Raw genomic sequence first — 60604 nt, forward strand, 5'->3', positions numbered from 1 at the left:
CCTCCACACCAAACTCGCTCATCCATGTCGTTATCGACCTTGCTTTGTGCAATGGTGCACAGTCATGTTAGAACAGGAACTGTTCCCCCAAAGTTGGAAGCATGAATTTGTCCAAAATGTCTTGGTATGATGAAGCATTAAGACTTCTTTTCACTGGAAGTGATTGGAAGACCTGAATTCAATGATTTGGAGGGGTGTCCCTAAACTTTTGGTAATATAGTGTACCTCTAATATCAACTTTTTAGGTGCAAATGTGGAAAAACTTTTGGAAAGGGTGCTGCCCCAGTAACAGCTATGGCGCTTTTCCATTGCATATTATCCCACGGGTCAGGTCGTGTCAGTTTACTTTACTTTGGTTTGATTAGCTTTTCCATTGAATTAAGTACCACTTCAGAGTTGGAGGGATTATAGGCGTGCCGTTTTTTGCTTTGCCTACTAAGTGGGAGCGAGCATCGTTGTAATGCAGTGTTTCCCATACACTGATTTATTTGTCAGTCCACCACAAAATCAAAATAGATGTTTGCACATCATGTTTATCACGATACTTCTGTCTCACATGACAGTTTCTGTACAAACACCCGTGGCGTCAGTGCTGCCACAAACTTGCCAATCTGGAAAACACTGGTAATGGTGTTCCTGATTATCAGCCTGTGGATGTTTTTCACTGCTAAAAGGGAGTTTGGGAACTTCCAATGAAGTACATTTGACATAAATGCATTTAAGAGTAAAAGATGTGTGCCCAAAAGAGTGTCCTTTTTTACTTAAAAAATAATCTGCGCTAGCACTACTTCTTTCTCTTTGATATGTAATGACCACATTGGACTCATTTTGGGAGAGGTCTCTATTCACATAGCTGCACAGAATGGGTTCATACGCCCCCAACACACACCCCCACCCGCTATCTACCTGCTCTCCTGAGAGAAAAATCACACGCCGACAATCTCACACAACACTCGGCAGACAGACCACTGGAACACAGCAGAAGATAGACAAGATGCCATGCTGTACATCTTTCCTCCCTCTATTTCTCTCTCTCTCTCTTGTTACATGCTGAGCCCTGGTGCTGTTGAGTGTCTGTCAATCACACAGATCAAAAGCCGCCTCTCTGCCCCGCAGCTTCACGGACAGACTGTCGACATTAACCCCGTCACTGCTGGGGCAACAACGCAAGGTTCTCTCACACCTCACTCAAGATTTGTGACACAAACACTGGATTTTAAACAAGTTAAAATATTTCTAGCACTTTAAGTAATTCTAATTATCGGCAGCAGGGTGTTATAACACAGGGTTATAACAGCATCAGATTAAGCACTATTCTATACACGACCACTGAGTAAAAACACATTTAGGGTCCAATTTCAACATAATTCGATTTGCAATCATGTTAAACGACAGAATTGCTCTCTACCTGTTTCTCTACATAACATCCCCACAAACTATTTAGCCTTGTTTTAAAAACAATACATTTAAAAGCTGATAAGATGGGTAAGGTTTGTGATCTATGCATTTGGCAGGTTCATTCAACCCCATACATTTCTTATCTATGAATTGAACCCATGAACTTTGCACAGCTACCACAATGCTCTACCACCTGAGCTACAACTGTAGCATTTTGTGCATGTATACATTTATTCATAAATTGTATATTTTGTGAACAAAAAGGAAACAAAAAACCTTTCAGATGTTGAAACAAAAACTCTAACTGGTCTCTTTTGTTATGCTATTCAAAGCAGAAAATGATGTAATAAAATAGCTTTTGTAAGTCACATACTGTTGTGAAATATGATCGATAGCTGTGGCATAAGGTGTCATTTTCTGATTTTACTAAACCCCTGGTAGGCCCAGCTGTGGTAAATTTGGATTGTAAATCTGAATGGTTTGAATGATGCTTTGAATGCACTGAAAGATTTATGGACAACCACGACCTCAACGGGGGAAGGTCATGTGATCGCCACCTGCTCTGGATTCGGCTTTGTTTCTCTTTGAGCATCTTTTATTAGGGAGTCAATTTTGATTAGAAATAGTTCAGACAATGAGAACAGGTTGGTATCTTAGATAATGACACTGGATAAAGTTTTATCGGCTGGCTAAACTCCATCATGCAGGTATACACGCTTAAGTACACTACCCCGTGGGTAGCTGTGCGGTGCACCTCGCTACGCCCGTAACACTTACTCTGGGTGGCACATGGCTCGCTCTTCTGACATGTTTGATTTGCTGGCTTCCAACACAACAGCGTGTGCGTATAAATAACAAAAGTGACTCAGTGACAGTGAGGAAGGTGAGGATTGCCAGTCCTCGGCTCATCTCCCAACTGCCTCGCCACTGACAGTTCTGATCACAGAGTGATGGCAGCCTGTGATTGTCAAAATACGTGTCACTGACTGGCAGCTGCAGCTTTGGCATGTGCTGAAGCTCAATTTTCCCTTTCTTTTTTTATTTTGTCATCTCTCTCTCTCCTCTCTCGCCGGCATCCTTGGGTTTGGTTAACACCAGCCGAATGTGGGAGAAGAAACATACGCAGGTGGGAATTAACTCAGTGTGTGTGGAAGAAGTCGCACTCTGTGTCACATGTACCGTTTGGTGTGTGTGCGTGCGCGAGTGCATGTGTGTGTGGTGACAGAGAACAGCATGGGGACGTGTCAGCCCCGGAGTAGAGACCGGAGTGTCTCAGACAGCTTTTAGATGGAGCTCGATCTACCTCTCAAACTCCAGAGAGCAGGGTAGAGAGAATATGATTGACAGCTTGCCTTGTGGTTGTTGTTTTCAAAGAGTGTCAATAGAAATAGAAGCAGACCACAGAGAGATGGTATGGAGACGGGCCTTTAGAAAATATTGCATTGCTCTGCTAATATACTTCACTGCCTATAACTAATTTTCATTTTCCTGCATGAAAAAAAGTTACAATTTTGATAACGGCTTTCAATTTAATGTTCATTTTGCAATGCAATTAATACAAACTGTAAAAAAATTTCTTTATTACTGACTTTTCTAATTTGGTCATTACATCTGTTTATTCAGCAAGTACTTAGTAACCTGTATTAGTTAACCAACATATCACATACATAAATATTAACAGCATACATGCATTTCATAATTTTCTTTACTTTTTCCATTATTTATTTTCTGTTTTTCATTGTGTATTGTCATTTTTTTTTTCTAAAAAACTAAAAAAAATTGTAAAGATGCTTTGCAACAATGCAAAATTATCAAATTTGCATTACACTCTAAAATTTACTTATATTAGTATCTCAGGTACAAATTGGTACTCGTAATTAAAGTAACAAAAAAATCTGTATATTTGACAAAAATGCTGCATTTTTTACAGTGTACCAAAAGTATAACTATATGTGCTTAAACAGTACATATTAAAGGGGACATTTCACAAGTCAAATAAGTCTTTGGTGTCCCAAGAGTATGTATGTGAAGTTTTAGCTCAAAATAGCTTATAGATAATTTATTATAACATGTTAAAATTTCCACTATGTAGTTTTGATAAAAAATGCTGTTTTAGGGTGTGTCCTTTAAAATGCAAATTAGTTGATCTTTGCACTAAATGGCAGTGCATTGGTTGGATAGTGCAGATTAAGGGGCGGTATTATCCCCTTCTGACATCACAGGGGGAGACAAATTTCAATGAGAAATTTTTCATATGCTTGCAGAGAATGGTTTACCAAAACTAAGTTACTGGGTTGCACATCTTCTAGGTTGATAGAAGCACTGGGGACCCAATAATAGCACTTAAACATTTTGTGATATGTTCCCTTTAAAACTCCCTCTTTTAACGGGAACTGCCCCAGTGAGGGTTTGGGATTTTTTGACATTTTCTTCTAGTTAAATTTATGGGGTGGTTTCCCAGACAGGGATTATCTTAAACCAGGACTAGGCCTTAGTTTAATAAGGAAATATAACTAGTTTTAACAAACATGCCTCACCCTGAAAAAATGATTCATGCAATTTTCTCAATTTTTAAGGTAAGTAGTTGCAATCAAATTATTTAAGCTACATTTAAACAACAAAATTGAAAAATAAAATAAAAAACTTTTGTTTAAATGTAGCTTAAAGGGACACTTCACCCATTTGCATTAAGCTTTGTATAGTTACAACCCCAGTCATGTTTTTGAATGGTCATGCATCATTTCCTCAGTTTCCACTGAGAAAGGAGAAATACACATTTCAGTGTTGCACTTCCTTCTTTCAAAGATGTAAAAATCATCATTTTGCATCATTGAAAGAAGGAAGTCCAATATCTTTGTTGAGGGGGTAAGACTACAAACACCCCTTTTCTCGTTCAAATAGGCACCAAATTCGAAATGTATGTTACATTTTGACTACAAATATGACGTACTTTCAATAAAGATTAATGTTTCTATGGGTGAAATGCTCCTTTAAATAAACTGATTGCAACTTACCTTTAAAAAAATTTAGTAAATTGAATGAATCATTTTTTTCAGTGAAAACATTACCTCGCAATTTTAAGATATGTCAGTGCTATTTGTTTTCAGTTTGGACAACTCTTAGATTTATTTTAGTCTAGGACTAGTCTAATCCCTGTCTGGGAAACCACCCCTTGTTGGGGTTTGTCCTCTTGACCTAACTACGGGATAAAAATAACCCAGTGTTTTATTTAGAGTGATAACATTTATGCATTAAGTGATGCTTTTATACTAAGTGATTTACATTGTATTCAAGCTATACATTTAATATATGCATTTTATCAGTATATGTGTACCATTGGAATTGAACCCGCAACGTTTTCCTGTTAACACAATGCTCTTCCGACTTGCGCCACAAGAACATAGAAATATATTTGAGTTATTTTAAATAGTGTCTTTCAATAGATTGCATCCCTAATTTTGATTAAATCATTACAATGAATGAGTTAATATTATGTATGTGCTTCACAGTAGGTGCCACCTCTCAAGAGACCAGACGTTGCATTGCCAAAGATAAGACACAAGTCTGTAATCGGCCCCTATACCAGGTTGTAACTGATGTTTACATCCCATGAGACTCCAATGAGGGAGATAAACTTGATGGAAGAACAAACCGGAACAGCATTACCTATCCCAGGTTTGTGTCAGGTCTCACTGACTTGTGCCGCTTGGCACGGCAAGCTTTTAGCAGACATGATTAGGAAGTTTGAAGTGACAGCCACCCGATCTATCTGCTCTTCAACTTTCCTATTTATATAGCCATTCATATTCATGAAGGATGAAGCGGCTGTGCATTTAACGTTATTGCAAAGATGAACTTCACCCTCGCTGGCAGCTGACGGGGAGAGATTACTCAGGCCGACTGACAGTGAAGTGGCAGGCAGCGTGCTAAATCAGAGTACGGACAGCAGCCGAGAAAGCAATGCTCATCTACAGACTTGTAAAAACACCTCTCCACTTCACTTTGGGCATTAAGTGGATTGTTTGCCTGATAATACATCTTGTACAGAAGTATACATCCGACCGAGCCTGTTAGAGAAGGAGAGGAGAGATACCGCTTAATGGACCTTTGCTATCTTGCCCGATGCGCGCGGTGGACTGCGGTAAAACTCGCACGCGACCGTGATGGTAATGTTCGTGCGTGCCTCTGCGTGCACGTAAAAAATATACTCTTCACGAGCAAGAAGGCAGTTAACCTTTAAACAGATGGATAATTCCAAACAGCACTGTAAAATTAATAGACTCTAAACATTGCCGCTCAAAGCAGCCAGCCATGTCATCCGGAGCATTCATACATCATTCCAAGCAAGCATCTGTCTGTGACAGTTATAGGACGCGTGCTTTTGAGGAATAAAAATTGCTAACGGTGAAAATGTTTATGAATCTCAAGTACAAGCCTGGCATACCTGAGTGAGGATTGGGCCATCACGCGCTGAGCGATGCGTCGTTCATGCAGCAAAGAACGCCAGGGAAATCTCACAGCAGTGCACGTGGATTGCTCTGTTTAAGATAAACAGAAGATGAAAGTTACACAGGAAAAGAAAACATTTACAAAAAAGACTTCATTGTTTGCTACAAGGCAAAAATAAACAGTTTATAGATACAACTCTTTAAATTAAAGGAATAGTCAATTTTCTTTAAAAAAAATCCAGATAATTTACTACCACCATGTCATTCAAAATGTTGATGTCTTTCTTTGTTCAGTCGAGAAGAAATTATGTTTTTTGAGGAAAACATTGCAAGATTTTTCACAATCAAGAAAAATAAAAAATATGCACTTTTAAACCACAACTTCTCGTCTAGGTCCGGTCCTGTGACGGGCCAGCATGACCTCACGTAAATGCGTAGTGATGTAGAGAGGTTGCGTGTTAGCCCGGATTTCCACCGACTGCGGAACGGCTGCGGATCCGTTGCGGAACGGCGGCGGAGTCAATCGGTTTCCATTCAAGTCAATGTGTGTATTTCCACTGACTGCGCTCCGAATCCGTCACAGCTCCGGCCATCCGCAGCCCTAGCACAAATACGCAGAGCTTCTATTTTTGACGGATGCCGGACAGCTCCGCAGGGCGGAGCCATGACTTTATCGCGTGATCATACCTGAATTTGCGAGATCTCGTGTTTTTTTCCTTTGTTAAATCTTTGCAATACAAACATTACAAAGTCATTAATACAGAAACAACAAATAATAGACAAGAACAGAGACAGGGGGAGTTAAATGATAAAGTATATGGTATAATAAATACATTAAAGATAGAGCATAAATAAATGGTTTTAGCAGCTTTCTTATTTTTTGAATTTTGGATGGATTTGATGTACTGCTCTGTCTACGCGAGATCTCGTGTTGTGATCTGGGCTGGTTTGTTAAAACGTCATAATTAAGTCATAATTGGCGGAGACAGAACTAGGTATCGCGCGATCATCACGTGAATTTGCGAGACCTCATGGGTCCTCGTCACTTCAGCACGCAGCCGCTCTGCAACCAATACGGAACTGGTGGGTATTGACGGACGTCCGAGTGCGGAGCCGTAACGCAGCGGAGCAGATCTGCAGCCGCTCCGCAGTCGGTGGAAATCCGGCATTACATATATGAAACGCACATTTGCGGACCATTGTAAACAATAAACTGACCTAAAATATAACCCTAAAAGGGGTAAAAATATGTGACCTTTAATTAGTATCATTCCACATACAACGTCCGAACGGTCCTCTTTCTCCACACTTGTAAACACTGGGGCGTAGTTTAGCGTTCGTCCTCTGTGACCTCTTGACATCATGACGTATTGTGTGAGGTCGCGCTGGCGCATCACAGTACCAGACCTAGATGAAAAGTTGTGTTTTAAAAGTGGATATTTTTATTTTTATTGTCAAAAATGACAATCGTTTCGCGATTTATAGATCTATCAGTAGCCTGTGCGTAGCTCTGCGTAGCCTGACGCGCACCTCACAAAATTTCTAACAGCGCATCGGCTCTACGCGGACCGTAAGCGCTGTGATTGGTCCACCAGAACCCCTCCCGTCAGGTAAAAAAACTGCATCATATGTATTTCCGTTTGAGACGGTGAAAACAAAGATGAGCCAAGTTGAGGAGTGATTTAACTCAAACTGAAACATAAGTCGCTGTTTATTTACTTCCATCATCGCTGGTCTTCTCAAATTATACACAACAAGTTGCTATTTCTTCTTCGTTTGTGGGATAACTTGCTTAGCTTCTTCTTCTGTGACGACTTCTGCTGCTACTGTGGTTACACGCGTGATTACTGCCAACCAGCGGTTTCGCGTGTGTTTGCACGTCGACGCGTACGGCGACGCACAAGTATAAATGAAAACCGATGCGGAACCTACGCCGTCGCTGCTACGCCGTAGGACCTACGCACGACTATAAATCGCACTTAAGTGTTGGGCTCTATTAAAGTCCATTAAAATGAGAAAAATCCTGGAATGTTTCCTAAAAAAAAAAAACATAATTTCTTCTCGACTGAACAAAGAAAGACATCAACATTTTGGATGACATGGTGGTGAGTAAATTATCTGGATTTTTCTTTTAAGAAAATTGACTATTCCTTTAAAGATTCAGTTTATACAAAATAATAATTTTCTCAAACATGTACGATTTCTTCTCGATTCTTATTGCATGATTTTTACGACACAAAAGCAGAACTTCTGAAGGTCCCTTTTTAATAATTGTAACATTGGTTATGTGCATATTAGTACCTCAATGGTACACTCTGGTACCAAATATATAAAGATGTGTACATAAATGTACATATTAGGACATGTTTACAGAGCACTGCCCCAGTTACAGCTTGGGACCATTTTTGACTATATGGCGCTTTTCTATTGCATAGTACCCCACGGTTTGGGTCAGGTCAGATCAGCTCACCTCACTTTGCCTTGGTTAGCTGTTCCATTGAGTTTAGTATCACTTCGGAGTAGATTGTAGGCGTGTCGTCGTTTTGCGCTGCCTACTGCTGTGACATCATGTGAGAGCGTTGTTGTACATTCCCATCCATTCATTTATTTCTCAGTCAGCAGAAAAGATTAATTTGACCACAACAAATAGATGTTTGCACATCGCGTTTATCACCTCTGTCTCACATGACAGTTTCTGTACAAACACCCGTGGCATCAGTCGACCGCTACGCTGAGCCTCATTTAAGTTGCATTAGTTGCATTTAAGCATATGCGGGCGGACGTGCGCGTCGCGAATTTGCCGCCACAAACTGCAAGTCTGGAAAAAACCTGTTATGGTGTTCCTGATTCACAACCTGTGGATGTTTTTCATCGCCAAAAGAGAGTTTGTGAACTTACAGCAAAGCACAGATGACAACAGGTCGTTTACTCGAGACAGCGCAAGCTAACATGAAGGTAAAGCTAATCTTTTATAGACGGTTTTATTGGACGCACGAGCGGTGACGCGATATACGCGTCTAGTACGAACTTTTTCTTCCGGTATCAGTTTTTATGGTCTGTCCAGTTGCTAAACCAAACTCTTGAACAAATACCTCGTTGAAAATAACAAATGTTTTGGTTTCATGGGTAATCTACGTGTTGTTTATTTTGCTTGTTATATACGTTTAAAGTACTTTGTTGTTATTTACTTTTTGCAGAGTTTACCGGAAGTTACGTGTTGACCCCTAAAAGTACTTGTTTATGTTGTTACTGCTGAAACCATCAGCGATGACGGTGGTAGGGACAATTCTCTCAGACCAATAAGTAATCTAAAGTGTTGGTACCCGCTCGGGTTGCTTGGAATACCAAGGTACTAAAAAAGTATCGGGTACTACCTACTGCACCCAGTGGAAAAGCTCCCAAAAGTAAGCCGACTCAAACCAAACTGTGGGGTACTATGCAATGGAAAAGCACCAATAGTGTAGTTATACAGCTTTCTGTGGGGCGCTCCAAAGAGCCCATTCCTGCATTAACTCCCGACCAACTCCTTTCAATTCTCCCACTTAAATGGCTAGCAAGTAAAAAGGATCCACATACTTTTTACCATGTAGCGTAATTTAAAGCAAAAGGATACTAAAAACATAGCTGGCGACATTGAAGATCCACTGAGGAGAATTATCTTAGGGATCATAAACCTTTATGAGCACGCCGAGCTGATGTGAGCTGCCTAATGCTTAATTTCTGTCCTGGATTTTCCAAGTAAATTTCACTCGGCACCACAGGCGTGACATTAGCCCATTCTGTGTGAAGCTAACTACCGTTTAACAGATGGACTTCATACATTGCGTCAAACACAACCCCGGGCCGATTTAGTAAGTTAAAGTAATCAATAAACTCAGTTGGTGCAATACGCAGGATTTCCCCATCGGTTCGGCCTTGTCAACCCCGCTGCGGTCAGAGCAGGACCCCCAGTTGCCCCAGTAAGCCCCCTCGGCCCACCTAATCTTGTTATTACAGCTAAGATAAGGATTAACGCCTCTGCAGGGGAGGCAGCCGTCAATATGACCTCTGATATGCATAATGCATGGATAGACTGATGGATAAAGCTTGTAAAATACCTGCAGAGCAGTACTGCTGCATATATTAGCACTGAGCTGGAAAACAGGAATAGTGTCTTTGACCTTTGATCGATTGTGCATGGATGCAACTTGAAAGGTAATGTACTTCGCAGAAGCAAAACTCCGGTTTCTCGCGAAGACGTGACTTAAGTTTGATTGTCGTAATAGAATTATGGATCACCCGTAATGGGTCGCGGTACCAATCACGAACTTGGGTGATTGATATTCTAGCTCTGCTTTTAGCGAATTCCTACGAACCCCCAACTTTGCAATTTCTCATTCAATAGTCACAACTGGCGTTTGAAAATCAGCATATATGAAAAAGCGTCAGATGAATCAGTGCAGGCTTTTCCTGCAGACTGTATTGATGGTCCTAGAATTGCTTGACATTTGAAACTCCTGCTTGTCAGACAGTGAATTATGTTTAAGCTGTGTTAGAAGAAGAATCTCACAGGTACGCTTCCTCATGAAGGAGAGGCCCATTCTCTCTCAGAGACCACTACAGTTCTCTGGATAAATTTCTCCCCCATCTCGGTGTCCCCTGTTCTCCGTGGACCACTGACAGCATGCCTGCACACAAATGTGGCGTTACCTTCAAATTATGCAGCAGCGTCTCGTGCTCGTCCGTGGGTTGGCTGTGCGCCGCTCGACATGTGTCAGGGCCGGCACGTCTCCGCTGAGCTAATGATGCTACACCGGACAGCCCACTGTCCTTCTGTGTGTATGCGTGTGTGAGCTCAGATGTGACATCGTCAGCGGAGACCCTCTATCTGATTAAAGCAAAACCAAAACAGAAAAAGCAAGCAGAAAAAACACACAGCACAGACGCGTGTCAGGTTAAGCCGGTGATGGGGTGGACATGCAAGTGTTGTTTGTAAAGGTGGGAGGGTGGATTGTGTGAAACACAGTTTTGAGTGTCTCACTTGCAACACAACAGGGAAAAACACACTGGACATCTTGTAAGGACATTGTGTAAACTTTTCTTGATTTTGTCCGGATTTAACACATGACCGAAAATAAGCAACACGGCGTAGCCACAGTTAAAGGTAAAATTCGGAGCTTTGGAACAGCGCAGCTGAAGGCCTGATGCACAGTTTACAATTTCGTACACGATTTTAGACAAGATTTTGTTTTATCTGTCAAACATTTACTCACCCGCTGTCATGTTTTCTTTTATATAGGGTTAAAGAAGTCAAAGCTCCAAAATGCACATACTGTACATCTATCATTTAAAACGACTCTGGTGGGTTAATAAATGTTTTCTGAAATGAAACAATACAAATTATTAAAATATTAAGTTTATTTATTTAATATTTATTTATATTTATATAATATACTACCACAAAAAATAAAATACTTTGTTAAAGGGCACCTATGGTCCAATTAATGTTTTTACATTTCCCTTGGGTATGCAAGTGTGTATCAGTTTATGTTAACAATATGCAAAAGGTACAAACCCCTAAAAAATTAAACGATGACGCGAGTTATCGTCTCCAATGTAAATCTCTTTTCTTGGACTACAACAAACACACGGATTGTAGGCAACAGTCTACTTCCTGGGATTGGTGATGTAGACAAGGCTGAAATTATCATAATTCCTCCCACTTCAGACTCACAGCCTGTAAGTTAACTCCTGTAAGCATTGCATTGTGAGCAAATCTTTCAAACATGGTAAGGAGCGTCGCATTTCCGGCTGACGTCAGAGGTATTCAGGCCAATCACAACGTCGTACAGATTAGCTGGTCAATTAGGGACACAGAGCTTTTCAAATCAATGAGTTTGGTACAAAATCGGTGCGTTTCAGGAAGAGAGTGAAATCTGGAGCTACAAAAATGTACGGTATGTGGTAAATAATGTGTTTTTTGATCATAAACCACGCAAACACATTGTATTATACAAAATACACAAAAATAATAAATTTTTAAACAACATTTATGTTAACATTGAGCTTATTTAGAGACAAATACCTTGTTTATTCATGGAATTCTAATATTAAATAATTTGTTTGTGCTAAAAATGGGAACTCACATATGGGTGATTCTCGCGAAATTAGAGGTGTCATGAAACATTTTGATAAAAAAAGTAAATGCCAAGAAAGAGTTTCAAAAAAAGAAGCATACATTTACAAACATCTCTTCATGTACTATTTTGCACATGATTTCAAATGACATCATACAAACCAATTTTTTTTTTTCACATTTAAAGGAATAGTCTACTCATTTTCAATATTAAAATATGTTATTACCTTAACTAAGAACTGTTGAATCATCCCTCTATCATCTGTGTGTGTGCACGTAAGCGCTGGAGCGCGCTGCGACGCTACGATAGCATTTAGCTTAGCCCCATTCATTCAATGCTGCCATTTAGAGATAAAGTTAGAAGTGACCAAACACATCAACGTTTTTCCTATTTAAGACGAGTAGTTATACGAGCAAGTTTGGTGGTACAAAATAAAACGTAGCGCTTTTCTAAGCGGATTTAAAAGAGGAACTATATTTTATGGCGTAATAGCACTTTTGGGAGTACTTCGACTCGCCTGAAAAGTCCGCTCCCCTTCTCACTCTCATAATGGGAGAGGGAGGGTGTTACTGCGCCAAGTCGAAGTACTCCCAAAAGTGCTATTACGCCATAAAATATAGTTACTCTTTTAAATCCGCTTAGAAAAGCGCTATGTTTTATTTTGTACCACCAAACTTGCTCGTATAACTACTCGTCTTAAATAGGAAAAACGTTGATGTGTTTGGTCACTTCTAACTTTATCTCTAAATGGTACCATTGAATGAATGGGGCTAAGCTAAATGCTATCGTAGCGTCGCAGCGCGCTCCAGCGCTTACGTGCACACACACAGATGATAGAGGGATGATTCAACAGTTCTTAGTTAAGGTAATAACATATTTTAATATTGAAAATGAGTAGACTATTCCTTTAAGGGGAACATTTTTATTACCGCAACGTGTCCATGACTGGATTTGGGTTCTTTGACATGGAAATATTTATAATTAAAAAATAAAAAGCTTCAGTGCATGCTATACTATAAAGATTTACAGTAAATGAACATGTGGTATTTGGTGATTATTGGTAAATGTAGAGACAATAATAAGGAATATAAATGTGTCCAAGAACAATTTTCTCATCCTCCGCAACAAATTTTAATCATTGTTTAAGCCCTCAAGGAACTAACATTTAAAAAAAATTAGTTGGAAGGGACATAATTGACTGTGACACTCAAGATGGCTACCAGGTAAGCAGTTCTTATTTTTTCTCTCCAGATAAAAGTTTAAATTTTGTTTGTCATAGTACCTAGACAACCTTTTAGTTCTCATTACCGAAACACGAGTTTGTAAATGCATATATTTAATGTAATATCATGTTGCGGTAATGATAATTTTTGATAATGATGTTCTAAAAAATTTAAATATTCTATGGGAAATATTTTTTAAATCCTTTAAAAAATAATGGTTATATTAAGTTCAGACCTTAATCTTATATGTGCAAAAAAAGAAAAATTGGCTTTTAAAAAATTCTGATGCTGTAAATCTGGATTTCGTGAAAATCAACAATATGTCTGTGATGGCTTTCCTGATCTTGCCAAGTGGTTGATGTTCTCAGGGCAACATTTTGTTGATCATGGGACAACATTTCAATCAACCAATCAGATTTCAGTATATAAGTATATGGGTTGTTTCAAGTTTAAACTTACCACCAGGATTAACTGCTTCTAGACCATTGTTTGTCAGTTATCATTTCAGATGATAACATTTTTAGGGTTCGGTTATGTTAGGGTAGGTTTCGTTTTTTAATTTTTTTACAAAAATGTTGTCCTTGTTGCCATGAGGACATTCTCTTACTTGCCAATCTCAGTTTGAGCTATCTGGGATAGCATAAGGGTGAGTTAGATATAGATTTTTATATATAAGATGTATAATCAACCTTGAATTTTAAAAGATCTGTACGGATAAAATCATATAGGATATATCCAGCTGCTATAGCTATGCTAAAAACAAGTAGTAGTTGTTGTTTTGTGTTTTGGTACCATTTGATGTTAAAAGTACTTTTTAAACAAAGGTGCAAACAAGTCGTTTCTGCAATGCTAACACCTATCTGTCATTTTAGTCTCACTTGCTGTTGATAAATACAGTGTAGAAAAGTAATGAGAAGAAAGTCTTTACACTTACCTGAACGGAAAGAAGTAAAAACAAATGTGTTCGGCTCATCTAAAGCCTCTGAGAGGAAACTGAATCTGAAAGAACGATCACACAAATGCAACAACAAAGTCAGTTACTTTATCTCAGCTGCTCGGGACGTCAGGGAGAAAAAATATAAATATTTCTCTGACGAATATGAGCACAGAAGCATATTTGCGCTCATTAATTCACACCCATCTCTCTCTTTCTCTACCTCCCTTTTCTCACTCTCTGGCTTTTCTCTACATCAATTTAATCTGAAATTGCAAACAAATCCCACAGCAACGTTTGCAGAAGCTTTTGTTTCACAATGCAGTCAGGCAAAAATCACGGCGGGCTGACAAAATTCAATATTTTACTGTCGAACGAATGGTATAAACAACTTTCAGCTGCATAGAGATATATAAGGTCATTCAATAAACATTTAGTTTAATGTATTTTAAATATTAACCCCTTAATGTAACACTTCTGATCATGTTGAAACCCTTAAGTGATTTATTAAGCGCTAAAATGATTCATAATGCACCACCATTGTATTGAATCCATCCAATAAGTCACACCGGTTAAAATGACACAATGTTGAGTAAATTATGACAGATTTTAGTGAACAAACTCCAGCTCATTGGGCCAGGCTGTGATGGTGCCTTTCCTCTGCTTTAAAAGCGAGTCTGGTACACAGGGCTTAAGTGTATCCGGTCGTCTTTGCTCTTCGTGAGTGATGAGCAGCATCACAGACAGGCTGTCACAGCACACCTGTAGGCCTGGCAGCTGAGTCCATCACCGGGCTGAGCCTTCACAGAGATTAAAAACACTGCATCCATTAGGGCCCGCGTCAGCCGTCATTATTCTATAAAGGAGGGATTTTGTCACATCTCCATTCTTCAGGACGCTATCCGCACGCAGATGAATAAGCGGGACGTTCCATCTCCGAACACGGCTCACTTTTGACAGGAACACAACCATTTGTGATGCCACCTTCCCAACACTTCATACATCCGTTGGGAAGGAGGCATCAAATAAGTCTTAATGCAATGATCGCGCAGTCCATCACCTGATAGGACTCGAAGTTCTCGAGCCATATTTATTCTGTAAAATGTACGTTCCGGCCTAGACCTGCCAATCAAACAAGCTCACAATTTATTTTGCTGCACGCATTTATCTGACAGGCCTTTGTTTTCTTTGCCGTTCGACTGTGATTCAATTTCACACATTCGTCTGTAGCTTGACAGCTGTCTTTTGACAGAAAAAGATTTAGATTTAAAATAGTCAGCACACGAGGTGGTAAATGGGATTTTAAATCTTTTACATTTATACGTGTTTTAAAAGTTGTATCTGTCCATTTGGATGGATAAAGTGCTGTAAATTTGACTTGTTGCTAAGGGCATTCCCAATCTTTTATCATTTATCATTTTCTCCATTATATTCAAAAATTCTGTCATTCACAAAACATGACGTGGCATTTCATTATGTTCCACACCTATCAACCAATTCCTCTAAAAAGGGTGTAATTTCGATCGTAAACATTTCAATTACATTGATGCTTTTGGTGGAACAGCAAATTGTCCGTTAAAATTCATCATAGAGCCACTAGCAATAAATTATTTTGTGTGCCATCTTATTTATGCTTGTGTGTCTGTCTGTGAGGTCGAACAGCAGAGAAATAGAGCAAGATGATTTATTTCTTGTTTGCTTTAAGTAAAATAATAAAACACGAGACACAAGGCCAGGCCGGTGATGAGTTGTATCGGTAATGACATTGATGCCTGACATGTTAGGCAAAGATTTGTTATTCAAAGATTTCTTCCTCCGCCCCACATCCTGTCTCAGTACGAGACATCTCAGTATTTTAGGACAGCAAGAGGGCAAGTGGAGATTCGTCTTGACATCTAAACTACATTTGTTTGATCAATCAATAAAATGCTTCTTGCAACTTTTTTCTTTGCAGATATAAAAAAAATGTAATCTTGGAGCAGATGAATGAACTTGTTTGTCACCCGACTTAAGAATTCCGAAAATCGGCTTCAAATGTATTCACCCACAAACAGAAATTTATCTCTGTGCCGATTAATGCTCGTAGAAGCGATGCACTTGGCAACTTATACAGACAGTACATTATAAATATAGGATGTTGACTGCTAAGAACTATCTGCTACTTCTCTCGCAAGGCACAACATCCAAAATCGGAGTGTTTACCGCCTCTGCATTGTCTCATCGAAAGCTTTGTGTTTGCATTAAACTGCAGCTTTGAGACACAACGCACGCTACTTTGAAAACCTTTTGTTTCACAGTACATGTGAAAGATATCTGCGGGGAGGCAGGAAGTCGATTCTGTAAGAAAGACCTGGCATGGCCCTTTATCTCTGTGTGCGTCAGGACCCCAGATGTGCAAGAAAATGTACGGCTTAATTTTATAATACATTCGAATCTGCTCCACACTTCAATAAAGGTTCGATTTCAATAACAATATTCCTTTCATGTTCTTATACTAAGTGAAAGTTGCGTGAAATCACGACTTGAATAATTTAATAGTTTTGAATCTACTACACAACATACGCTAAGCCTTAACCCTCTTTCAGTTCTGTGCAAACAACTCTCCGGATGACAAACTTGGCTATTAATCCAAAAAACAGTTCAGGTACTTTTGGATTTGTACACCTTAATTCTTTTTTGATGGCTGATATTCTGCCACTGTGCCATTTGAATGGAAATGTAAAAGAATTGCAGTAATTGAGAAAAGCAAAACTACCAGATGGAGGCTCAGAATATTCAGTATGGGACCACTGGGAAATCAAAACATGCCAATTTGAGTGAGAGGATACTTTCAAATAGGCCAACTAACAAGGGGTTTGATTCTGCAACTCCCCAAAGCAGCTTCAAATGGAGATTGAGATTATTGTGCAAACATTGCATATTTCAGCCCTTGCTGCTCTTGTTTCGTTTCCCCTCAAGCCCCCTGTGTCCACACATATAATCGCTCAGTAATTGAGCTGAAAAGAGTAAATCTTTGATTCCCACATGAAATTGGGCATTTACTTCCAAGTCTGAAACCCCCGCGAATCGCTTGGAGAGTACTTGTGAGAACAGGGGGAAAAATATGCAAATCTGCTTAAACTGTGTCTATCTGCCGATGTTTCACTCCGTGCTGCAGGTACTCACAATGTCGCAGTTGTCATGATTGCTGTAATTTACATAGAATACGTACAGGGACCGCACTAAGAACTGGTGAGAAAGGGGACGGGCTGGATCAATGCAACCGAATCGGTCCTGAGAAGCCAGATATGCAGGCTTTATGGAAAAGCACTAAATCCACAAGTTCTTTCCTAGTTTTGGCAACAGCGAGCGAGCGTTCGTTCCCTGTTTACCAGCAAGTTTCGCATCTGGAAACATATTCTCTCATTTACATACAACAGAGAAAAGGTAAAGCTGCATTCAAAGACTAAAGGCTGGTTCATAATGCCACGACAAATGCCAGTGTTGGAATTTGGTGTTTGTTAGCATTTGATGGGGAAGTGAAAACTAGCTTAACAAAAGTATGTTGCACATATTGCAGTACTTTGGAGTACTATTTTGATTACCGTTAAATCCTTTGTTCTCTCGCTTTCTGATTTGTATACAGTACATATAATTTAAATTTTTAAATATATTTATTTTTTCCCTTTTCCCACTGCAGTGTTGGGGCAGTTTCCTGGACAGGGTTTAGAGCAGTGGTCTTCAACATGGTGCCCGCAGGAGTCTGTGAGTTGCCGGCCAAAACACATTCCACTAATAGCCTCAATTTAAATAGTTATTTATTACATATTTTTTATATTAGCTTGGCGTCTTTTATGTATGTTAACATTTTAAACAATTATAAAACAAGTAAAATAAAAAAGTTTAGACTATTTTTAAAAAAAAGTCGCCCTCCAGATTTTTTCATTGTGGTAGCCCTTGCTCACAGAAAGGTTAGAGACCCCTGGTTTAGAGTAATCCAGGACATGGCCTTATACATTTAAGTAGTTTTTACAAACATACCGTACAAAAAAAAACCTACTGGTGTGTATCTTGAGAAACAACAATGGCACTAATATATGTTAAGATGTGTCAGTGCAAGTTGTTTTTAAATTAAGGCAGCTCAAATATGCATTTTAGTCTGGGAGTAGGATAAGCCCTGTCCAGGAAAACTCCCCATATGTTATAAAATCAAGTCTACTGGGGGGGTGCCTAGTTATATCTTTGTTATATTAACTATTTTAATAAAGACAATTTATCACAAAAAAGTACAATGCGCATCAGAAAAAATTAATTTAAAAGTTTTGTGTAGCAGTAGTAGTGTTTTTGAACAACTTAAAGGTATAAAAAGTTAAAAAGGTCTTCATATGTACCATTTAGGTAGAGATATAAACTTTTGAGGTACTGTGCACCCTTTAGAAGTGTACTTTTCTGAAAAGGTACCGCGCCCCAGTGACGGCTTGTTCTGAGAGTGTACGGTTAATTTTAAGAGCTTAGATTTAGAATGAATAATTGCTGATTGTTAATGTGGCGTCCATAACAGTATTACAGAATGATGAGAAAGGACATTAATAAAAACAAGTGAGAGCAACATTAATCAAGAAATGCTTCAGGTTTTATTTTACAATTAAGGGACAAAAACATTTTTTTTCTTTTTTAATTAGGGAATTAATGGGACTTTTCACAATGGCATGATAAAACATTGAAATGTACTGGATTTCATGTTTTGCATTGCTTGGTTCCATTTTGCGCACCGTGCATCCACATAGATGCAACTTCCTTCAATTCAGTCAATTCATATTTACCACATCAGAGAACTTAGTTCATTGAAAACTAAATGATGAATTGTGGTTCTACAGCACATATACTGCATATACATCTCTGTACATATTATTTCCTTTTTGTTTACTATATATAAAATGACAATATAAAAGAATGCACACCATACAAACAATGTTGAGCTGCGCCAATTGGCAAGATATGGTGATGGAAATTTACACATCTTCGCTGATCATTTAAATATATGTGCTGTATATAAGATTTCAATTAAGTCTATACAGGTTGAAAGTGAAGCGAAAACCATAGAAAGGGAAAGAGTGGTACCAAAGCATACGTTTCAAATTGCTACTGTATAAAATGATACTTAACAACGAAAAACAATGATTATTAAAAACAAAGAAACGCCTTTGGAAAAACCAAAGTGTATAATCATAGGCAGCCAGTCAAAATCTTCCTTATCCTTCGAGGTTTAGAAGACTCAACAAAATCTGATGCATTGTTTTCACTTCAAAGGGTTGCAGAGTTTGATTTATGTCAAGCCAATATCTGAAATTCTCAAATTAACAAAATAGGTCTGTCTTACTTTATACATATTATCATAACATTCGACACTACAGAGTGCTTTATTGATGTCAGTCTTTTATAAGGTATATTAAGTGTTCAACACAAATCATTCTATTCAGAAGTTCTTTTACTATTTTGTTTTAGACCATGCCCATGGATACCATGTTCGTTTCATTCCCAATTCAACAGAGTACAAACTGTAAATTCTGTTTGAATGTGAAGTCACTCAAAGGATGAAAGGAAAAACATGCACATAACCGACACATATCAGATAAATACAATACAAAGCAAGAGTTAGAAATCATGAGACTGAAAAACAACAAGGAAAAAAATTTAAACAGATCATGGTCCAGTCAGGCAGTTTCATGACACAAGTTGAACTGACTTTCGAGGCTCAGTTCAGGCGCAGTGCAGTACAGTGATGTAGTGCAATGATTCTGGATCCAGTCACTTTACTGCCACTAGCCTGCTATCTTAGGCTTTTTCCAACTTTTCTAGCTCAGTAACAAAGATCAGGTGGTCCTCCGGTGACTTGCCGTGCGTTTTGCTGAGGTGCAGTTTCACGGCATGCTTGCTGACAAAAGTCCTATTGCACAGTTTGCACTGAAAAACGGAATTAGAGTCTTCCTCAGTCAAGCCGAGGGCACTGAATGTCTTGTCTGTGATCATTTTCGTGACTGCTTGCTGGTCTCTTATGAGGTCTATTGATAACTTTGAGAGGTCCTTCAAGCTGAAGCCCAAGTGGGTTTCTAAGTGGTTTATGTACGTGGAGGGAGTTCTAAACTGGGAGGCACAGTCACCACACAGGAACAGTGGGTGGCCCGAGTCAATGTTCTTTAGAAACTTGGTTCCACCTGTCCGCCTGAGTTGGTACTTGACGTTTGCCAACCAGTGGGAGATGGTGGTCATGGAAAGACCTGTAAACTTACAAATATGTACACGCTCCTGAGGACCAAGGTCTGTTATTATATACTTTCCGTCAGAGGTTTCTCGAAGGCTAGATGCAAACTGGGCCTGAAGAATCAGCAAATGCTGAGGGTTCCAGTTTGACTGCCTGCCTTTCCTTTTTTGAACAGGAGAAAGATCATCTAAGCCATCCTCAAAAGCACAGTTATCTGCATCTGACTTTTCCGATATGGAGGAAGGTGTCGATGACTTTGGCGTCAGACGACCCGTGAGGTTCTTCACCATATCCGAGATGTCCATTAACGCATTCTCTCGAAGAGGAGATGAGACTGATTCTGTCAAAGTGGATAGCATGGGCCGGGAACTGTTTGTGATGCTGCTGTTGGTACTGTTGTTAATAACAGTAGGTGAACAATTGTTTGTAGGTCCATTGCTGCTTTTGGACTTTGTCAGGTCCATGGGCTGATCATCATCGTTGTCATAATATCTGTTGATGGACTCAACTTGCTTGACCTGAGCTGGATTGTACATGGGTTTTTCCATCATGTTGTTGCTGATCTTATAAAGCATTGCTAGAGGGTCCAGAAGTGGACTAACCGTTTTGGAGGCCTTTCCCAAATGAGTGTTCATGATGGACTGCAATGCACTGAGGGGGCTGACTAAAGGCTGTTCTGGTGAGTGGTCAGTAATAATTCCTAAATTACCACAACCATTGGTGACTTGTGTTTTGGGGACATCAGTTCCATTCTTTACAGGATTATCTGTGTGGCTTTCCTTGTGTTCCCCTTCCCGATGAGGAACGTGCTCTGACTCTCTATCTACTGTGCCATTCTTTGTCGGCTTGCTGAGATCATCTGGTCTTGGCAAGTCCTTTCTGTCTTTGGGGACAGGGGAGGGTAATTCAGATGAAAAATGTTTGGAACTGCGTTCTGTTGATTTTTCATCCCTGTCTTTCTTTGACATTATTTTGCCTGTCACTTTCTCAACCAACTCCTCCATAGCCAAGACATTGCTTTTGTGGTTTGGAGGTGGAGATGGGCTGCTTGGAGAATGGATCAGAGCACTGGAGTCAGAGGTCAAAGATTTCAAGCTGCTGGCATTAAATGTTGGTTGCATCTGAACACTCTGAACGGCAGACAGAGATTTTATTGACCCTTGAAGTTGGTAGGCAGCATGAATGCTGGGATATCCACCCCAAGTGGGTGTACCTGTCTGAGCCTTACTGATTGCACTGGAAACAGTATTTTCTAAAGACTTAAGAATATCTAAACCACCTTTAGGAGTCTCCTCGAGATCTTCCTCTCTCAGATATTTGTAATGGCTAAGTTTCTCTGACTTGTCCACCTTCTCTGAAGGATCTTCTTTCTCTTGCTTGATTTTCTTCTCTTCAATTTCTTCCATTTTCTCTTCTTCTACTTCCTTCCTTTCATCCATGAAAGAGGGGTGTATTGGTGAATCTGGTTGAGATTTAATAGTGGGGGGTGGTAAACGTGTTGTTGTGGGGGGAAGAGGAATGGATTGGATTTTCTCTTCCACAACAGGGTCGAACACTAATTGCTTCCCCTTTTTAGAGGCGGAATTTGTGACTTTTAGAAAATGGCCAGTCACCATCATATGGGCTGTTAACTGCTGCAAGGTGTCATGGGAACTCCCACACTCCATACACTTAAGAATTTGAGCTTTTCTTGCCTCAAACTGCCAGGTATAACTTGCACCATTTTGGTAACCATAACGGTTATTAGCAGTGACATAAGGATTGGAAAGCTTTTGATCTTTGGTGGATGCAGTCTCTGCCAATGGAATTCCAGCAGTGCTTGAAATAGACTCAGGTGAACATGGAGACATCAGGTCCTGGAATGCTCGCTTTTTGGTGGAGGGAACCAGCTTTGAGGCAAGAGCTGGCATTGGTTCTTTGAGAGGCACTTTCTGGTAGTGTTTAGTTTTGATCATGTGGACACTCAAGTCCTGCAGTGATTCAAACGAGTGGCCACAATACATGCATTTCAGAACTTTCTGAGCATCTTCTTTGCCCTCCATCTCCATTAAAGATCGCTTCCTTGGCTTGGACCATTTCTTTCCCTTGTCGTCTTCCTTGTCCTTGTTGTCGTCACGGTAATGACCCGTTTCATTCATGTGAACCGTGAGACCTACTAGTGTGTCATAGGCTGCACTACAGTCCTTACATCTGAACTTGCTGGCACCCGTAAACACAGGCCCATACAGCTTATTGTTTTGCCGGTACAGCTGCACTGTGCTGAAGAGACTTGGTTCAGGCATTAGGTGGTAGGGAGTATGCTGTAAGGTTTTAGCAAGTGCTGCTTGGTGCCAGTCATATGCAACACCTCCACTGTTAGCACCGTTGATGTTTCCATTATTGGAACTGTTTAAAGTGGTGGCTTTTGTAGAATTGCTGCTTGGTGCTGCGTTTGTCTTGGTGCTTGCACTAACATTACTGCTGCTGCTAGCTCCAACGCTTGCAACGTTACTCGCGTGGCCGCTCACAATGCTGTTGTTTCCCTTGTGGCTGCTAGCAGTGCTGTTGGTACTGCTGGCACTAACTTTGCTTTTCATAATGTCTCTTGTGATACTTGACCAGGAAGCATCAGAAATCAGGTTTGCATAGACAGCTTTCATCTGTGCCAGGCTGTCCTGCAGAGACAGTCCTTCCTGCAGAGACAGTCCTTGTTCTGTTTCCATGTCTTCAACCTCCTCTTTATCCTGGCCCTCTTTGGAGGACGTGCTTTTAAAGTCAGCCAGGTGATCGCTGGTGTCGCTGAGGGGCGAGGCGTACCCAGCATCTGGGTTGGTGCCATTGCTGAGTGGCGAATTCTGGTAGCTCAGCTGTTCCCGTCCGTCGTCGTCTTCGTTGCACAGGTATTCTGCGTCCTGACCATCTAAGGAAAGGCCGTCGTCCTGCAGATGCTCCTCATCGATCTTAGCTGCCTTGAGCTCATCCTCTGGCACATAGGCTGTAAAAAACAAAGCAGAGGGGGAAAAGAGAGATGATAAGAAAAAAGAGCTCCAAAATGTGCAACTTTAACATGAATAGTTGAATAATCAAATTCACTTGTAAATTTTTTGTGTCGCTTTAAAAGCATTAGCCATGGGAAAAAGCATTGCTGTAACTGCATGTGTGTGTGCGCGCGCATGCCTACATAATGATCCTAAAGAGATTTTTTGTCAATAGTCCTGGCAGAGGACGCAGGTTTGCAATTATAAAGTGGCAAACATCCATATCTTGACTATGATAGATAGCACCTTTCACTGCTGAGACTAACAAAGCTATTCAGTGTAACAGCTCAGCAAGGGTAAAAGGGCACAGAAGAGTCCTTTGAAAATCAGTCCTATAAAGCACAAAAATTGTATTTTTGAAAAAACTTGAACTTTCAGGACATGCGGAACAGAAACAGTTAATTAAAATATTTTGTATGAGATTATGATAAAACACCACAACTGTCATTAAAAACTTAGTATATTGATAATTTAAAAATAAAATAAAATAAAATGATAAATATACATCTAATACAGCTATATTTACATCTAAATTCCCTCATCCCACTATCAGATCTTGAAAGCGGAGTTGTTTTCAAAACATGAACTCCAACTACGAACACCATATTGACTACTCTCTCTCTCTTTCTCGTCCTCCTTCTCCCTGTAGTTAGAGGGCACAGGCTGTGTGTGACATTGATCCAGCTCTCCCTTTCACTAGCCAAGCTAGACTCCTCTGAGTGTGAGATTGCTTCTGAGTTATTGCCAGGGATGCAGCGCGGGGTGCAGCTTGCCTCGATGCTGTTGGCAGAGGCGATGGAAGTTCTCGCAGCGAGCGATGCTAAAATGCAAGTGGAAATGGCATGTCATGTTGTCATGGTCCATGCTGTACTAACTCTCAGAGAGTCAAGAGAGTGTGCAGTCACAGGGAAAGACGTAGAAGGAAGTTTGGAGAGATTGACAAGATGGTTTATAACCAGACCCTTCCAGATTCATAGTCAGATATTTGATCATATTAAGATTATTGACATAGGGTGATAACCATGCCTGCTTGTATGAATAGTAAAACTTGGCATGCATGTTAATTAAAACATTTAGAAAATGCTAATGTGTTAAAGGTTTAAATGTGCACAAAAATGTATCACATTGTAAACTTATGAAAAAATATGTTTATTATAATAGCCATCCTACTCTCTAAATATCGACATTAACGTCTTCCTTCCTTGTCTATATTTTGACCAAAAAGGTCCCACCGGATTCATAAGAATCAGTTAACGCATTGATTTTTTAGCAAAAGCAGCATCAGGCCACAGTGTGCTTTCTTCTACAGCAACGTACATTCATGCTCATTTGTGCAAATAAAGCTTGCGCCCCTGCACGTTACTGCTAAGTGCACATTATTTCTCAAGGTAAAAAAGGATACTGAAATGTTGCCTACGCCACACACCAGAAAATGCTTATTTTCCTTGTCTAAATGTGCGGTAATAAGATGTACTGTCAGATGTATTACATGGGGGAAAAGGAACAGAGCAATGATGTTCACAAATGTAAGGTTTCATGTTTCAACCACAAAAAGCTCCTTCACTCCATTGTGTTCCGACAGGGCTTTGACAGAAACCGAGTGATAGCCCACTGTCTGCACCCGCAGCTGCGAGACAAAAAGAGAGAGAGAATGCTACTCGTTTAATTCGCTTAATGAATAGAGAATAAAGGTCCATGAGACCAAGTGCTTAATGAGGAACGGTAGGATTAAATTCCTGTTTCATCAAGCAGCTTTCGATCTACAGCGGGAGATAAACAGAAATGAGCTCCCTGCCATTGAGCGACATCAAAGTACCTCTTTCGAGTGTGCTTGTGTGCGTACGTGTGTTTTCGCAGCATGTCCGGCAATAAAAAAGCCTCCCGTTCGCTTTGTGAAGGCGGCATTGTTGCCATCAGCCATTTTGAGGAGAACACGAGAAGAAAAGACACAACTTTGAAGGCAACAGAAAGAGACGGAGCTGGAAAAGAGGGGAGAAAACGTGGAGCGGCGTACACTTAAAGAGTCGTTCCTTTATCTCAGTGAGCCACCAGGAAACGTCTGTCCGAGATGCCAGGATCCGTCTCACTGGTTGAAGCAGATGTGCTGTCAGCTTCAAATGGCGTGCAGCTGAGCACACGTAATCGGAACGGACTCCGTACCTGATGTTTGTAAGGTGCCATTTACTGCCGCGCCGAGGAAGCCGTAGGGGCGCGAACAGCTGCGGATGTGTGTGTGTGCGTTTGCGTCATTTGCATGCGCACTCGGATATTCTTAAAAGGATCCGAGCCTTGAGCTCCGAGACGGATTTCAATCCGTCAATTCCTCGGAGAAATCAAGTAGGCGGTATAAAGCGAAAAGGATTCGGTGAAATAAACATTACAAACTGTCAAATAAATCACTTATCCAAATATCGCTTTAAAAGAAATTCACGCCGCAACACGGTTCAGTGGATTGAAGCCCTGATAATTCCCTCAAGTCGCTGCAGCATTTAAGACAGCTTATCACGTTAAAACAAAGAGAGAAGTTTTTCATCTCTGCTATAATTACAGAGAGTGATGGAGCGGTGGATGGAGGGGCAGAGAGAGAGAGAAAAGTGAGATGGGGGTGGAAGAGAAAAAGAGAAGAAGAGAGCAAAAGAGGGCTTTTTCCGCAAAAGAGATGGGCAGAACCTGACACTAAATCGAGCGCGTCTCCTCAGCCCCTGACACCGCGTGGCATCTGACAGGCATGCGCGTTGGCATGTCACTGTCCTTGCATCAAGACGTCAAACCAGACTTGGCAATTTTTTGCCATCTGCGTCAAAAAAAAGGAAAGCGGCACCAGAAGACGGCACCGACAGCTCGCACTTAATAACCCAATCAGAAGTTTGACTGCTGACATCTCTTATCGGAGGCCTGCTTTTAAACATCACGCCGAACAATGAGAGCTGGATTAAGAGGAGAGCAGCGAGGGGAGGGGCTTGTTGTGTTTGTCAGTCAAAAATAAGTCTGCATTGTATTGCCGAGAGAAAAACGCTAAGATAAGTTGTTAAGAATACACACAATTAAGAGAATCAATAGTTGCATCAAAAGCATCTTTTTATAGCGAGGGACGAGAAAGACATGAGGAGCTTGATTCACAAAGTGCAGCTCTTTCCAAAGCATTGGGAACTCGGGATGCGCAAGACTACATTTTTTTTTAAATCTATTAGTCCTCTGGGTGCCTGAAAAACTTGAGGAGGGGGTGGGCTTACATAATACACATTCTTGAATTTAAAAAAACACCTGGACGGGGTGCAAGGGAATGGATTAGAAAGCAGAGGCATCAAGATATGTTTTGGACTATTAACAACTTGAAATGCCATGTTAAAAACAATGCTTGCAGTGGTATGCCCCCCTCAAAAAGAGTATTAAGCCCGCACCACCACCAGCTTTGTTGTTTAAGAAAGTTTTTTTTCACTCTTTTTATTAAGATACAAACATAAAATACAGGAAATATGTACACAAAATTAAAAACAAAACAATTGTCTAAATGTTGTCTTCAAGCATCAGTCAGTATTTAGTGTGACCTCTCTTGGCACGAAACACATCTTGAGCTTTTTGAGGAGACTGAAGTCCTGAAGTCATTCGATTCGAATTAGGATTTAATTTTATTTATGTTTAAGAGATCCTGCAGCTACCTGCTATTGCTCAAGTGGAAGGGAGTTTACCCTAAATACTTCACACTTCAGCTTATACTTTTATACCGTTTTTAATACTACATACATATTTCCTGGTTGTATTCTAATAAAGAGACTGAGAAATAATTATATGTGATCACTATACAATTGCAAAAACAACTAATCTAATAGTAGCATGGTGCAAGACTTTTGCACAGTAATGTATCTAAATGTATGGCTATCCTTTTCAAATAGACTATGAAGGCCGTCCAAGAAAAGTGCATCAGTAAACGCTATGAATTCGCTATTAAAAACAGCAATACATGCATAAAAGAAAAACACAACCACCAATTGTGTATTTCTGTCTATGGCTACAGGTAAATTCAATGCAACATTTCAAAGAGAGATTGACCATGCAGGCCATCTAAGAGCTAAAACACATCATTGCAGGTATAAATAAACAAACAAAAGAGTCAACAAAACTGATCAACTAGTCCGTTAACACGATCCAACCCGGTTAGAAGAACTGGTTCCATGTAGCTTAAACTAGATTTTTAGTGATAGTGTAGAGTTGTGCATGTTTGAAACGCACCAGTATGGACAGATGGAACAAAGGTGTGTATGTTCCCGAATGCCCAGCAACATCTAAAACAATCAGGCAGAGCACACAGGCCTTGTGACTGTGTGCATGTATGCAGTGTGAGTCGGTGTGTGTGTTGCGCGGTGAGCGTGGCCATCTGTGTCCAGAGCGGAGCTGTCACTGTGGCTGCAGAGATCTCACCGAGTTTAGACAGGTGACACAGCAACAGGACATGAGCGACACACACACACACACACACACACACACACACTCGCAGCCAACAAAGATCAGCCGCTGAGTGAACCTTCTTGCTATAGACTCATGACACCACACACACAAACACAGCCGGTGCCAGCACTTACAAACACCACCCACATACGAGCACTCGAGCGTCAAGATTCACATTCAGATGTCCAACAAACAGGAGAATCTTGACTCTGAATGGTCTATGGCGATTTTTCCACCAATTTCATGATTTTTCAATGACCTTGGCAATCATTTGTGGTTATTGAGAAGTTTCTTTTTTTTTAATAATTCAAATCAGATCGATTCATGAATTTGTTTCAAAAGACTCAAAAGTGAATCCGTCACAAATCAGACATCACAGTAGCTTGCATGCATGCACATTTTACTTCCTAAACTGTTCTCAATCCACAAACAGCAAGAAATTGTACATATATTCATTATAAAAATGTTTTTTTATGAGTGTGGTAACTAAAGGTCACCTTTATACACCTTTTTAGTATTATGTTGTACGTTTTTTTGACTTGCTATTTTATAAGCAGGAAAGTGGAGCAATGACAGAGGTATAGGATTTAAACACAATATGGAGTCGAACTTGCGTCAACAACATAAGCAACACATAATCTTGGCCTTACTTCTCTCAGAAAGACGCAAATCACTTATATACTTAAATAATATAAACTAAATCAAGAAATATCCCGTCAACCACACGCACCCACTTCCAAAACGATTCCCTGGACCAAGCCAGGTCCGTTTGATCGGCGCATCTGGTCCGTTTGAGAAACGTCAGACCTAAGTGTACAAACTCAAGGAGAGGAAAGAGAAGAAAATGCTCACGGACAGATCGCAGATGCCGACGGCCTCTCCTGCCATTGCTCCTCTCCCCCGCCTCCTTCCATTTATTTATTTATTTATTTTATTGAGGAGGAGAGCGGGCAATCACTACAGTCATTTGCACTACTAATGTCCAATTCTGCCTTCCCTCAGCCTGCTGATTTAGCCGGTCAGAGTGGTTTTGGAGTGTGCAGGGGAAAGCCGTGCCGTTTACCCGACATTTTAATGGGAAAACTGGCAAGTCTTATTTGGCTGGCCGATGTGGTTTGTCACTGGGTCTCCATTACATGCCACTCAACTTTGATGCCTTTGGACAGGGCTGATCAAACCATGTCTTTTGACCTACGCAGCACGCTGAAGGCAGACAGGAAGGGAGATGGAGAGAGAAGGGGAGAGGGGGAGGTAGGACACTGAAGGCTGTAAATAAAATGACATTATTATTTCCTCTGTCCTATCATGTAGAAAAGCCAATTATGGTAATGCTCTGCATGTCAGTGAGAATGCAGCAATCTCTCTCTCTCTTTCTCTCTCTCTCTCTTTCAGGGCAGTTAAAACAAGGCTTCGGTAGCACGATGCTGTCTGCCCCGGTCCACTTATGGCCTCCTGCAATCTGCCAGGCCTGTCTGCGGAACTGGCAATGGCAAATGTGCCACCGTAAAATGTGCTGCTTGCAGAAATGACTGCCATAGTGTGTATTACATACAATATTACAACTACTTGACTTTGAAAAAAAAAACAGTTTACTGAAATAAAGTCCAAGCTCCTTTTTTTGGAACGCCATCTTGATTTTCCACTGAGCTCACAGCAATGAGGAATGCATGCGATCGTGATTTCAAATTTGGCTAAAATCATAAAAAGCAGTATAATTAAGCTTTATATTTTTGGAATAGGCATCGAGTTGGGCCTACGATGTCCTAAACCTGCCTTTGTGGAAACTCACTAGGTATTGTAACAGACCAAACATTTGTTTAAGTATTGCAATCTCTGACCGTTTCCCAGGTGAGTTTTTCCCTTAACCTGTTTGCAGCGTTTTCTTTTGCACTTTCGTCTGTCATCGCATTCATTTCGAGCGGGGAATAATGATCGCCGTTTTCATTCTGTGGACGCGCACTGATTGATGGCTGCTGTTCAAAGTAATGAGGCCACTGCGGAGATGGACAGATTTCTGAGGGGGGTATGGCTTGTAAATCTGACACCCCTCTCTCTCTCTCTCTCACTGGCCCAATGTGAACCTACAAGAAGAGAAAAAGTCACATTTTTCACCATCTCGCACACAATCGTCCTCTCTGAGGACTTTCTTTGTGCTCCGTCTCCGGGCTTTTTTCGCCCTTTCTCTGTGAGACACATCTAACTTTATTACAGACTAAACAAAAGAAGGCTTTGAAGTGCAGACGGGCGTTTTACACGGACCCTGCCCACCTCTCCGTATCTGCTGACAGTGATGGGTGCTCCTGCGGACACTCTGGAGTAGACTCTCTGAATTAATATCTGCTTTGCCTCTTTAAGCATCTCTTGTAAAAGACTGGCCCAGCCCCCCCCCCATCATCCTCCATGTGGAATAGGCCACCATATGGTGGAATAGCTCCAGGCCCCTAAAGAACTGGTGTGGCATTCCATTCTGCACTCCAAATTCATCTTTTCCGCTTTAGATACTTCCGGACGAGTATAGATGGAGGTGTGTAACTAGGACAACGGACCGCTGTATAACATTCAGAGATTTATATCAAAGAGAGAGCTGGAGAGAAGAACAAATAATTGCAGAGTGAATTATAAAATGTGGACTTACAATAAAAATGTTAAAAATTGTGAATAATGAAATGGAAAGATTTCACTTAGAATTTCCGATAAAAAAAATGAACGTAAAAAATAAAACCAAACATACCAAAATATATTCTCTTAGTTAAGGTGCTACAAAAGGTTCTTCACAGTGAAGAACCATTTTGGTTCCCCAAAGAAAGATTTAATTAAAAAACAATGCGTTTCTTAAATTTAAATAACCTTTTCCGACTAAAATTAAAAAAAAATTTGAAACAGAAAGGTATTTCAGATGTTAAAAGTTTCGAAAAATGGTTCTTTTATGGTATTGTGTATCTGGTGCATCAATGTGTACTTGTCCAGATTTGTACTCCGTATAAATCTTTATTAATCATACGATCAAATTTGACTGCTTTCTGTATCTCTTTCAATAACGTTTAAAATCAGTAATTGCCAAGTAGATAAAAGAACGAAAAAACAGCAGTGTCAATGCTTTCACCTCACCTTACACTAACACACACTACGATATCACTCACTCAAAACACACAAGCACACACACTCCAATGTCAAGTCCATACTTATGCAAAGTGCGGCCTACTTTGTCATTTAATTTTTAAAAACCCTAAGGTCGTATAACACACTTTCCCTGTCATTTGCAAGTACATTAACTCGGTGGCCACGCGACAGCCAAATTATGCTAATGGGCTGCTAAAATGGGTCATATAGACAGTGCGTTTTACATTAGCTTCAAACAATAGGGAGGGAAGAGCAAAGCAGAGGTGACAGCAACACCGGGGGAGAGAGACGGGGTCTGTCTCCTTTACCCATCGCTACGTCCTCATCTATGGTAAATGGCAGTCTCCCATCCGCCGCGTGAAATCACAACATCGTCTCCGATCGTCCCCTAAGACTGTGGTACATGGTATGAAAATGCTTTCTGAATTATGAAAAGGCTCAATTAATGTATTATTAACAGCAATTGACTTTACTTGGCTAATCCGCTTTTTTAAGAGTATGGTGTGGCTGGACGTGTTGTTATCGTTCGCTTTGTATTGTGTAAATATAGCACAGATCTACTTATGATCACAAGCAATCTATGGATAAAAAGCAGAAGGTGCCTATAAAGCAGTCATATTTAGTAGGGATGGGATGATTACCGGTTTCACGATTAACCAAGATAAAATGTCTTGACGGTTAGTATTATTGTTTTAAATGTAATTATCATTACAGCGTGTTTGATTACAGTGATTTTGAAAACTCGCGGTAAATCCTGTCCAGCCAGAATCAGTTTGACGCAGGCGTGCACATGCAACATAGTTTTTTGCACAAGAAGGCATTTAAGGGTTAATGTATAACTTATTAGACAGATTTATAATTTTTTTTTACCACAGACATAATTTCAGGGACATGAAATAATAAATTGTGATTTTCAAAAATAAAACTTTTAAAAAATGTTTTCAGTGTGTGTATCAGTTCTTTAAGAACATTTCAGTTTGAACAAAACCATGATAATATTGTTAACTTTGGTCAGTATAATCAATATGAAATTTTTATACCGTCCCATCCCTAACATTTGTCGTTATATAGTTACATATTTTAGCACAAAATAAATATTAAATTATATGCATTTCTATAAAAAGACGGAAAACTGATACACGGTTAGTGTGAACAAATGTGTTACTTAATGTAAAAAAATCTCCGTTTTTTTTTTTACGTTTTTGCTTGTGATATATATACATAACGTATAATAAAATCATGTTTAAATGGTTTAACTTATATATTTTTTTCTTACTTTAACTTAAAAAAGGCTAAAAAAAAATTCAGTGTGTTAAATGAATATAACTGTGTGCATTTAGATTAAAACTGTATGTGAATTGTACTTAAAACTGCATGAAAATTCGACTTATATATAAATAACGCATCTTTTGACACTATTTTTTTTTAAGTACACTTCATGTTTCTCAATTAACATGAGGTTAGAAAAGCTGTATGCATAATATGGACAGAAAACTTATCAAAAAGCAACACAAACACAACAAAGATTTATCAGAACTATTCACACCCCATTTTTATATTACAAAATACGTGTATTCAAATGAAAAATCCTCTGTTGAAACAAGAAAAGAGCCTGTATAACTGGACGTTTGTCAGAAAGTAAAGCAATAAAGTGTTTCCAGGCTGACTGAAGCAGCTGTGCAGCATGTTGTTATTGCGAGCGCTTCCACACAGCGAATCACAGAGAGCCGAGTAAACAAGGAAAGGCTAAACGAGTGCATGTTAACTAATTAAACAGCACTCGTGATTGCTACCTCAATCTTCACCTGAACACTTCCACAAATAATTACCTTCTCGTAATTAGCGTTGTTGATAGAGTGTTTGCGTGCGACGCGCATCTGAAACGCCTGCGTTACTCGCAATGCGCTGAAGATATCAAATCAAATATTTGAATGGCTGGCAAATTAATGAAATTTGGAGGTCAATTAAATTCATGTTTGTAAACAGACATTTTGTTTTATTGCTAATATATTTTATTGACGTTCGTAATGGCGTTGATAAGCAGGAGGCATCAAGAGCTAGCTAGGAGCAGAATGAACACAACAGGCCCGATTTTGGTAAAAAAAAACAGCAATGCATTGCGATCAATAACGCCTCCAATAACTGATTTTCCACCCATCCGTGCAGCTGTCCTTTAAAATCTCCTCGGTTGTAAAAAAACAAACACAAATATTTCACATTGTTTGTTTATGTTGCGTGTCCCACTGCTAGTTCCTGCATTGCAGTGCTTTTTATCTGTTTCTTTATGCTATCGTCTCTCTCTCTCACACACACACTCACTATCACACGCTTTTTCTCTATCCAAGCTTGGTCGTAGTGGTTGGCGGGCCGTCATGCCGTCAGGCGCAGTCAATAAATCACCTTTCGCCGTTGTCATAGAGGAGCAGCCCAGCCGTGAGACAATGGCCATTATATCCTAAGCACTGCAGTCTCTTTCCCATCTGGCCCTTTACGGGCGAACCGCTGTTTCAGCTGTTGGTTGGCGGGGTGAAAAACCGTTCGTTCACTCATGCAGGATTGCAGCGCTTTGTAATCCAAAGGTAAACCCGGAGCCCGTATAGGGCGCCGTCCACGCCTCCCCTGACCGAGAAACAGATAACACGCCATGCAGCTCGGAGCTTAGAGACACAACAATGTCAGAACAGACAGAGAACCCCCATGTGAAGAGGGAACTATATGGAGAGCTGTTGTGTGAAGATGAAGGAAGGAGTTGTTTTTTGTCTCTTTAAATCCCCACGCACAGCCTTTCTACTAGGCCATCACCTGAGCCGAGTACCTGACAGAAAACTCAAACAACACACACACACACAGCAGCTGCTCCCATTGCCTAGCAACTACCAGTTGATAGATGATCCTAAAAGATGTATAATTACCATAAATCAGTCTGCTCTAAAAAAGAAGAGATGAAAAACACTACAGACTGCAGAACTAACACTGGGCAACCATCATTAACATGCTGCCGTCTTCCTCGTACTCTTCCTCCTCTCATACCTGACAGATCAATGAGATGTGTTTTGGATATAACAGAGAACTTTGCCTCTTAAAGACCTCACGTCACTGGAAAAAAATTAGTTTAGTTTTGTTTCCCATTTAGGTAATAAGGGGTTTGATTCCAGCTTGTCTCACTTCCCAATGCCGTTATGCAGTTATTTATTAGCTTTTAAAAACAAATGTAGCAGGACTGTGATGCACCACCGGAATGTTTGTGGTTGTTGTTGTATTTATCAGGAGTTAAAGACTTCCCGTCAAACCTCTGACTGAAAAGCAGCTGTTTGGTGAGAGGTGGGCTGTTTGTGATCTAATCTGAAGAAAAGCAGCCACGAAGCGGGACTCCATCCGGGAGCGTCCAGCAATCGCTCAGCGTGATAAGTTCCCAACTCTGAGGGATAAAATATGACTGCAGCAAAGTACAAACAGGGTTTGATAGCAGATCATAGATTAAGGTCTAAACCATAACAAAAGTGATTGCGATGAGAGCACTACGTCGAAAAGTTTCTTGAAAGAGGACACTTGTGATGAATGACCATAATCAACATGCAACTACAGAAAATAATTCACGGAAAAATCTACACGAGGAATCCGGCGAAGCGAGACGAAGAAAGCGGCGAAGGAGGGGGGCAAAAAGAGATGGTGGGAAAGAGAGACAGAGAAGAGTAAAAGTGATAAAGCAAGCATGTGAGATGTGGAAGAAAGTACACTTAAACGAGAAAAAAAGTGCAGGATCATGTAAGTAATAAAAAGAAAGAGAGAATGGCAGAGATGATCATGTCACAAAGAGTGACAGGAAAAAACGAGAGAGCAGGAGGACAAAAAGCACCTCCTCTCTTGGGCCGTGACCTCACCAGTTCAGTCTAGCTGAGTCTGGTTGCACAATTACCCATCAATCAAATATGCCAGTGCCGTCATCCCACCTCTCAACTAACACACACACACACACACACACACAAAGTCCCAGATCCTGACCCTTCCCTGACCGGGAAACCCTGCACATGCTCGAAACAAATATGGGCAGCAGGCATGCGGTGGAGATCCACTGCTTATTCATTTGTGAAACTGTGGAATCCTAAAGGAAGCAGTCGGATAAGGGCGGACCCCCCTTTGCTTACACACAGGCTGGATTGTTGTCTTTCAACATCCTGTAATGCTATAGGAGGGAGCACTGAATTAAAAACGCTACTTCCTGTTTTATATGATCCGTGATGATGGTGGAGCGGGAGGTGCGGGGTCAACTCACTGTAAACTTTAGCAGCTCTCCAAAGACCAGACCGTTACAACTGGGTGTCGGGTTACGCTCCAAAGAGCATCTCCACACTGGGGAAAAGGAGCAGGCGTCGTAAATAACCCTTCACGACGTCCCATAAAACAGAGGGCTCTGCTTGTCTCTCTCTACTGTCTACCCTTTCCTCCATGCACATTTGGTCTGCATAAACTACTAAAGAAATAAAGCGTCTGATGTCATCTGTTCGCTTCACGCCTCTGTCGGAAAGGGGACTGTTGGTGTTGAGAGGTGTTTAACCTTCATCTGCTCAGGGGCAACTGTTGGTTTCTGCTTTGATGACATCAGCTAGGGAGGGCAATGTTGTCAAGGCATTCATTGTGTTGAAACACAAACTAGGACAGGTTGTCGGCTATATAAATTTAAAATTAGGCATTCGGCAGATTCTTATATCCAAAGTGACTCAAATTGTATATCCTTGTATCCACTGTGTTACAGCATGTGCGTTCCCTGAGAATTTAACCACAACCTTTGCACTTTTAAGACAATGCTCTACCAACTAGGCTACAGTGTTGGTGCAATAAATTGGAAAAGAGTAGTAACAATTTTAAAAGGGATAGTTCACCCAAAAATGAAAATAATGTAATTAATGACTCACCCTCATGTCGTTCCAAACTCGTAAGAGTTTTCATCTTCGGGAACACAGTTTAAGATGTTTTCTATTTAGTCCGAGAGTTTGTTGACCCTTCATTGAAAATCTATGTACGGTATACTGTCCATGTCCAGAAAGGTAATAAAAACATCATCAAAGTAGTCCATGTGACATCAGTGGGTCAGTTAGAATGTGTTGAAGCATCGAAAATACATTTTGATCCAAAAAAATAATAATTACGACTTTATTCAGCATTGTCTTCTCTTCAGCGTCTGTTGTGAAGCACATGCGCGAGACTAAAGTGACGCGGATGACATATGATGCGGCTGACGTGTTTTCTGGTGCGCCCCTGCTGTTTTTTATGTGCACCCGGGCTTCGTTTACAGTCTTAGGGAGACGCACGCTGTAAGTTTGAAAAGAAACATTTGCAAACAACACGTCATCCACGTCACTGCAGTCACGTGACTTTAGTCTCGCGCATGCGCTTCACAACAGACGTGGAAGAGAAGACAATGTTGAATAAAGTCGTCATTTTTTTTTCTTTTTGGACCAAAATGTATTTTCAATGCTTCAATGGACAGTATATGGACAGTATAGCGTTAATAAACATTATTTTCATTTTTGGGTGAACTATCCCTTTAATAATAAATGTGGTTTATTATAGTTCTACATTTTTTTTAAATTATGCTTAATAAATATTATTAACTACAACATTATCATCAGGAGTACACTACAGGAAATGATGGCGAAAATTTAGGGGAGATCAGTGCATGTTGCAAGCTAGATTTAAACCACAGTCACCCACAAAGCACAATGTCAGTGCACAACTGCTAACCACCATAACAATAAAGTTATGTTCTGTAAGAGACATCTCATCTTTCTAAAGACAGATTTTCATTCAGCCTTTATGTGTTGAGATGCTGCCACATAAAAAAACCTCACCTACGCTTGGACACATTGAAAAACTGAGGCTGAAGGACAGATAATGATAAATTTGCTGGTAAGAGTCCTGAACAGACACATTCCTGTGACCCCGGGCGCAGCCACACAAAGAGTAGGAGCCTCTTTCTTTTTTCCCAGAAGCCTCTGTGACGGGCGTGAAAGTGGGCTGAGAGGGGAGCAGAGTGTATGGAGGGTCCTGAGAGGAGCACTAAATCACACAGAGGCCCACATCACACACAATCAATAACAACACATCAGAGACACATAGACAGAGAGATAGAGAAAGAGAGAGAGAGAGAAAAAAGGGAAAAGTGCAAAAAGCTCATCCCTCAATACATGAAATCCACAGCATTGCAAAACTCGCTAAACCTTCCAGAAACAAACGACCTCGCTTTCCCCGCACGCGCGCACACACAATTAAACTTTCACAGCCATCCAATTGCCCTCTAACAATACGCCGTCCCCCACATCTTCTCTCTTGTTCTTTCCTTGCACCTAAATAATATTCACCATGATAAATGATGCCATAACTCCGATATCCACAATCAATCTGGCCTTTAAAGACACATCCATCTTGTGTAATGTTGATGGGGGACTCAGTCAAATGGAGAGACGTGACTGCTTTGCTGACCTGAGAATGATGGGGGGGCAGCGGCCCCACTGACTGATGCCTGTCAGGCCACATCTGGCTGCAAAAATAAATTAGGCTTATGAAGACAAATGAAAAGGCTTGCTCAGCCGCTGAGAGAGAGAGAGAAAAGAGAGAGGGAGGGGAATGTGCAAGGAAGGAATGAGAGAGAATAGAAGAAATAAAGATCAGCAACCTGCTGAGAGAGGATTTCTCCTAAAGGGGATAATGTTGCAGTAACACTCAACCTATAAAATACTTTTTTTGTGTTTTTTATTTATTCATTATTCGATTTTCATATCCTAAGGCCAAAAACTACAAAACAACCTGTAAACAGCTGTGATCTTACAGAAGTTTTGGAATAAATAAAATTGTACTTGGAACTAAGGTTGCAACTAGCAATCGTCATTAGCAATGCTAGCTAAATTGACCGATTCTCAAATTACCAATACTACACCAAACAATGGAAAGCACAAAACTATTTTTATTTCTTAAGAAACTTTCAATAAAACTGAAATGAAAACAAAAACATGCTAATTTAATTAACAGGGTTTTAAATAAAACTATGTAACCGTCAAGAGTCTTCACTGCATTATTTTTAAACACAATGCATTAATACTGATTAGATGTCAGATAATTAAATGAGTTTGACAGATGCAGGCCTATAATTCAAATTAGCAGTACGTTTTTCTTCAACAGTAAATCAAATTTGCGTTTAATTTTTGATATACAATCCATTTACATGAACTTAACATATAACTACATGCATTTAGATAAATAACATTACATTCGTGGTAAGACAGCAATTAGAGAGTTAGCAGATACTATTTGATACTTTCAGAAGTTTGATGTAGTTACTTTTATTTATTTTAGCATAACTTTGTCAAATTTGAGCATCCCTACTCTAATTGGCAGTTTCCCAGACAGGGTTTAGGTTAATCCAGGACTAGGCCTTAGTTATATTAGGACATTTAAGTAGTTTTTACAAACAAACAATAATGGTGTGAATCTTGGGACAAAACAATGACACTGATGTGTTTTAAAAGATTAGTCAATTTTCTTAAAGAAAAAATCCAGATAATTTACTCACCACCATGTCATCCAAAATGTTGATGTCTTTCTTTGTTCATTTGAGAAGAAATTATGTTTTTGAGGAAAACATTCCAGGATTTTTCTCATTTTAATGGACTTTAATGGACCCCAACACTTTACAGTTTTAATGCAGTCTAAAATTGCCATTTCAAAGGACTCTAAATGATCTTAAATGAGGCTTAAGGGTCTTATCTAGCGAAACGATTGTCATTTTTGCCAAAAAAATAAAATAAAAAATTATGCACTTTTAACTCTTTCACCGCCAGCGTTTTTAAAAAAAGTTGCCAGCCAGCGCCAGCGTTTTTCATGATTTTCAACAAAGTTTAATGCCTTACAGAAAATGTTCTTCTTTAAATAAATAAACATACAATATACCAAATGAAAGAACAGACCCTCTGCTTTCAAACAAAAAAAACCGTTTCATCCTACCTTTAGTGGTTCTTTTGCAATCAGCTTTTGAATATGGGTAGGTTTTTGCAAAAACACCATATTTTGAGCAAAAAGCAAAAATAATTCCATATTTGTGACGGACTTTTCATAGAGATCCCATTCAGAGAGATCTTTAAAACAGACACGGACATGCAGCAGCTTGCCATAGGGCAATACTTCCGGTTTTAAAAAGTTGCGGAAGGGCGCCACCTGGTGGATAATAGCGGTATTGCGGAAAGACGGAAAATCTCATCATTGGCGGGGAAGCGTTTTCTCTTAATTGACAAGATATCTCGTCAATGGCGGGGAAAGCGTTAAACCACAACTTCTCGTCTTCCTCCGGTCCTGTGGTGTGCAAGCGCGACCTCACGTAATACGTCATCATGTCAAGAGGTCACGGATGACGTATCAAAACTATGCCCCAGTGTTTACAAGTGTGGAGAAAGAGGACCGTTCCGATGTTGTTGTATGTGGAATGATACTAATAAATGTCTTTGTGTCAGTTTATTGTATAAAATGGTCCACAAATGTGCATTTCATATATATATAACATGAGACCTTTCAACGTTATTACGCAATCACGTGAGATCGCGCTGGCTCATCACACAGCCGAAGCAAGAAGACAAGTTGTTGATTAAAAGTGCATATTTTTATTGCCAAAAATGACAATCGTTTCGCTAGATAAGACCCTTATGCCTCGTTTGGGATCGTTTAGAGTCCTTTGAAGCTGCGTTGAAACTGCAATATTAAACTGCATTAAAACTGTTAAGTGTTGGGGTCCATTAAAGTCCATTAAAATGAGAAAAAATTCCTCAAAAAACATAACTTCTTCTCGACGGAACAACGAAAGACATCAACATTTTGGATGACATGGTGGTGAGTAAATTATCTGGATTTTTTTAAGAAAATTGACTTATCCTTTAAGATATGTCAGTGCAAGATGTTTATAAATTAAGGCAGCTCCAACATGCATTTTAGTCTGGGACTAGGATAAGCTCTGTCCGGAAAAGATTTTGCATTCCGATTTATACACATTCACATTTTGTGATGCTAAACTTGTAAGATCTTCCCTTAGGATGGGGGAATGCGTGGCCTCCTCTTTGCGTCATTAAATGTTTACTGCGCGAGGATCATTACACACCACATATTCAGAGCTTGTCCGAGGGGTCGGAGGTCAGGCGCAGAGCTCAGAAACCCAGTATTCGAGAGTCTGTGGAATTCATCTACTACCGGCCCTCAGTGTAAAAGACAGAAAGCACATTTTGAGCGATGGGTGAATGTGCCCTATAGACTAGTACACAGCAGTGTGAACTATATTTGACCTCATTCCCGCCTTCTCTCTTTCTCTCAGCTGGAGCAAGTAGACTTAAGAATGAAGTTTGTTCAAAATGACAGATTGCGATAGAGCAAAGCTTATGCTTTTAGATGTCTTCAGCTCGGCATTACATAGTTTTATCGCCTCAAATGGATTTACATTACATTTACATTTGTGCATTTGGCAGATGCTTTTATCCAAGTGCATTACAAACGATGCGGATCAAACCCATGACCTTTTGTGCTGTGTAATGCAATGCTCTACCAACTGAGCTACAGGAACACTTATGCACATGATTATTTAAAAAAAAAAAGGCTTTTTTGCATGTGGCATGCTCGAATGGTATAGAAAAAGTAAAGCAGGAAAAGTTTTTTGAGAGAGAGATAGGGCGGAAAGGAAAGGCAAGTTGGTGTGTAGTTGACAGAAATATTACAGGCCCATTTTTTGGCAACAGGCGAGCGGCGAAAAGGTGGGAGGGAATTGTGTGTGAGAGAGTGAAAGAACGAGAGAGATGGATTATGTGTGTGTGTGGTGGTGGATAAGGGGGAATGAACTCTCCCAGGCTTTGTCATATGAGTTTTCCCAAGCTCTGGCCTCTTTGATAAATGACACATGTCATTCTGTCAGTATGTGACAGCCCAGCTGGGAGGGCCTCTGATGTATGGCCACACTGCTAAAGGAAATCAGGCTTTTCTGGCATGGACGCAGACCATGCCCTTTATATAAGGTCCCTGCTTTCCTACACGGCTTTTTCTTTCATTTCTTTTCTCCTCCTTTTTTTGAATGAGAGAGAGAGGAGAGTCTTTTATGAGCAGAGACGTGGAGCTGTATTTGCAGATTGATTTAAGGTTTGCGGTGAGGGAACAGCCAATGCAGGTCAGATGGATTATGGGTAAACGGCTTTAATTCTTCAGCTCTGAGGTTTCTTTTCACCTGCGAGAAAACGCATACACACAACAACACTCTTAACGGCAATGTCCTGGTGGAACGATGCACGTTCTCGTAAAAGCATCAAACGTAACTATTCATGTCTTTGCTGAATAAAAAGCAGAGATCAGAGAAGGTACCAGAGAAATACTCAAATCAACCGCATTGTCTTTACAGCTGTGACCTAAATTTAGTGTGAGAAAAGAGGATACTGTGGAAAGGGGGTAGAGACGGTGAGAGAGTTTCATTTAGCATTTTGTTTGTTGACAGTCTGCAGAAAAAAACGAATGAAAGGTGCGGATACTGGTGTTTTGTTCACACAAACAGTGATCCTATTGGAGCTAAAATGATTAAAAAAAACATGCACACTATCTTAAGTTAGCTTTCTTTCGGCGTTGGTCTGCCCATAACAAACAACTAAACGTCTGTGACTTCTGAACTATGTATGTACAGCCAATAAATACAGACACCTGAAAAAAAAAAAAAAAAGGAAAAAAGACAGACATATTTTAGCGACAGGAACAGGCAGACACATTTCAGCCTTTATACAACAATAACAGCGTATAGGCAATAAATCTGCCAGCGGGTTTTAAAAAACACACACGCTGCAAGACTGACATCAGACAAACATTTGGTGAGACGAAAAACAGAGCGATACGTGAAACGACGCCCGGTCGAGTTGTGGAGAAATCGCCAGTTTAGGATAAAACACACGTAAAAGAGGTACGCTGTCAAACAGACCCTCGAAGGCGTGGTAGCACTTTCCTGACCACCTGGGGGTCGTGAACTGCTGATGACCCCTGGTTTGATTTGTGATGGGTTCGGAGGAGGAGGGAATGGGAGAATGGTGTTGTTAAACGAGAGGAGAGTATCATTAACCAATGAGTGATGAGCATAGGACAGTGGTAGCCCCTCCCCCTTCTGTTCTTCCACCACTGTCTATCCCAAAACAGTGTCCTAACACCCATCCTGCGATCTGATATTCACATACCCCCACCCCAAACCTTTAAAAAGCATGCAAATTGCTTTAAAATGTTGCTTGCTCACAGTTTTTTTTTTTACAATAGTTAGTGAACAAGTCTTTTTCTGCATACAATGATTTAAAGGATACAAAACAGAGTGATATAAAGTTTATAATTCCTCACTTTTATAAGGCGCTTTGGATAAAAGTGTCTACTAAATCCCTAAATGTATAATACACAGCTCCCTAACCACCGCATATAGAACAATAATGAAAACTAAGCTGTAATGACTTTCATCAATCTTTATATTTCAAGCCCTCCCCTCCAACTAACTGTCATACAGACCACTTTTCACAAGCCAATCAATTCCCGATGGATACGGACACGTCTTGCCTTTCTGTTTTTACTTTGAATATCCCATTTCATTTTCACAAAGTAAAATAGCATGAAGGCCTGTACATGTTGACTTTAATTGTAAGGATTAGAAAGAGGGTGAAAGCGGTAACGGAAAACAAAATATGGTGCAAACGGCCTTGAGGAGCAGTTAAGGGAAAAACAAAATGCCACAAATGTTAAATGTGCCCCCAATTCAAAACAAGCTGTCGTTCACTCCGACAAACTAGGCCTAATAGGAGCAGCCGCAGTTTTCTTCCGTGCACATAGCTTGCTACACATCTCCCCGTGTGCATGTATTGACGGACGATACTTGAAACAGAGGTATATTTACATGAAAGAAACGACACCTCAGTATTTATGACACGTCCTCGCTGAGGCTCGTCACGCAGCGCCTGCTCTGACGCTTCTAAGTAGGGCTGGATTGTGCTGCCATAACCAATTTAACATGGAGACGGTGGGATAGAAGTACAGCTACACACACGTGCACACACATACAGACCTCAATGCTGGGTTATAGGAGAACACTTTGTGTCTAATACTGTTAGTAAATGAAGAATTCACTGGCACGTTGCATGTTTTTGCAAAATACGATTGACACATTTTAATGTTTTGATCTAGAACCGGTTTAGGCCTGAGACAGTGCATGTCAACAGACCTGTCATAACATTGAGGAGCTTCAATCGGCTCTAAAATCTAGGACGTCTACTACCTCATTGTTGATTTAAAGGAACAGGTGACCTAGCTTTGCAATCATTTATTTAACCCTTTAATGTCATTCCATGGGAGTTTATTTTTCCGTGGAACAGAAAACAAGAGTTCATGGAGACTAGAAAGTAAGGAAAACTACAATAAAAGTGAACGGTAACTACCTTTTTAATGATGGCATGGTGCACTTTTGGAGCGAACAGCTTCTGGTTTCTTGACTTTTATAGTTCGGAAAAAACAGCCTTTTGGATAACATCCATTATTGTATCAATTGAAAGAAAAAAAAACATTGATGACAAAACAAAATTTTTGAGTGAACTTCACTAGTGATAGGACAATACAGTGCAGAGACCAATATATCGGGCAATATTTGGATTTTTATTATCGGTATCAGACGATAAATCTTTTTTAATTGGCCAGTAAATTTCCTAATAATTAAATTTGATGTTTGTAATAAAAAAAGACATTCTGTGTCACTCAATGTAAAGCCAAAGTGTCACAGACAGTAAAAATGGCCAATCATGATTGACTTTTTAACATTATGTTATGTTGTAACAACACACCTATTTAAACAGTACCAGATGTCAGATCCACATTAATTATTTTCTTGTAAATATGTTTTAATTACTTTAAAAGGGTATATTTATAAATGTTATGCGTAACTAATTTTTTTTAGTTTACCAATTTTCTGTTTGTCTCTTATTTACTGTGATAACATTTGTGTTTTATCGGCCATACAGCTTTCTTAATATCAGTTTCAGCCATAAAAAGCCCATATCAGTTAGGGCTGGGTATTGGCAAGGGCCTCATGGTACGGTACATATCACGATACATTGCCCATGATACGATGTATTATGGTACGATGCGATAGGCTGCATGCTGCGATACATTGCAATACTTTATCTTTTTTTAATCAAAATTTTATTTAAGCCAAAGTGCTTCCACATATCGGCTTTGAAAGCTGCAGGTGTTATTACATTTTCTGCCACTTTCTCACTCCCGCTAACTTCTAAAACATTGGCGGAATGGCCGTACATGGAGAGCGACAACTACAGCAGCGGCGGATGAGGTCGTTTGACGAGATGCGCACAGAGGGATTCAATTTTTTTGTAAATATCGATAGTAGAGATTTAAATGTCGATACACTATTGTGGAAAAATGTATCACGATGGTTAGCTGTATCAATATTTTTGCACAGCCCTAATATCAGTCCAGTCGACCTCTAAATTTCACCTTTTTCCTATAATAGGGTTTTCATAGTGATGGAAAAGTAAATGTTTGTTCTCCTCTTTTAGAGTCACCTGACTTATACTTAACCGCACATCCATTCATCCTTTAAAATCTTACTTCTCAAGCTCACAGACTTTCAGGGCCAAGCAGAACAGGTCAATGATCAATGATGCGTTTCTTGGTTAAAGTTTCACCAACCGCATGGCTTTCAGTCAGCTGGCCTGAAATAGTTAATCCTCATGTGTGTCACACATTGGTGCGCGTGTTTATGTGCGCATGTGTAGAAGTCTTACTTGGAAGCATATGGCTTTACAAAAGTGGTGGCCAGCAAAAAAGGGCAAAACAGGAAGGGGAGGTGGGGAAGATCTGAAGGGGACACCCTCCCACTGGTTTCTCAGACTGAAGATTCAAGCTTAGTGCTTTGATTGACAGTGTCTGGACGAGTCTTTCTCCAAACAAGCTTTAGGCCTCTCAGAACATGTGGCATTTCAACGTGATTGCGTCCAAATCACTATAAATACCTATAAAGTCGAGTCTGGGAGACAAGTCACGACATGTACACCCGTCTATTAACGGATATAAAAATTCTAATACAGTTCACATCCCTCAGGGCTTCTGTATGTGAATGAAATAAAAAACAGATGTTGAAATATATTATGGAAATATTATGGCAACTCATACAGTAGGAAGGATCGTGTCTAGTTTAAGTTTCACATTTTTAGCAAAGCCGATACACAACTTTTAAATTAACTTTAAAAGTTGTCAAAGCGTATTAAAACCAACGTCATAATAAAAAATAAAGTGTTTATCAAAAAAGCTATGGCAAAAATCATCCATTGACTTTATTAAAACACACTTTTCCATAGACGACAAAAGGTGATCTAACATAAACATTGATGTATTATAAAAAAATACATTAAATATCAACAATATTAAAAATAACAATAAAATAAATTGTGCACATGACAGCAGAAGCGCAGTCACATTTATTCTTTAAAAACTAATATCAACTTTGTATCTATTTATCAAAGCTCCTAAAATATGAAAAATTCTGAAACAATAGTAAAATGTATATGTCAAAGACTGGAAGGTATATAGAGTGATGATATACGATTCGAAAGAGAAAGAGAGAATAAAACAACAGATGACCTGCCTGCTGTCCATCTAAAAAAAAAAAAAAAACGATAGCGCTTCGCTGTATAATTCTCCAAGATGCCTTATCAGCACCATAAAACTGGAGACAGAAAAAAAGAAAAATGATATTCATTACTTTCCACCTCCCTATCAGTTAAATAAAACACTTCACCAACCAGGAAAAAAATATACAGCCACTTTGAAGACGTACCAGCCATTGTCTATGTGTGCAGGGGGGATTTTATCAATGAAGCTAATAAAAGTGACCCTCAGCAGAGGAACGGAGTGACACCGCGCTCTTTACCTAGCTTTAGGAATGATAGACTGCAAATGCGGTTTTAAACACTTTACGAAAAACGAGCAATGAAAGTGTCAGAGTAAAAACAACGAAAACCGAGGCGTTGTGTGTGAAGACGGCTCGTAAAAAGAGGAGCCAGGTCTTTATGAGAGCGATGCGGAGCAGTGCATTATGGGGCTCGATGAGAGTGTCAACACAAGCTGGAGGCTTATCTTTATCCACTCATTGTGTGTCCAGTGGCTTAGCGCTCATCGCAACGCCTCTGATCATGAGCAGAGCGAGACGTACCTCTGTTCTTACATCCCTACATCAGGGGAACCCAGGGATTTGGTTCTTATTTTAGTTTCTCTAGGGCAAAGGTCACACTCCAGCAAACACGAATTCCACTCGAACATAAAGGACATAATCCACCAGCGTGTACGGGTGAGAGGGGATTTCAGTAGGGAGTTTGTTGTGTAGTCACCTCACCCCAGCGCAAACGCAAGGTTTGTTTACACAGGTGACACAATAACCCAGTTCCCAAACGGCACAATATGACTGCAGTCTGAATGCACAATATTTAAAGGAGCAGTTCAGCCAAAATAAAATGATTTAGCCTCATGCAGTATGACTCTCTTTCCATCTAAAGACTGCAGTTTTTCATGATTAAAACACATGTGAAGTCAAATATAAAAAAGTGGACCATACAGTTCATACACCACAGTCCAAAAACCATAATAAGCCACACAATTATTTTGTGAAAGGAACTGACTGAAATGTACAGTTTAAATGCTATTTTCATCATTTATTGTAATTGCATGAAGTAGAAAAAAACAGAACACCGAAAACTTCCAATTCTTCAATTTTCTCCGCGTTTGGAACTTGATGAGGATAACTAAACGATGACAGAATTTTCATTTTTGCAGGAACTATTCTTTTCACAACAAATAAATCCCAAACTACCTCCCAGCTGCACTCGATCCGTATTTAATCTTGTGCCGTCACACTTGTTGCAGTGGTATGAAGACGTGTACGCCGCTCTCGACGACGACTTAAAGTTGAGTATTAAATAACCTCAGGCGTGAAAATAAATGTAGCAAAGGTTTGGTGTTCCTTCACACAGACATTACCCAGAAGCCTCCTATCTGGTCAGCCATAACTCTTGGTAACCAGGACCACCTTTTACACCAGAGGGCCATTCATTTAGCTGAAACAGACCACGACACCTCGCTAATACTCTCACCTTTTACAAGCCTCTCACACTCATACCCTATCAGCGTTCAACCACGGCCTGCCTGAAATGGGGCTGTATTTCAAACCCCCGCAGAGGTGTGGTACGTGTTTGTGTGTGCGCGCGAGAGGACCTAAGAGGGGCCTGTCTCTGCAACGGCCACGGGTGATGGAGGGCCCAACAGGGCCACTAAGACTGTGCACTAAGATTGTTCTAGACCTCGGGGCCTCGGAGGAAACATATATCCACCTGGCAACAGGGCAGCGCGCTACGAATGTGTGTGCGCGCTCGTGTTCACGTGTGCGGGCAGATCTAATCAAGGGCTAATAACAGCACAGAAGTAGTCGTTGGCCCTCGTAAATCAATGTGCAAAATAATTGCTAATACACTGGTTATCGATTAGCGTTGGGGCGACTCATTTTCGGAGGCTATAGCTATGAACTAACAAAGTGACAAGGGTAAAGTGTTATTTCTTTGCTGCGCAGACAGCTGGGCTGCGCAGAGGACTGAGGCAGGCAGTAATTCTTAATTGACACCTGTCAGGGTAATGACTGCAGTCCCAGCTGCTGCGGGAGAATTTCTCCCCACTCCTGTTCATCTGTCAGCTCTAATACCTTTCTGAGCACCACTCCTTTCTTCTCTTTCTCGCTTTCATTTTTTCCACTTCCACTTTTATTCCCATATTCTGCATCCCTGTCCATCACCGTTTCTCCACTAATCCCTCATTTTCCCATTCTCAAGTCAGGTTGTCATGGTCCTTCCTGTGAGAAATGTAAGAAAATATCTTTTCTCATGCTAGGTTAATCAACTTTATAGTGAGACGTCTGTAGGTTAAATTTTGCGAACCAAAAAAGTTAACACTGTGGCGCTTCCAAAACATCCCAAACAGCACGACTCTCAACCAATGGTGCGAGACAAAACGCAGGGCTATTCGTTTGACTGACCAGTGGTCGATGGGGGAGTGCTTGGGAAGCTTGTTTAAAAGCGATCATAATTTTAATTGTATTTCAACATGGCTTACAACATTTAAGGAAATAAAACAAAAGGGCCAACAGTCAAAACAACAAGGAATTTATTCAGTCTTTCATCTGTCTTTTGTGTGCAGGCAAGCAGGATATTCAGAGAGAATACAGTGGTTAAGGGGAGGAGGAATGGCGAGTCCCAGGACGTGACTTCCCTGAGTTTGAGCTTCATTGGTGTTTACTTAACACCATCAAAGAGCTTCCTTTCATTTTATGCCCATCTGTCAAAAAGTATGTTGCTAAATATGAACATATAACCTTAAGGCTTGGCTGCGTGATCCTTAATACACCCAAGAATTATTGCATAATAATGTCAATCATCAATACTGTATTAGACCAGGCAAATCAGAATGTAAAACAAAATAATCAGCAAACAATGCCAAAAACGCTCCCAAAATCTTCATCCTGTTCACGTCGCCACATGCTCCTCAGATCCTACAACATCAACATGAAAGCTTGATCTCCTACTGGCCTATTATAAACATCGGCACGGATCTGTTGCCCGTGCCGTTTGTGTTTTATCTGATGAGGATGCATACGACACACCGTGAGGAAAACGCCATACTGGGATGAGAAAACTCTGAAAACACCCCATCCTTCCTCTGAACCAGGAAAAAAGCAAGGGAAAGCAGCAACAGATGAGTGTGGGGCAAGACAGAGAGGAGGCAGACGTGGTCTCCCCTGGGTACGAGTTGACCTCTGTGTACTCCTCAAGCTTGGAGACTCCCGTTGCTGGGTCATGACTCAAGCTTTTCTCTCCTTTGTCTCTTTCCCCCGTCCTTCTCATCTTTCTGACTCACTGTGGACTAAATTAGCTGAGAAATGAAACATAGGGGATCAAAACAGGCAGGACGAGAGAGACTCAGGGAGAGAGAGAAAGAAAAAACACAGCTGGCCTTTTTGATACTCATGAGTTCCCATCAGGCTACAGACAGTACCTCTAATTCAAACCCCCTCTGGTGACACGCTAGCTTTTTTTGGTCCTGCACGTACTCGTTTTTCAACAGAGGCGTCAAGCGACTATCAGCGAACGCACTCGTTCTTTCGCGCACAAACATTCGGACACGTAATGAAATAAGTCTGGAAGAAGTTCACACTTAACTAAACTTGTAGAAACCGGATAACTCCCCAACGTACGTAAGCTCATTAAACCACAGAGCGGCGTTTACCGTAGACAGCTCTGGGCTGTGTACCGTCACACGCTTGGCTCGTACGTCGTAACGAGTCCCAACATATTTTCATTTTGATCCACTCTTCCCATAAAACCTGTCATCGATCTTCATTACTCAAACTCAACCTCCACGTTCTCGGACAAGGGGAACGGCGAGCCCGGGATTCAGAATAACTGGATACTCTTTGATTTCCTATAGGCCACTGGCTTGATCCCCAAATGCAAATTAAACTATTAGTTGTAAGTGGTGGGTCTCAACATGAATATTGACTAAATGGGTCAATGTCACCTGTTAATGACATGAGAGCGGATGAGACTACCCTCCAGTGAAGCCAGCACAAGGTGAGAGCTGATGTTGTGCTGTATTTGCATCTTTCTGGTTGTCTTTTTTAAAAGTGGAAGATTATCGCGATCTAAAAAGTAAAAGACACAAACCCATAAATATGAAATCTAAATGTATCCAGTTGTTGTATGCGTGTGCTTAGATTTATAGTCATAATTTGTACTATATATGCACAACAAATGTTGACTGTCAACTCCTATCTTGGTTAATACATCACAAACTGACAAACGACTATTTTGAATATTATTATATATACTTTCCACCGGACAATTATAAATCTAAATATTTCTCAGCAGGTGCAAAAATGAATACAAAAGAATAAAGCAGTACATGTGACTACAACAAAACACCAAATTCTTAAACCGATCCATACAATATAACCCGTGTGTGAAAATGTACCTCATATTGGTAACACACAAACATCACAGCACACATAAAAAATATGAAAGTAAATATAAATGCAAAGCTTTCACACAGACTTGCTCTGCATGTACTCTTGCTCTGAGAGATTTAAGCAAAGCAAGGTTTTCAACACTGCTTAAATTCTGACAGTATTTTCAGACTTCAAGAGCGTGGTGGTGCCATTATTGTCAGCAGGAGCGCTGCGAGTCGGTACACCGAGAGCTCGAACTCTGGTGCGACCAATGACACAGAACAGTGGTATGTCCATCAACACAGAGACGATGGTGTGTTTGCCGAGCACCGAGCTTGATTGGCTAACGCTGGGGCGTTCTGATTGGCTGACTCAAATGCTTTCTGGGCCCAGCGGTGCGGTTAAGAGCCTGGATTACTGAGGTCATTAGGCAGCATTGCCACGGTGACGTGATTAGTCAGGTAGCAAAGTCCATTTGTCACCTGCGCCAGAAAATTGAGTTAATTCAGCACTACAGGCTAAAGGGACTGTATAATATCAACTTGATTACATCAAGGCAGCTGCAGACCTGACACTTCGCTGAATTTGTCAGCTTTAATCGCTCGAGCCTGTCACAAATCCATCAGGAGCTCGGATAATTAGGGTTCCTCCCTAATGAAGCCAGCAGAGGAACCTTTACCTTTATGTCTGATAATTAAGAAGCCTCTGGTGCCGAGGACACGTCGCGTTTTAATGACTCCCCGCGCTTGTTCCTCCCTCAACGCATTTTAGTTTTCTACCGTTGAGCGTGATTGTGTGTGTGTGACTGTGTGTTTTTCTAATCTGACTATCCGCAAACGCGAATCTGAAATAAAACAAACTCCCACGCTTCATTTTGGCAGAAAGTAAAAACATGATTAGTTCATATTTTAAAATTAAAAGAAGAAATGAGTCAATTAAACCAAAGAAAATAATAACAACGCAGCGTTCGCATGCCTCAGCTATCCGGAGGACCGGGTTGCGTGGAACGGTCGCAAACTGAGCGTGTCTCGATCTGCGTGGGAGGTTGTGAAAACATAAAAACGAATGAAACCTGGAGCAAACTGAGAGATACTGCATTCATTGCCGAGTCCTCCCTTGGCTCTTCTCCTCTCTGCTAGAGCTCAAACTCACAGACTCGGTCTGTGCTCTACGTGGGAGGCCGTGTCTGTTTGAGAAAAAAGCCAGCAAATAAATACAAATGACTGCAGCAGCTCGACACGGAGAGAGGGCCACTCCGATCCCACTGCACCAAAACAACCTGAACCGAAGGGCCGATCCATGTAAATCACTCAGAGCAAACAATAGCAACGATGACAACCAAATCGAGGCAAACTGGTCCGTTAAAAAGAGGTGGAGCATAACAGAAGAGGAGCGTTGGAACAGAAAGAGTTGTTTGGACACACTCACATTAAGCATTTTTTATTGGCTCTCCTTATTTAAAGTATTTTTCGGGAATATGCTATGCTTTCAATGCTATTAAAAAAAATAAAGTTAGAAGAACGGAAACAGGAAAAGGCTTTTCTTTGGATTTTGTCAATGACCTGTGTGCAAAACACACTTTTGCTGTAATAGAGATAGGAAAGTGTCAGGCTTAGGCGAATGGAAACAATGTGCTTGCCAATGTCTGAACGACCATTAAAGCAAATGATGAACATGCCTGTCAGAATAGAGAAAATTAAATCAATATTCATCCGAGGTGGAGGGGCAGACGGCTTGTTTTTGTGGAGGAGCTGCCAGGTCAGATTACCAAGCGCCATCTCACCTCTGTGAGTTTTTTTGGACTGCCCATGTCAGTCACTCCATACAGCCAGGAAGTTTAAAAGATAAAATAATACCTCAAAAATATAATACAACATTTTTTTTTAATTAATAGATAACACGTTAAATTAAACAAAACTAAGCTGAACTATAGACTGCATTTATTAGGTGTGGAAACTACAAAATAGACCTTGGTTACAACAGTGTGCAGGAATGCCAGTTTTCCCTCTCCGTTCAGATATCTGGGCCTAATTCTAAAGATCGGTATTTCTTCAATCTCTCCTGATGCCTGAACTTGAAAGAGAGACTTCATTCGGGAGAGAATGGACCTGTTAGTCACAGGGATTAAAAGGAAAAAAAATGGAACAGAGGAAACAAAAGGAAAAGTATAACTCCCTTAGTACGAAACTTAGTGGTTTCATATAAAATAGCAAACTAAATCAAAAGTGTTGATCACAAATCAAAGTCTCTACACTTTCAGAGATTAATGAAAGCAGAAAGAAATCAACTCTTTTAACATCAAAGAGCACAGGTACATCTCACATGAATAAATTGGGCTGAGAGGAAAACAGATCCTAGTGGAGGCCTTGACATCTATCAGGGAAGAGATGTTCTCTTTGCTACATTTTGTGCTCTCGACACGCCCCAGCAATCCCTTATCCCTCCTTTCTCTCTCTCCCTCTCTTTGAATGACTAGAAAGTACTGTATAACCCTGCCGAAAACTTCTCTCTTTCTCGGTTTTCCCGCACGACGGGGGCAAAAGTTGTCCTTTGAGTGGCTGCGGCCACACAGCGCATGCGTGTTTCCATGGTGAATGATTTACTGATGTTTATCAGGAATGAATAGATCAAAGGCGGCCACATGACAGGCGATCAATCAAGCATCAAATCAAGGATGGCAATCCGCATCTAACTAGAAGAACTAAAGCACTTTGAAACTACATTTTCAGTCGGATATATATAGGCCAAGGTGGAATGTTAAAGTTTTTTTGGCACAACTTTAAAAAAAGAAAAGTTTGAAGTTAACACGCTTTCTTTTAACACTACAATTACTGCATGCTAGGAATTTTTAACTTTTAATTTTGCTTAAATAGCATAAACTATGGAAATAAAAAAAGGTAACATGTTTCGTTCATTGCATGGATGTTGCTTTGCAAACCATATTATAAAGACGTGTAAGCACATTTAGATGTAAACATTAAGCAGACGCTTTTATCCAAAACGACATAGTGTTTTTTGTCTGTAATTGAGCTACAGATACACTAAATTAAAATGTGTGCCTGGCATTTGATATACACGATCGCTACGTATTGATACACACCATTGCTATATTCATACAAGAAGAGACCCACGCATGCACCGCTTACCTGAAGATCGCCTCGGCGCTTGCTGCTTTCTCCGCGGCATGCTGTTGTCCCACACTCTCCTCTTGACTTCTCATACAGAATCAAAATGCCAGTGACGGGAAAACAAGAGAATAGCCTAAATGTAAAAACAAAGCACGTAACGGTGTGTTCCTCTTCTCTTCAACACGACCAAAGTCTTAGTTTTTATTCCACCTCTTTTAAAAAGTCTCTAAAAGCAAAATGCCAAGTCTAAGAGGGGTCAATGGGTCTTGTGAGGTGTAGATGTTTTTTTTTTTTCAGACCAAAACGACTGTAAAGCAAAATGTAGCTTGTAGGTGTATCTGTCCGACACGTCTAATAAGTCATAGCATGATTGCCAAAAGCTGAGATATATCTCCCCGTCCAGTCTAACGGCGCAGAAACACAGAAAAGCGCTTCATTAGCTTCTCCTTATCGTCATCCAGGTTGTGGCAATACTTTGTAGCAGATGTTCATCAAAACGGAAGAAACTTCCACAGTTATGGAGAGCCCGTGCAACTGTATTTCCGTCCTCGCGCTCCCCTGCTCAGTGGAAACCCTGAAAACGGGACAAAACGAGACAGGCAGACGGGAGACAGTTAATGTCAGTCACAAACAGCTAAAAAGCGGCTCGCGTTCAGCGGGCATTTCCGCGGACTAAATTCCCCACGCACGCAGCGGAGTCTCTCTCGTTTCGCGCTCCTCCCGATATTCACCAAACACACTGTCCGTCCATGCTTAGGGAAACATGTGGACAGTTGATTTAGGCAAGCGTGACGCGTTTACTACAGAGTGATACATAAACAAAAACCGCGCTCTGTCGTTGTGAAACGATCGTGAACTAATTACTCTTCGGAAAACGCAAACTCCAGGGAGCGAAACGGGGGTCGCGGCTCTTCGCTGAAATATGTATCGCGCGTTGAGGATGCGTGAGCGGTTCAGACAGTCTCAACTGATAGACAGACACATCGAGTTGCCTTTCCTGCCTCTCTCTCTTTACTCCACCCCTCCGGAGCGTCACTCTGACAGTGAAAACCCACCTGTCAATCTTTTTAATTGTTCTGTTTTTCCCTCCCCACAAAACAGCAGCGTTTGAAAGACAAGGAACTGCCTTTTTCGGAGAACTCATCACTTGTTTATATGCTGTCCGTTTAAGATAAATATTTTCGATATGATTTTACGAGGCAAAACACATGCGCTGATATTCAAAACGAAACTACATTACTGTTTTCCCAGTCATTCACTGTTTGACTATTGCTTTTGGAAATTACTTCGCGTCATCATCATAATAAAACAAGTTGGCCACTCTTGGGGGGACGTCACGCACAAAACAGTTAATCGCATTAGAGAAGGGGTGCACGCTGTAAACTATTTAGACAACACTTTTAATCCTTTTTCTTTTGTTTTGCATTTGAAGAATGCTACACAATGCATTTTTTTATTATATTGTCGGGTTTTTTTTTTTGCATTTTTGTGTTTGTTTCGTACTAAGAGAACAAAACTAAGACTTAAATCTAGCCAGTATGTGCTACGAAGTAAAATATTTGTGACCTTTTTCCAGCTCCTAAAAAGAGGACAGTTGGAAGTTACAGATTGATTCGTTACACCTTACTAGGAAGTGAACACTTTGCACGGGAAGGGGAGGGACTCCTGGAACAAGTTGAGTATGACCGTAACAAGCCTCTCTACAACGCGTACACATTACTTATTCATCAATTGCAAAACATCCACAAATTAAATAACGAGTCCACGCGTTAGACATTTCAGATCCTATTAGGTTAAGAAGCGTAATAAATCCAGCGCACTTCTGCTCTTCGGCTACTTTGTTGACACCGTTTTACCTGGCAAACCTCAAAATCCCACTTTAATCCGAACTTTGTTTTTGTCTTTATACCAGCGTTGACGCAATGTCCACTCTTTCTGTAAGTTGGCGAGTGGGTGGGTGCGCTTTTTAAGCGCTCGGAAGGGGAACAGAAGAAACCCGAGTGATTTTTTGGGTGGCCTTGACTCGCTCTTGCTCGCCTGGTGTTTCTCCTTTCTAGAGGATATTAAGGTTCTGACTCTCGCGCGCACAAACGCGGGGATGCTGCTACGATTTCAGCGGATAATTCTGCCTCCGGACCGACGCCTTGCATATCGCATCCCGGTGAGTGTACATATTTGATACGGAAACATAGAGTGAATGCGTAAATAAAACAGACCGGGTTACTACACACTACCACCAAAGCGTTAATATTTCTGCGCAAATGTACATCGGACGGAACGTTGAAATCGGTTGCTTACCTTTGACGGCGCTGCGCATCCTTGAGCTATTGCCAGTCGCGATCTAACTGATCATTTATGCCGCACGCCTGTCGGTAGGGGCTAATAATGTGGAAATATGTCCAAGTTCCGCCCCAACATCTGTCCATCTATCCATCCTCGCGACTACCTCGATCAGCCTGTCGCTGTTGATGGCTCTTACGTCACCAATCTCCCATCAGAAACTCATCGGGCTCCTCGAGATTTCAGGGCAACAGTATTGCTGTGTTTAAAATGCCACGATCTTTCGAGATTATAGTGCGTTAATAGCAGATATTTCTCTGTCTATGTAAAAGACAGCAGTACAATAATAATTACAGTGTCACATTCAACGTACTGTACTTTAGATGCTGCAACATTGAAGATAAAGTTTATCTTTTTATGTGGCACATTGCACATTATAGTCTAATAGTATACCACCTGGGAAATATAAATTTTTAAATATTTGTATTAAATAAAAAATTATACTTCTATTTTGAATGAGCTTTTTCTTAGTATCGCATTTAAATACGAATGCCAAATTTAAATATGTAGCTAAATTGATTTCTTATTTATTTGACTTCGTTTCAGTGGTTTCAAGACTGCTGACACTCGTTAAAACTGCGCAACTGTACAAATGTCCCGCTGAAAATCATTTATATTTCCCAGAAATGAACGCTTTTGTTGTTTTCTCACATGACAATGTATTAGGCCAATCCTAATGCATTTTAAACGGATTATACTGCTCTGAAGTCAGTGATCCGATCTGATTGTATTGTATTGTACAGTTCTTGTCTTTCAGAAAACGCAGGACAAGTTCATCTCAAAAGTAATGCTTATATTTATCGTCGTAAAGATGCCCTCAAGAGTATACAGAGTGTCGAGTAACACTTACAATACACGTATATACTAATACAATTACTTTTCAACTATAAAAGCAGTGTTTATTTACAAGTAACTGTTTTTAATAGAATTAATAAACATTAAATTCATGTTATTTGTTGGTATTGATCAGTATCTGCTGTGCAACATGTAATGTGAAACGGTGTAACCAAAAAGCAATGAATCTTAAAAACCTTCCTGCTGCTCAGCTGTGTCTCCAAACCTAAATCGAAATGCGTGCATTGGCATGGTGTGTTATACAGCTGTGTTAATTATATGCTGATATGAACTGCTACTTTAAAATTAGGTCTGTGTAAATAATTTTAGAGAAGAAGATATAAGTAGGCTACTTGCAGCTGTGTTTTCTAATGCTCATTTCATCTGGTGCTACCATCCGGAAAAGAGTAAATATTTTTTTTATTTTGTACTGTAGTGTTACTCCATACATGTTTGCTGTCACAAATCATACATATCATACATTTTAGGAAAAATGCATTACATGTTGGCTGCTCTCTGTATGCTTGTGGTACGACTACGTGTGTACATTTGTGTGTTTGTAGATAGTTATCCATATATGTTTGTATACATCATCTTATTTCTCCGTAAAAGGCCATGCCTGGAGGTATGCCATGCAAATACAAGCATTAAGCACAATGCCCACACATTTTAAAAGGTTTGTGTGTAGTCTGAACTGTGTCATTTTTCAGCCTTACACTACGGGTCAAAGCTTTTACAATAGGATATGCATTTATGTTTGTCTTCACTGCATATAAGTTCTGCGGTTCTGTCTTATTAACTTAATGACTGGAGATGATTGGAAAACGGGAGCGTTTTAAGCATCAGTGAATAAGTGTTTCCAAGGACAAGTAAAATATAATAGTGTCACTGAATGTTCCTCCTAACATCATATATACGCTATAGATAAGAAGTGTAGAGAAAAAATGTAACTATTTATTTAATTTATTTAGCCCTTCAATGTTTAATAAATAGTCAGCGTTGATTTTTTTATGCCGTTACATTTATTTTATGGCAATTAAATTGTAAAACTGTACTGACTAACTGCAACCTGGTTTGTTTTTCTTATATAACATAAATGCAAAATTGTCTGATCTGTTATTTACTGTAGGCATTAAGATGGCCTTATTTATATTAAAATCTCATGGCATGTTATAATGCATAGTATTTGTTGTGTGCATATTATGTGTTGTGTCTCAGTATTATTCTGTCTGCTTAAAGGATCACAGCTGTATGAACCGAAAATCCTAGAAAGATTTGAAGTGATAGTCTTTGAAGTGGTTGTTTTCATGTGCGGCCTGTCACATTGTATCAACAAATAATGATCCAAATTGCTTGCGCACTACACGAGGCGGGATGCCGTCATACGTGTCCGCGGACATGTATGGCGAGATCTGAAGGTTTATAAACAATAACATAGCATGTTGTCAGTGTTTTTGAGTGGAGTAACTCTGCAGAACATCTTAATGATAATATTTTCTTAAACATAAAAAAAAACGTTTTGTATATTTATATAGGCAATGTGACACAATCACACATTTGTTGTGTGTGGTGGAAATGCACACGCTTTCTAATTCTGGACTGTTGGTTTGGTCGGTGATGTAAATGTATGTGGAGTAAACATTTACGAGCAATCCTCGTAAAAATTCAATGTACTGACCCATCTTATGTGAAATGCTCATATGTGCATATCAGTTAATATTTTTTAATGATCATGTGTGTTTTACCAGTTCAGCAGGTAGGGAATACAAGTGCATATTTTTCTCTGCAGAATATCTCTCCCATGCTGTTACTGATAGGTTTGCTCTGCAAGTCTTGTGAAAAAGTACTTTAATCTTCTATGTGATTCAGATTTAATGATTATGTTTCTAAAATGTTCTTTTCCTGTCTTTTAGGTTATGATGCCATTCTTTAAAATGGATAACATTGCAACTCCAAGGTCAGAGGTCAGCAAATAATTGGATATTTTTTCTGTTTGATTTAAATCATTGCAGGTTTTGGTAAAAATGTTTATTTTTTGTTCTAACAATTGCAGATGACGTTATAAATATGTCGTTACTCGTAATTACATGGAATTGAATGTCAGTACTGCTAAAATGATAATCGTGCACTTTCACACGGCAACCCAAATATATAATATTACTGCAGATTGGCTGTGCGGTGTAAACCTTACATCTGTAATGATAATTAAAGCCACGTGACAATGCTGGATTTATATTATTAAAACTAATATCACAAATAATCATTTGAAGCACCCGTGTATTGGAACCACTATTATAGTTCCCAGTCGATGGATAAGCTGTTGTTATTGATGCAATTACTGATGCTTTATAGTGTTTATAATTATGACATATTATTGTATTTTTCTAATACATACATTTGTGTTTCCCAGTATTTATTACACTCAACTTGTTATTTTAAAGTATGAAATAAACAATGTTGATAACGTTTGTCATTAAATATATATAACATTGTCAATAAAGGATAGCTCACAGAGTGAAAGTGTCTTTGCCAGTCATTTTAAATTGCATTTTAATTGTTGAGATTATTGTGTTGAAACTGACAAAATTGCAGTCTAGCACAGTCAAAAGCAAAAGCGAGCAAGTTTGAAATCCATTTTATCACAACTATTTCTTCATAATGTTTTTATTTCACAAAGCAGGAGACACTTCTCACACTAGAAAGATTTAAAGCTCTTGATAAAAAACTATTTTATAACATAAAAACTTCCACTTTCAATCAGCTATTGGGTCAAATGAATTTTGTACAGTCATTGACAGGCGAAAACTAAGAATATATAATACAAAAAAATAATAAAGTGAAGCTTTTTACTGGGAAGGATATCTTGAAATCCATCAGATAAGGGAGGATAATTAAAATGTCACCTTTCTCTGGAGGAATGAGGCCCATCATAGCTTTATATAACTCATTACTTTTGTACTGTCACTAAATGCTGATCACAAACTTATTTGATGACTTTGAATTTGAATCCTGTCATTTTGTTTAGTATTTTTAAAAACATTTTTTTTTAAAGTTGTTTATTTGCTTGACCAACGGGTCATAACACATTATGTAATATTAATTTTCAGTACAGCTCATTTGTATTATTTTTTTAAAACATTTGTATACTGTAAGCCAGTTAAGTCATGCAATTAAATGTATTTTTAAAGGCAGAAAGGTTGACTTTTTCAAAGTTATATATTTTTGATCATCAACATATTTTTCTTTGCATTGTTTTTCTTTTTAATTTGGTGAATATTTCATTTAAAGTAATCATATTCATATGTAACCCTGTCTGTGCAATCCAGGCTAAAGTCTCAATCTAATTTTGAGATCAAGAGCATCAAAGTTTGATTTCACTCATTTCGATTTTTACTATTATACTGTTACTATTAATTAACGTCAATATTAAAGTCGCCATGAAACGGAAGTAGCAATTGTCTAATTTTGCTCGTGGTGACGTATATCCAAGTGAAATGTGTATTAAATCGTTTGAAGTTGGGTCGTGTTGCTAATTGATAACCGCTGCAATCTTTTCCTGGACTCCGCCCACCTGCCATACCATATAACCGGAAGTAAAGAGAAATCGTTTTGAGAAAGGGAGGAGATTTGCATTTTTGATTAAAGATTATGAGGGCACATGAATTTAAAATAATAATAATGAAGCTCACAGATAAGTCATTTGTAAAAAATACAACAATATTGCAAAACAAATTACATCTTTTCATTTTAATTTAATTTCGAAGATAGCTAGGTTAAATTTGTACAAAAAGTTTTTTTAACGTTATGTTGGATTATTTTATATAGAAAACAGTAAATCACTTTTTAAAAATAATTTTTTAAAGCATGGTTTTCACAGGAAGGGTCACATATTTATATTGGTTTTATTATGCAACAAGTCAAGGTATCAGTATTCGCTACCAAAGCACTGTTTTTCCATTTTATTTTTTGCTAATTAAAAATCATTAACCGAGACGTGTGGATAGATTGAGCATAGGAACGACTGAATCACTATCAAGTCCATCCAGGTTCCTTCATCCAGATTTCGTACAGTACGACTCCGTGTATCCGAATCTGTTTATTACCTCATAAAACGTCTCTTCCTGCTCCGCTGCACCTCCACATTCAGTAGAGGATCCCGCTCCTCTATTCTTTCCTCAAACCCTGCACGTTTCAGCAGAAGTTAAGTGACATATTTCAAAATACCCTCCTCCAACGTAAGTCCCGCTGCCTGCCATACCACCTCTTTTGTTTTCT

General features: G+C 39.9%; 1 protein-coding gene across 1 annotated transcript; it reads right to left on the reverse strand.

Annotated features, from left to right (window-relative positions):
• Positions 1 to 18709: 18709 nt before the first annotated feature.
• tshz1 (teashirt zinc finger homeobox 1) lies at positions 18710 to 54119 on the reverse strand. The gene is made up of 2 exons (XM_065288830.2): positions 53174 to 54119; positions 18710 to 23334 (listed from the first exon to the last, which is right to left on the reverse strand). Exons 1-2 carry the CDS (start codon positions 53211 to 53213, stop codon positions 19934 to 19936), a joined length of 3441 nt encoding a protein of 1146 aa, XP_065144902.1. The 5' UTR covers positions 53214 to 54119; the 3' UTR covers positions 18710 to 19933.
• Positions 54120 to 60604: the final 6485 nt, after the last annotated feature.

This window comes from Paramisgurnus dabryanus, chromosome 19 (assembly GCF_030506205.2).
Source record: "Paramisgurnus dabryanus chromosome 19, PD_genome_1.1, whole genome shotgun sequence".
NCBI classification, from domain to species: domain Eukaryota; kingdom Metazoa; phylum Chordata; class Actinopteri; order Cypriniformes; family Cobitidae; genus Paramisgurnus; species Paramisgurnus dabryanus.

Coding starts and splice junctions, on each gene's coding strand:
- tshz1 (XM_065288830.2), bottom strand. CDS start 53,213: ATGCCGCGGAGAAAGCAGCAAGCGCCGAGGCGATCTTCAG. Junction 23,335..53,173: donor AGCGCCGAGGCGATCTTCAG/GTAAGCGGTGCA, acceptor TGTTTTTTACAG/CCTATGTGCCAGAGGATGAG.